General features: G+C 40.8%; 3 protein-coding genes and 1 long non-coding RNA gene across 4 annotated transcripts; 2 read left to right on the forward strand and 2 right to left on the reverse strand.

The window, feature by feature from the left end:
- Nucleotides 1–4107: 4107 nt before the first annotated feature.
- On the forward strand, nucleotides 4108–14376 carry hsdl2 (hydroxysteroid dehydrogenase like 2). The gene is made up of 10 exons (XM_085413307.1): nucleotides 4108–4246; nucleotides 5563–5726; nucleotides 5840–5938; nucleotides 6046–6160; nucleotides 8926–9029; nucleotides 9123–9221; nucleotides 9298–9564; nucleotides 13670–13819; nucleotides 13927–14055; nucleotides 14147–14376. Exons 1-10 carry the CDS (start codon nucleotides 4230–4232, stop codon nucleotides 14260–14262), a joined length of 1260 nt encoding a protein of 419 aa, XP_085269433.1. The 5' UTR covers nucleotides 4108–4229; the 3' UTR covers nucleotides 14263–14376.
- A 2716-nt stretch (nucleotides 14377–17092) lies between these two features.
- Nucleotides 17093–22768, reverse strand: LOC146665576 (uncharacterized). The gene is made up of 2 exons (XR_014912626.1): nucleotides 18186–22768; nucleotides 17093–17618 (listed from the first exon to the last, which is right to left on the reverse strand). It is a non-coding gene; the product is annotated as an uncharacterized LOC146665576 (long non-coding RNA).
- Nucleotides 22769–31792: 9024 nt separating this feature from the next.
- Nucleotides 31793–36774, reverse strand: LOC146665577 (deoxyribonuclease-2-beta-like). The gene is made up of 7 exons (XM_085413309.1): nucleotides 36713–36774; nucleotides 35675–35827; nucleotides 34947–35157; nucleotides 34472–34553; nucleotides 32818–32982; nucleotides 32537–32722; nucleotides 31793–32360 (listed from the first exon to the last, which is right to left on the reverse strand). Exons 2-7 carry the CDS (start codon nucleotides 35764–35766, stop codon nucleotides 31927–31929), a joined length of 1170 nt encoding a protein of 389 aa, XP_085269435.1. The 5' UTR covers nucleotides 35767–35827; nucleotides 36713–36774; the 3' UTR covers nucleotides 31793–31926.
- Nucleotides 36775–47854: 11080 nt separating this feature from the next.
- Nucleotides 47855–55044, forward strand: LOC146665578 (uncharacterized). Its single transcript, XM_085413302.1, has 10 exons — nucleotides 47855–48062; nucleotides 48222–48423; nucleotides 49204–49372; nucleotides 50385–50478; nucleotides 50570–50611; nucleotides 51181–51237; nucleotides 53260–53387; nucleotides 53934–54069; nucleotides 54209–54279; nucleotides 54554–55044. Exons 1-10 carry the CDS (start codon nucleotides 47855–47857, stop codon nucleotides 54782–54784), a joined length of 1338 nt encoding a protein of 445 aa, XP_085269428.1. The 3' UTR covers nucleotides 54785–55044.
- Nucleotides 55045–72089: the final 17045 nt, after the last annotated feature.

The raw sequence follows: 72089 nt of genomic DNA on the forward strand, positions 1-72089 counted from the left end.
AATTCTACCAGTTTTGGCAGCTTTTATGAAAATATAACAAAAAAAGCTCTACTCCTTTTATTTAAAAAACAAAAAACAAAAAAAAAAAGAAGCACTTTTTTCACACTTTTTGTTGAACTCCTGAGTGTTCTTGTTTGGGTGCCTAATATTTAAAGGGGAGAGCAGTGTTGTACTATTTTAGACTGTCATATTTGGTTTCCCTGCCATGGCTGTTCCACATTGGACTACCACCTCTAGTATTAGTATATTTTGGAGAAATTAATCGGACTGTTGTCTGAAGTGTAATCCTTTTTCTTTTTTCTTAACTTTATCTGACTGAAGACAGACCAGCTGTAGCCACTATGACATCACCCATCTACTGTACAGACACAGATACCTGCTAAATGCTGAATTGTAGAATTTCACTCATCAGAACTCCACCTCAGACTTTTAATGTCTGTTAGTACATTTGACTCCACAGCAGATTTTATAACACTATTTAATAAAAAGCTCCAACCGCTCAAACACGGTCCACAGGTCCAGTAAAAGGGACTTAAATTAGCTGAGGTGAAGCCTAGCAGGTAGCTAGAAACTACAGCACCTGTCTGAGGACCACCCCTAATAATGCAAACTCTAAGCCTCAATACAGTTTAATCAGGTGAGTTATAAAGGTGAAGATGCAAGGAGCAGAATCTGATGGTGAAGGTAGTGTTTAATTACCCAGGGTCAGCCGTCCAAAGCAACAGACAGTGCACAAGGAAGGTGGAGTGGACAGAGATGAGTGGGTGATGTGTGAAAGGGAGAGTTGATAAGCTCGTAGTGAGACCTGCTGTGATGGATGGTTCAGGGATGGTGGCACTGATTAAAAGAGGCAGGAGGGTGAGCTGTTAGATGTTAAAGATGAGATGTTAAAATCTCTTCTTTTGGTGCTGAGCAGGATGGGCAGGGTTAGAAAAGGGCACATGAGCTCAGGCTCAGCGGTTTGGAGACAAAGTCTGAGGTGTTTTTGACATTAGACCTCAGACATTTGATGGATGTACTGAAGGAAAACATGCAGAGAATTGGTGTTTGAGGCCCCTAAAGGAGTGGCTAAAGAGGAAACAGGTGAGTTATACATGTAGTTCTGAAGAGGACCCTGGACAGACACCAAACCTCCTTGTATCAGTTTGTAAACAACAGTGCAAACTGTTCCCTGTGTCCTTTTTGGTCTAATTGTTTTTGTTTTGTGTGCCCAGCCTTGTCAGTCTGTTGGAAGCACATATCTGGGAGGGGATGAACAAATTTCCTTTATTTGTCTCTTGATGAAAAAAAATTAGTTCATGGTGCCACAGGTGGACAGTTTGTTCCTGATTTTCATTACATTTCCTGCTCAGACTAGAAGTTTTTGTTATCAAATATCATAACCCAAGATGCTTAACTCTGTCCAAGCATGATTACAAAAGTATCCTCACTGTCCAATATGTTTCTCCTGCAACATTTTAGCTTCATGGTCACAGTCTGCTCAGCACTGCCACCTTCACCTTCACTGCAACCTTCAAAATATAAGACCTTATATAAGGTCTTATATTTTATATAAGGTCTTATATTCTGAAACACAGGAACTCTGCCAGTTTTTAGCACAATTCTGTTTTTGATTTCTTGTTTGTTGATTCAACATCTGCTAACTCTTCAGTTATTGGTGCAAACCAAGATTTCAACTCACTTTTATACACACACACACACACACACACACACACACACACACACACACACACACAAAATATAAATATATGTGCGCGTGTGTGTGTGTGTGTGTGTGTGTGTGTGTGTGTGTGTGTGTGTGTGTGTGTGTGTGTGTGTGCATATATATATTAATAAATGACAAATTAAAAAGGCATGAACATTTTTTGGATCGAAAAAATACATTTTTATTAATAGAGATTTCACTACTGAGGTTAAACATGATATATAAGTCACTTAGATCACTTCTAAATGTTAATGTTTGGTTTATTTCAGTGTTTTATTTGTTCCTGAGTAAACCGGTTTGGCTGTGATTAAAGTTAAGCTTCATAACATATTACTCCCAGTTAAATTAAGAGGGGACAGCAGTAAAAACTCCGGACCTGTGACATCATCAAGTACGCTGGTGTTCCAATTGTACAAATCTCGAGTCTGTACTCCCGTGCGTTCTCGGCGAGTAGTACTTGAGAATTGAGAAAGGGCCTCTGTCTTGCTAGCTTGCGCTGCGCTCAGGGGATCTGCACTCGACAGTGCAGCCTAGGCGGAGTAGTCGAATGCAGATCCACTGAGCGCTCAACACAGACAGCATCGTCAGAAGGAAAGTTGATAAAATAAATTAAAAATTTTGTATTGTTCGATACATATGCATACCGAACCGAAAGCACTGTATCGAACGGTTCAATATCGATACGAGTATTGTTGCACCCCTAATATATATGTATAATAAATTGGTTACAAGATAGCTTTTAACTTCTTACACAGTGTGTCTTTGTCCTGTCTTCCTGCTCTAATGGCTACCTATCCCTGTTGTAGGTTTCTTCCTGTTGAAGGGAAGTTTTTCCTTCCCTTTGTCGCTAAAGTGCTTGCTCACAGGGAGCCATGTGATTGTTGGTGTTTTTAGTTTTCTTTGCATTACACAGGTCTGAAAAAAATAAAATAAAAATTCAGCTGCATTGGCGGTCCTAGCCTGTTTGGCGCCCTGGGCGAACACTCCCTCGGGTTGTGTGAGACTTTAAATCATCAAACTGTAAATTATTATAAATTTTAAATTGTTATTGATCCCTTTACCCCTGGTCCTAAAGTGTATATTTATTTTCTCACTCTTCTTATATTTATTGTTTGTTTACTTGCACTACTGTAACTGGAGCCTCGTCATCTTGTCTCTCTACTGGACTGTATGTAGCGGAGATGACAATAAAGTTTACTTTGACTTCAGCAGCAAGCAGGCGCACCGAGGGCTCTCGCGCTCACTTTTCACATACAGAATTTGGAAAAAACATCGGTGCAAATTATAAGTCTGTATCATGATCTCTGGTGTTTTCGTGTTCGTTGGTTTGTTTTTTATTTTGTTTTATTTTCCGAGTTGGTTATTAGACGCTGCTCCAGCCAGCCAGAGAATCCCCCGCCGCCCCGCCGTCTCCTCCCTGTGCCGCAAGCAGTAGGCGCACCTCGCAAACGGAGGGTGCCCTTACTCCCAGCAAATGGGCGATAGAAAACCCATCGGTGCCTGCGCCATTCCCACTATGCGCTGGCTGATGTCGGGGCAGCATGAGTAGCCTACGAGCAAGTTTTTTGTTTTTGTTTTTTGCCGATGCCCGTGATGTCGCCCCCACCACGATGCCGCCCGGGGCAACCGCCCGTGTCGCCCGTATCAGAAACCGCTACTGTTCAGCTGCATGGAATACTTTTGGTAAATTTCATGTTTTTTAGGGTGTTGACTCAAAAAATGATCTTCAGTTGCCTCCATGACGTACAGTTCTCTTTTGTTTTCTTTTTGTTTTTTTGCAAAACATGAGGAGTTGACATTATAAAAAGCACAACAGCAATGACAAAAATCAATATTTGATTTTCAATACTATGCATAATTTTTCTGAGATTCCTTACCTTTCCCTATGAACAAAACAAACCTGTTGGGGATCATCTGAGCTCCTCACATCGCCAAACCTACGATACCCTCCCACTCCTACTGACCCCCCTCAATTTATTTCATTTTCTAGAAATATTACATTAATGTAAGAAATAATTATTGGTTATGGTTTTTTGACTCAAGTATACGATACCAAATTTCAGTTTTAAAAGGGACATTGCACGCTTAATTAAACTAAAAACGTGAGTTCTGCTAGCAAACCTGACGAGATGGAATTAAAAAATATATATTTTTGAATGTTTCAGTGAGAGGAAAATCTAAGAAACAGTCAAAAAAAAAAGGTTTTTGGTTGCATACATGTGTTAGTGTCGGGTTTACCTTAGACTGCCACCGTTGGGATTTTGTACTATATATGAAAACAATTGAACTGAACAAAATGCAGTATTTTACACAAGTGAATGAATTTTGAGCAAACTCTAAGCAATTAAAAAAATTATAGTCCGATTGATGCATCTCGTCGGTATGCGGACCGGAAGTTATGTCTGACTTCCGGCTGTGGCGTGGGGCGCTTGAATTGGGTGAAAGGTGAAGAAGACGACCCGCAGCCAATTTGTGCACAAACTGTGATCGCTTCCTCTACATTTCAACTCACCTGAGCCCCACCATGCTCCAGAACACAGGGTGAGTGCCTTCTCCTGCACGCAGAAGTCCATTCAAAAGTTCGCTGTGTAAAGTCCGCGGTTCGCCCGAAGTGTCGTCACGGAATGCTACGCAGCCCTGGAACAAGCGGAGGTTTTAAATTAATAAAATGGTTCGATTTGAGGGTTTTAACGCAGCCGAATTAATGATGAAGAGTTCCGTTGTGTAAATCTGCTATACTTTGTTCTTCTTCTCTTGTCGTCTGTCTTTTTGAGCAAGGCATTATGAAGTCCAAGGTTATTGTATTGGATCTGGTGGCAACTGCTTATTCACAATGAGATTCTGCCCTTGCATGCAAACAGGCTGTTTCTGTTCAGAAACTTGTGTGGTCTGCATTTATTAACCACCTGATTTAGAGTTCAGAGCAGAGAAAAGCTGTAGAACTGTAGTGTATGTAAACAGTTTTAAACTGGTACCTCACGGGAGAGGAACTGAGCTGGTGGCATTGCTTTAAATTACAGGATCTTATCTGCAGCGTCTGGTCACTGGTGATCAGTCTGAATTCAGCTTAAACATTTAATTAGCTGCATCGGCATCCACTCGACAATCCCAAGGAATCAACCCACTAACGAGTGGCCATTTTAATATAAATAAACGTTTTCGACCATAGTGGAGCCGAACTAACTGTTATAACTGTGTCTTTCATAAATAATTAGCAATTTGGCTGTACTCTGTCTGCCCTTTGACCTTTGAGTTGTAGCGTTCAAAGCGTCAGATGTAGGAGTTTGTAGCAGCAGCAGCAGCTACCGTGTAACTACCTCTGTCTGTTAGCTCCCGGGCTAATTAAACACTCCCTCCTTTATTTGTTTTTTAGCAGGAAAAGTTTGCCTGAAGCTCGTTTTTGGACTGAGACTTATTCAGATGATTTTTTTGTTCGAACAGCCGCTGAACGCTAGTGTAGTTAAGCTAACCTTACAGGAAGTGAATTTTCAAAATAAAACAATGTTGCTGTGTAGGTTTTACTATTAAAAACCAACAGAAACTTGCATATTTGGAATTGACAAACAATTCAGAGTCCTGTGTGTGTCAAATATATACATTTTATTAATTTAATCTCAAATATGGCCCGTACAAACCACCACCTGCCAACTCAATGAAATTTCTTTAGATTTTTTTTAAAGAAATTAACGCATTCCTTTGTTTCCTATTTTAAGAATATTAAACATTTAATTAACTTAAAACAAGAAATAAAAAATGTAGGGCGGATTATTTAGGTTCTTTTAATTTTCTTCTGTCTTATTTTCACTGAGGGGAGAAGGGAGGTGTTGGCATATAGGTTAACTTTCTTCCTGCTGCAGGAAGCTAGCTGGCTGCACGCTCTTCATCACTGGAGCGAGTCGAGGAATCGGGAAGGCCATAGCTCTGAAAGCTGCCAGAGATGGTGCCAACATCGTGATTGCTGCCAAAACTGCTGAGCCCCACCCCAAACTCCCCGGGACCATCTACACCGCAGCACAGGAGGGTGAGCGCTGACAGGTCAATAAGGTAACGAGCAACCTTTGTCTCTGAACTTACATTTTGTGTGTGTGTGTGTGTGTGTGTGTGTGTGTGTGTGTGCGCGCGCGCATGTTGCAGTGGAGGCAGCGGGCGGAAAGGCATTGCCATGCGTGGTGGACATTCGTGATGAGCAGCAGATCGGAGATGCTGTTCAGAAAGCCGTTGACGCATTTGGAGGTAAAGACACTTTTTCAAAATCACCTTTAATCAGAACAGGAAGTAAATTCTATCCTGGCAACACACCACCTTATCAGTGACATCATCAGTTCTTGTCTGATTGGCAGGCATCGACATCTTGGTGAACAATGCAAGTGCCATCAGTCTGACAGGAACTCTGGAGACGCATATGAAAAAGGTCGACCTGATGCTGGGAATCAACCTGAGAGGAACTTACCTGACGTATGAGCACATACCTGCGTTTGTTTTTTTTAAACAGGAAGTGAGCTAAGACGCTTAAAGCTACAGCAACTCATCCATCACACGCAGACACGATTGGTAGTTCCAGGTCTGTGACAGGTGAGAACAGGTAGAGCAGGTAACCAGCTTGTCTCCTGTAAACTGTGAGTTCACATACAGGAAGTATGTTTACAGTGAGGAGTTACAGGTGACTGTTTGAGTGCCAGAAAGGCTGATCAGGGTTAATCATTCAGCTCTGAGTTGATAAAAGAAAGCTGCCATCACTGATTCACCATGACAACGGGCAAATAAAGAGCAGAGTCTGCATTTGTAATCCAGTGGATCAAAAAAAGATGTTTCCATGTGACCTGATGATGATGTGAGCACAACAGCATAGTTACATTTCTTGTAGCTTTAAACCAAAACGGTGTGACTCCCAAACACACACTACACCTCATGAGAACACGTACCACCAAAGTAAACATAAAGGTCGTCAAACGGTTTCACCAACAAAGTTTTGAAACTGACGGAGTGACACAACTCTCCGGTGGTGTTTTTGTCCTGCAACCTGTTGTTTGCCAAGTATATTTGTAAACCCCTGCACCGTGAGCTGAGCTGAAGTGCACTAAATATCAAAGAAACAAGTTTCAGTGCTTTTAGCGGGAATAAAGTAGCCACATGTTTTTATCAGCTCATAGCAGAGGAAGAAGACCACACTTTAGGAGACGAGCTGACACCGTCTCATCAGGCTGTTCAGAAACCTGAGTGAGTGGAGCGCATCGTGGAAATGCTGCTGGTGTCCTTTAATTTTCCACCAGCAGGTTGTTAAACGTTGCACTGCTGTAATAACCGATTTGCATGATTTATAGAAATTGTTCAGATCATGAAAGATTAACTTATCAAAGTGAGTTCAGTGTTCACTTGAGTTCAGTTTACATTAGTAATGTGTGTTTCACCCTTTAGGATAATTGACGAATGGAAGGAATTTTTCTTCACTTATAGAAATCGTAGACATGGAGCAGGGAAAGGTTTCACTGGATCACTGAAATAAAACATCTGTTGCTATTTCTTTAAATTTCCATATAGTGTGGTTAAAAGTCAAATTCTCTGGGCACCAAACGTCTCCTTATAGTTTCTGCTTTCAAACACTTCCCTCACATCATGTTTCCCACCAAGTTGAAGGTAGAGAAGTCACAAGTAAGAGGTGCATGTCTGTTTAAGCTTCTTTAACCCTCTGTCCTCAGATGGTCCTGCTGTAAAGTTGAAATGACACTAGGTGGCACTCAATGAGCATACATGGGTGCTACAGCAGTCTTTCTATAACATCATAATCTAGCTCTCCATAAACACTCCTGCCTGATAACTTCACGAGCCGCTGGTATGAGCGGAGCATGATGGAAGCACTCATTAAACAGGTTTGGTCTAAACACCAGTCGTGCTTGTAATCTACCACACTATCAGTACACTGCTCTGTGTGCGTCAAAACACGATGTGCTGTGATTTGGGTGTCATTACTTAGTATTGGAGTTGAGGAGATGGACGGTTTGCATTTTGTGAGTCAAGTTAAGGAGGAGTTAAGGAGCCACGTGTCCTCAGAGTTTCATGAGACTGGAAAAACCAGAACTCGATACATGCTGAAAACCTTCCAGTGCTGCCAGTACTCCTCAGCAGGCTGAGCAGGTTACACCTTTGCCCCGAGACGAATTCAGAGGCCTTGGTTTGAGTTGGGCTCAAGCTATTTGCTGTGTTTGTGTGTTTACGCCTGCGTGCTCTCTTGTCTAGCCTGTCAAAATACAGGCTGAAGAGCCCAAATAAAAAAGAGTGACTGCGTATAGGACTCAGATAAAAACAGATACTTTGGTGACTTCGAGAGTCAAACTTAATATTTTTAGACTCTGTTGAACATTTAAAATTTTGCCCTGCAGCATTTAATGACTGCATCATATTTGAACTTGGAACGGTGTCTAAACAGCTCATAGTGCAAAAACTATTTAAACTGCATTTAGTCCAGTTTTAGATTAAGTCATTTCAGATCAGGGTGAGCTGATGGATGATGGTCAGAGTGATCAGTGACAACTCGATTTTTAGCCATTTATTCTGTACACATCATTATTTCAGGCGAAACTTTCTCATATCCATCAGTGAAAAGTTGGCTGTGAGGCCACGATGGACAGTTGGTATGAGTACAGGTGTAAAAGGAAACTCAGGGCAGATGTTACGAGTTAATCTTGCTGCTCAGCTGATATTCGCCCACATCTGTTCACAGTAAAGAGAACTCATGCATCGCTGTGAACATGTAAACGTGTCTTCATCCTGGGAGTTGGGAATAAACTCGTGGTGTGGGCTGATGAGCGCTTTGTGTGTTTTGGGTTTCAGAGGGTGAACGTGTCACCCTGTCAGCTGCGTGTCACTTCCTCCTGCCTCCCCTCAGTATCACTCATGAAAGTGACTTTAACATTTAAACTTAAAGTCATTTGTGTAAGGTTGACAGTCCTGTGAGGGGGGGAAAAAGAAAGAAAGATGCTCCTCCTTTTAAACTGATACTGTGTGAGATCTGTGTTGTGGGGCAAAGCATGACAACACCAGCAGAGGGCAGTATGAACTGGAGCAGAGTGTAGCGTATTCATGTAATCAGATACAGCTTTGTCTTTCAATGATTAGAAAACAAGACACTTAGGAAAACACTTGTGTTACCGGAACAGGTTTTCAAATACATGTGGACAGTAACATGTATGTGGTCACACGTGTTTGATGGGTCTGTGTTTCAGGTCTAAGCTGGTCATCCCTCACCTGCTGAAGAGTCAGAATCCTCACATCCTGAACCTGTCGCCGCCTCTCAACCTGAACCCCGTCTGGTTCAAGAACCACACCGGTAACTATAGCAACTATCTGGCCCTGTGTCCCATCATGCATCTGTACAACCTTTACATGTCTGATTTGTTTTTTTTGTTTGTTTTTTTTAAAGCCTACACAATGGCGAAGTATGGCATGTCCATGTGCGTACTGGGAATGGCTGAAGAGTTCAGAGGTCAAATTGCCGTCAACGCCCTCTGGCCGAGGACGGGTGAGCAGCTGTTAGCATGCTAACAATGCTAACACTTATTCTGTAATATTAACCCTGCTCTGTGTTGTTGCCATAGCGATTCAGACAGCAGCCATGGACATGCTGGGGGGAGAGGGTGTCAGTAAACAGTGTCGGAAAGCTGACATCATAGCGGACGCTGCCTACGCCATCCTGTCCCGTCCGAAAGATTACACGGGTCACTTCCTGGTGGATGAGGAGTTCCTCAGAGAGCAGGGCGTCAAAGACTTCGACCAGTACGCTGTCCAGCCGGGTCACCCTCTGCTGCCAGACTTCTTCCTGGATGAGACTCCAGAGTCACTGGTGGAGAAGATGGAGCAGCACGGTACAAACAAACACACTGCTGCCTGCCAGGCACTGGCTGTGTCCCAATTAAGAGACCGCACGCTTGAAGTACGCGCACTACGCGTACTACGTACGGTGCGTACTATAAGTACGAGAAGTGCGGAAGTGAGAGGCTTGTGAAATGGGACGGTCTAGCCTTCGTTGCGCTGTTCAGGTTGCCTAGCTACCATGATACTAACCGCGAGAAACGTTTCATACAGCTTTGTTTGACAGAAATGAAGGAGAAAAATGTTTTCTTGGTCATTCATTTTTGTCATGACATCACTTTGATTAGTTGAGTATCTGAGGCTGAGACCACGGGACTGTAAACATGATTGTTGGGCTTCATGTCTGTACTGAAGTCATTTCAAGATTAGTGAGTAAATAACAATTAGCTAATGTTGTTCATGAGACTAAAGTCATCTCACTTTGGTAATGTAAATATTAGAGATGGACCGATCCGATATTACGTATCGGTATCGGTCCGATACTGACCTAAATTACTGGATCTGATATCGGAGAGAAATAAAAAAATGTAATCCGATCCATTAAATATCAAAAAAGCACCTCACAAAACTTGCAACACGGCGTAACTCGGCTCATAACCGTAGCACGTCGGAGCAGTGTGTCACGTGATAGAGCGGCTGTGGCGTGCGAGATCTGTTGTCTGGTTCAGCATTTGGAGCCTCGCTACCAAACTGGCATTCATCTCCGAGGAAGTTATCCCAGAGAGAAGTAAAGCAAGTGTGTAAGTTCATCTCTGAATATTTGTAAAGCATTCCCGCGTTAAGCTTAACAACCGATATATGGAGCGACTGCCTCTCTCTCTCTCTCCCTCCGTCTCCTGCTGCTACTTCAATCGTGAAACTGATCAATGATCAGCTGATCGGCTTTTCTGTCACGAGTCCGTCTCTCTTGTTTGTTTATCGCCCACTTCGCGCCAGAAAGAGGAAACCAGCGGCTGAACAACAGCAGCACGTTTAAGCTTGATAAGCTGTTGTTAGAATTTATTTAATATTACTTTCTACACCAGGATCCTTTTCTACGTAGCTGACGCTGGTAACTGTGCAGGGGCGGATCTAGCAAAGTTTAGCCAGGGGGGCCGATAGGGCATGAACAGGGAAAAGGGGGCACAAAGACATACTTTTCTTTCTTATTCTCATATAAAATGTCGAGCTTTTAATAAATAATTATCTGAATCTTACACCCAAAGTTTTAATCTGATGTAAAATGTATAGAAGTCCATTACTGTATATAGTAACGTTAAGTCTAATATACCCTAGTAAGCTATAGTACTTTTTCCATCTGTGCAGTCTGCAATTCTGTTGAAGAAAGATGTTGAATCTATTTAATTATTCTTGAAAAATAATTGATTTCTGTGCATTTTATTTCACACTTCATCAAATTAAAGTTTTTACGTCGATTAAGCATCATGAGGTGGAGGGTGGTTCCCTATTTATTTATTTTTTTTGCTGGGAGTTTGCAACCCTATTAATTAGGTTGCTTACTCTTTAAAATACCAGAATAGGGAGGATGGATGGAGTAGGTTTAAGTTTATTAGATTGATCAGTATTGAACTATGAAATATTTTGGGTGCAGTGTAGTTTTTGCATACAGGTATAACAGAATAGCTTTAGTGTTGTTGTTTATTTAAACTTGAGTATGAACTTATACAAAATGCAGCAAGATATTAAAAAAACAGTTTTAATTAAAAAACACACTATATCGGATTCATATCGGTATCGGCCGATATCCAAATGTATGATATCGGTTTCGGACATAAAAAAGTGGTATCGTGCCATCTCTAGTAAATATAATATGGCCAATATTATATGTATTGTCAGATTATTATGATATATATAGATGGATAAATAGATATATATTTTACAGGATATATTACAGCAGTGAGCTTGAACTCTGTGTCAAAGATTCAAGTTGCAGTTATTTATATTTCCTGTCACATTAAATCTTCACTTAAAGACAAGTATCTTTGACAGTGTATATATAGATGTATCATATATAAGAGACAAATATTGTTCTTTTATTATTGTTGTTGGCAACACATTTGGCTCATTGCTTACATATATTTATAAAAAGAAAATGTACAAGCTGTGATAACTGTTTCTGATAAAATGAAGAGTAGACTGATATATGAAATATTCCTTTATTGGGTGAGAAAATCAGACCATGTCATAACTGCTTTAAGTCATACAGAATAGATATCAGAGCCTTAAACAGGCGGACTTCTGCTAAATGGGTCAAACTGGGCAGAAAGTATACAAACACATAACATCCTTATAGAATATGATGTAACACTATAGATCAGCTTACCTCAGAATATATAAAGCATATAAACAATTACAGCAATATGATGCAACAAACACAGCAGTGCTACTAATCCAAAATACTCAAAGCTTCATAGAACTGAAACAAACATTTATTTTTAGCTCCATTCTGCTGCAGATACATACTTTAGGTTTCTGAATATTAAACTTGTTGCTGCCTTTCATAGTGTGTAACTTGAAGGCCCTGAGTACTTTCTCCCACACTGAAAACACTGGAATGATACAATTATTTGAACATTACCTAATAAGACTGATTCAGGACAGACAATTAGTTATTTTAAACTTTTCTAGCAGTCCTTCACAAACAGGGAACAGTCTGTCTATTCTCTCCATCTGTCAGCTGCTGCTGGCTCTTTCTCCTCCTCTTCCTCACACACTGCTGAGTTTGTCCTGGTGGATCATCAGGGGTGCAAAGCCTCACAGATGTGCAGCAGTGGGTCCCTCAGTCTGTCCTCACTCTGGACACTTGCAGTTGTCACACATGGAAATCAAATGTGTGAGAAGCTGCAGGATTCAAACACAAGTGTAACTTATAAACACATGTTCATACTTTTATTACACAATCAGAGAGAAAGAAACAGAGAGAGAGTGCAGGACAGACAGACAGGTGACAGTCTCAGGTGTATACACTGCTGCAAACAGGAGGATTTAGTGTTTGTGTTATTACGAGTGATAAACAAGAAGAGTTCCCAGATGGTACAGTGGACACATGTGTGACTCCTGTGATTAAAGCATCTTTCTTTCAGCTTAACGAGTGAACCGTCAGCTCGTTTAAACACACGTTAAAGTCCGTTTGGCTCGACACCACCGAACAGAGGCAGCAATATAACATAGCTAACATTAACAGTGCAGTGAATCCTGCTTGTGCCGTGATATTCAGGACTGCAAACCGAGCAGCATCACTGACTTTCAGCCTGTTGTGTTTGTGGATATACGACTGACTTTAATTATCCATGAAATCATCACAATCTCTGTAAGATTAAGGTCGACTATTGTATTATTATATTTTAAAGGCTTTAAAACCAAGTAAACGCTGAAAGTACAAACATCGCTAATGTCACATAACTTTGCCGACATGTGGCCAACAGTAATGTTTTAATGTTCTTCATTATTAAACTTTCGCACATAAATAAGTGACACAATATTCAGTACTTGCTTTTGACAGTTCACTCTTCGGCCGCTCCCTTCTGCCATATTTTGCGGCAAAATTATCCACACCCACCGCCGCACTATGAATTGTGGGCTATATGGGACCACGAAGCGTGCACCGGACCACGCTTGATATTTGGGGAAATCGACAGCGCATTTGGAGTACGCATTTGAAGTACACTTCGAATTGGGACAGCCGTCGTCGCGTGGCGGTAACGTAATCGCACTCAAAATGCGTACTTCAAGCGTGCGGTCTCTTAATTGGGACACAGCCACTGTAACGAATAGAACACCTGTCCTGTCTAAGAAATAGATCAATAAAGTAAAAAAAAGAATTATGAAGGGACTCCGTTAAATAGGAAAAACAAAGGAATTCAACAAATTCAAATCTAAATAAAATGCAGTGCAATAATTTGTGTTAGGAGAAATACTTTCAGTCACTGTGACATTATCAAGAATAAATGGGAACATTAAGTTTATTACCCTGGAGCTCTTTTAGCCAGTCACCTGGTGAAAAGACTAAAACTAAAAAAAATAAAGACGTTGGCTTTGACTTTGACATCCCAGCAGCCCCGGGGTCTTTACCATTTTTAACACCTTATTTTTTCCTAGGGGCAACCCCAGCCTTTAAACCACCATCCTCATCATCAGCCACGCCCACCTCTGGAGGCCCAGTGGAAACCACGTTTGATGCCATCAAAGGAGTCATTAATGAAGACGTTGTCAAGTCTACTCAGGGCATCTATCAGTTTGACCTGTCAGGTAACAAGGAATTAAAGGGGCAAGTCCAGTGGGCGTGTCTTTAACATTTATGTCCATATAAAGAGATTCAATGGGCGTGTCTTCAACACTTGTTTATGTTCATATAGGAGAGCACACTGGCGTTTGGTTTCTGGACTTGAAGACTGGCTCGGGCAGCGTGGGGCAGGGTGAGCCCCCCACCAAAGCTGACGTTGTCATGAAAATGGACTCCAGTGACTTCAGCAAGATGTTTTCAGGTAACCTGTCACCATGGCAATAAAAAAAAAAAAAAAAAAAAAAAAAATGACTATAGGAAACATTAGTGAAGCTGCAGTTTTGTTATTTCAGGGAAACTGAAGCCCACGATGGCATTCATGTCAGGGAAGCTGAAGATCAAAGGAGACATGACGCTGGCGATCAAGTTGGAGAAACTCATGAATCGCATGAACAAGGCCAAACTGTGAAAATGAAACCCCACCCACATGTATACAGGCCCCACCCTCTTGCTCTTTGTTCCTGTACATGTTGCCTTAATAATAAAAACACATTAACACCTCAATAAAGCAACCTTAATAACATCCAGGGTGTGTCCAATACCTTCCTTCAGCTGAGTTCAGACAGCCAATCAGAAACCAATGTCCACTATAGACTCCAGCAGTGACTCAGCCCCACGTTAAAATGCCCAGCTTTACAGCAGAAATAAACGTGTTTACAGCCTGATACAGAGACTGATTTGATCTATTCCCCTCGATAACAGCTGTTATGACAGCAGCAGGCAAGTACAGCCAGATATCAGACACCAGTACTGCTGCAGCAGTACTGTTGCTGGAGTGCATGCAGGGGATTAACGCAGTACTGATTTTTTTTAATAGTTCTGTGTCTTTCACATTTTGAAGTGAAATGTGTTTTCATATCAGTAGTTATAAACACTAACAGATTATCAGATTTTAATTGCAAAAAAATGAAAGAAATACAGATGGGTGTAAGTTGATGATTATTAATGGGCCAACTAGAAGTTTCCTTCAGAATTAATTGATGGATGTGTGTCTTTGGTTTGACCCTGTTTAATCCTGAATAAGGTCTTATGTGAATCTGTAAAAGCATGAGTAGCTTTGATACTATTTACTATTTTATTTAGATTAATTTCCAGTTTTGATTTACTGCTAATAAATCAGTTTGGGATCTGCTTACCTGGTTGAGCAGGTGGCCCATGTTGGGTTTAAGTACAACCCTAATCCTGCATGTCTGTTCTCTAATTTGTTCCCACTTTCCTTTCTACCTTATTCTGTCTTGTCCGAAATTAAATCAGGTTAATTTCTTCATGGTGCTAAAAACAGAAACTAATTTTAATTACACACTAACAAAAAAACTCAAAGATTCCTGAGTGCATCAGCTTTAAAATGTAAAACCGAAGTTAAAATGCACGCATTTTTATTCATACAAATCGGGAACACCAGGGGGCGCTGCTGCTCTGAAGGCGCCCTGATTGTCTCTGACTTTAAACTATGACGCTGCCAGTGTGCATGCAGGAAGGCTTCAGTGAAACTTTAATGATTTAAATTTCCTGTGAGCTCTTTACGGTGGCCCCGTAGTGTAAAACACAAAAACTAAAAACTTGACTTTATAGAACATCTGTAAACAAATGTTTGTAGGTAAGACTGATGCAATAGCATGTCCACAAATGTTTGATGGGTCATCTTAATTTTAGAGGCTTTTTTCTGCTTCAATTATTAGTGTTTTACAGATGGCTGCTGGACCTCTCTTCTGATCTCCTCCTTACATACTGACAACAATTTAAACCACAATTTTCAAATTTGCAGTCATAAATCCATCAGACAGCTGCATCTTCTTGTCTGACTACCTCAGCCTTTTTGCCCTTTTTCCAGGCCTTAACAATGTCTTCTTGACAGCCACCATTCTGGCACCATTTCTGATGAGATTTTAGTGAACAGCAAACAATCAGCAGAAGGTCCAGATGCAGTGTCAGGTTTTTGTTTTTCCAATTCCATAACTTTCACATACTGTTTGTCCACTGCAGTTTTTTTAGGCCTCATACTTCTTCTGTCCTCCACTTGTCCAGGCTCCTTAACATTTTTAAGGACAGCACGGCATGCAAAGATAGGCTTAGGCTGAAGGCATTTTGGGAATCACCTTGTTGATGCAAATATATGGCTATCTAACTGTGTTGTCTTTAGCACTTTTATTCAAGTAAGGACATGAAAAACACGTTGCTACAGAGTGATAGCAACATCAGGAACAAGGAGCAGCAGGTGAGAACTAGCTCATTATTACTGTCTGCCTTTTTTTTTTTTTTACGTGCCAGTTGGGAACCAAAAACTACTTCTATTTAGAAAAGGGTGCATTAAATTGTATCACTTAACAAATGTCAGTTATCAATACTGTAGTTCTTGATATCATGAATACTCTTAATATTTATGTTGGTAAGGCCTTCCTGTTATTTAATTTACATTTGTATTCTCTGCCTTCTGGTGGAAATATAACTGCGTATCATCTGCATATGTGGCACTGACCTGGGACTGTTTTATTGTGACAGGTCAGCCCTTTTGTATCTGCTTGTCACTCAGCTATTGCTGGAATGTCTGGTTCAGCATAGATAATGGCACACACCAAGGGCGTAGATTTGGCATGGACGGAAGGGACATGTCCCCACCAATATCCAGCGATTATTGAATTGTCACCACCAATAATTTGATCTCTTCGAGTAAAGAAAAACAACCCGATAGAAAGAAAAAAGCAGCGATCTGTCAGCATCTCATTCACCCAGAGGTGCAGAAAGAGTTAAATTACGTTCTCTACTGGAGTCCTACACTGTAAAATCTAATTAGTTCCCAGAACTCAAAAAAATTGAGGAAACTTGTTGCCTCAAAAAAATTGAGTAAAGCTTAGCTAAAAATGACTAAATTAGGACAACTTATTTATTTTGAGTACTCTGTACAAGCTCATTTGTTCCCAGAACTCAAGAAAATTCGATCAAGTCTACGTAAGATGACCAAGTTAGGGCAACTTACTCATTTTGAGTACAGTGTACAGCCTTGTTAGTTCCCAGAACTCAAAGAAATTGAGGAAACTCGTTGCCTCAAAAAGAGTAAGTAAAGCTTACTTAAGATGACTGTTAGGACAACTTACACATTGCAAGTCTGCAGTATTAAGAATAACTTGATATTTCTGACTGTACAATTTTAATTGTTTACCTACTGACAAACATTTCAAGTTCAACTAAATGAAAAAACAATTTGTGGTAACCTGAATATGATTAAAAATAATTAACAACACTTTTTGTAATGATGTTAAAATCAGCCCAACTTTTATTTTCAAACACAACAAAGTATAACAGCCAACATACTGGACACTGTTCTGCTGAACAACAAACAATTATATTGCCATCACTGTTATAATCTCACAATGAAACAAAGTCTCAGATGTAATTATTCTGAAAATAAGTTTAGGTCTACCACAAGTTTGTTTCGTACTTACATTACTTATATAATCAAAATAAAATATTTGTTGTTCTGTCACAAGTGCAGTCTCTGATTTAAGCAACACATTTGTTTTTCATTCCAACACATGAGCTGGAATGTTGTAATGTTTTAAGGATGGCTTGTTTCCAGTCCAGGCATTACTGCCTGAATGACTATCATGGATCGAGGTGATCCAAATGTAAGTGCAGAAGAAAGTCTTTAACTTCCCTGAAGTACAGTGGCAGTGGATGTGGGTTGGAGATGCAATGAGCTTGAACCTGCAGGCGACCATCTTCACTGACCACACCATCTGTGACGGAGGACTCATCTCTCCTGGTGTCCTGCAAGCAAACAATCATATTTTTTGGAACATGAACTTAATTGCTTTCTTAAAACATTTTTTTCTGCATTTGGTATAAAACAGACTCCAATTTAGACAATCTCAGGCTCCCTCCCCACCAGAGAGGTGACATTCAATGTCCCAATTGTCAGTCTGGATAGCCCTGACCCCCACCCGACACACAATAATGTCATGAAAGCATCGTTTTAAAAAGGGCTATGCAAACATGGCCAATAACTTTCATTCTAATGATGTGCAAAATGATTTGGGAACAAAACAAATTTTGCTGTTAGAAAACTTGCAGACTTCACTATATACAGTGTAGACCCTCTAAACTAAGTTTGGGGGATGTGATCTTTCAAGAAATGCAGACCAAACTGTTATTGTTTGTTTACTTACACAGCATGTCTTGTAGAATTAACTGGAGTCAACAGCAAAACTTCCCCAAACCAAAGCACAAATAAAACAATAAGTAAAACAGGCTGATCTAAAGTATGATTAAAGTTCAGCCTGATTAATATAAATGTCACTGACAGTTGCTAATGTATTGGAAAACCAAAATACTTACCGCTGAGTTGATGTCTTTCTGTCCAACAACAGGAGTGCTGGTCCCGAGCCTCAAAGACAGTAAGAAGCAAGCAGAGGGAGAAAAAACAGAACATTTTTCAGAAACTGATTTGATCCTTAATGGCTGTGCAATTATTGTAACATAGAGATTGCTTATGTTGTTAAATAAAGGCTAGATTTGACATTAATAGATGCCACAGATGTTCAAAAGCTGCCACAAAGCATGAAAAAAATGGACGTCTCCGAAAACGTTAGAGCATTTTTGCAAATATGTGATGTCTTGATAAATCGAGCAGATACTTAAACTTTACACAGCTACATTCTTGCCTGAAAATATCTTAAAAGTTTTATTTTGTGACCCAGAAAAAGTAATAAGTTTTTTAGCCGCGCTCCTCCGCCATTGCCACGCTTACAAGTACGCACATACGGTGGCCCCTAGAGACAAAGCACGTACAAACTCCAAAACACTTGCAAACTCCAAAATACATGCAAACTCCAAAACACTTGCAAATTCCAAAACACAACGGAAGTGCTCCAGGACGCTAGGGGCAGTGTTGAGCTTTTGTTACCTAGTAACTACAAGGCCGCATTTTAAGGCCGATTACGCCACAGCGACATGACGAAGGCTGTCCCAATTCAAAGGCTGCTCGAAATACGGCCCTCAAATGCGTCCTTAATTTCCCTGAATTTTAAGGATGGGTCGGTGTAGCCTTCATGGCCCAACATATGGCAGATTTCATAGCCCGGCTGTGGTGTGGATAATTTTGCCGAAAAAAATGGCGGAAGCGGAGCCGCCGAAGAGTAAACTTTCAGAAGTAAGTACTGAATATTATGTCACGTATTTATTCGCGAATGTTTTTATAATGAAGAACATTAAAACATTACTGTTGGCCACAAATTCAATTTAGATTTGAATTTGTTGAATTCCTTTGTTTTTCCTATTTAACGGAGTCCCTTCATAATTCTTTTTTTTACTTTATTGATCTATTTCTTAGACAGGACAGGTGTTCTATTCGTTACAGTGGCTGTGTCCCAATTAAGAGACCGCACGCTTTTTGAGTGCGATTACGTTACCGCCACGCGACGACGGCTGTCCCAATTCGAAGTGTACTTCAAATGCGTACTCCAAATGCGCCGTCGATTTCCCCAAATATCAAGCGTGGTCCGGTGCACGCTTCGTGGTCCCATATATTGCACAATTCATAGCGCGGCGGTGGGTGTGGATAATTTTGCCGCAAAATACGGCAGAAGGGAGCGGCCGAAGAGTGAACTGTCAAAAGCAAGTACTGAATATTGTGTCACTTATTTATGTGCGAAAGTTTAATAATGAAGAACATTAAAACATTACTGTTGGCCACATGTCGGCAAAGTTATGTGACATTAGTGATGTTTGTACTTTCAGCGTTTACTTGGTTTTAAAGCCTCTACTTCAAAATATATATATAGTTGGCCTTAATCTTACAGAGAATCTGGTGATTTTGTGGATAATTAAAGTCAGTCATATATCCACAAACACAACAGGCTGAAAGTCAGTGATGCTGCTCGGTTTGCAGTCCTGAATATCACGGCACAAGCAGGATTCACTGCACTGTTAATGTTAGCTATGTTATATTGCTGCCTCTGTTCGGTGGTGTCGAGCCAAACGGACTTTAACGTGTGTTTAAACGAGCTGACAGTTCACTCGTTAAGCTGAAAGAAAGATGCTTTAATCACAGGAGTCACACATGTGTCCACTGCACCATCTGGGAACTCTTCTTGTTTCGTAATAACACAAACACTGAATTCTCTTGTGCTGTTTTGTAGCAGTGTGTACACCTGAGACACCTGTCTGTCTGTCCTGCACTCTCTCTCTGTTTCTTTCTCTCTGATTGTGTAATAAAAGTATGAACGTGTATTTATACGTTACACTTGTGTTTGAATCCTGCAGCTTATCACACATTTGATTTCCATGTGTGACAACTAGGGATGGGTACCGGTGTCCGGTGCCATGATGGCACCGGTTCTGACATAAACGGTAGTAACCAGACCGAAAAGCAGCGCACATTTCGGTGCTTTATTTCGGTGCTATTTTTTCCTGAGCTGTGATACACTTCTAGCCAATCATTTTACGTTTCCGAGGATAGTAGGCGGGCCCAGGTACGTACGTTCTTTTAGAGCACAGCTACAGATTAAAAATGCCCAAGGCGAAGCGGTCAAAAGTCTGGCTGTACTTCACAGCAAAATATGCAAACTCAGCAGCCTGCAACAAGTGCTTTGAGCTGATACTGTGATACTGTCAAAGGAGGTAACACCTCAAATCCGATGAAACACCTGGCGACGCATAGCGTTTTTTTTAAAAGCCCAGAAATGCGCCGTATTTGATAGCTTGCTGCGAGACCTCACACCGAGCACATCTACTGCGGGTGGGTTGCCTGTTATGCAACATCCCCCAAAAACACGAAGAGGAGAGTCCTGGCCCGTAGCCCTGCCAGTGTAGCAGAAATGATGAGGATGATGACGGCAGCAGCAGCCGTTCTTCTCTGCGTGAGTAGCTTAATGTTGTTCATGTGTAATTTACGTTGAGTAGGCTAACCACGTTATTACATTAATGCATGTAAGGTGAACTAGCAAACATCATCATAGCTACATGCGGCTGTCTTCTTGTTTGATGGCAGATACTCCCTTTACCCTGGACAAAAAGGCTAAAATGACCAAAGAAAAAGTGGAAAACAGTTAAACATGAGAGGTTTTTGGACAAAGTTTGTGTTTTTTCCATTGTTTAAGCACTGCTTCCAGCCAAGAGTGATACCATATATGCCCTATAGCTGCAGAAAAGGCTAACATGGTTATCTTTTTACAAAAAACAGCTGAACATGAGAGGTTTTTGGACCAATTTTGTGTTCTCCATTCTTTAAGCACCGGTTTGAGCACCGTTTAAGCACCAGCACCGTTTCAAAAGTACCGATTTGGCACCGGTATCGGATAAAACCTAAACGATACCCATCCCTAGTGACAACTGCAAGTGTCAAGAGTGAGGACAGACTGAGGGACCCACTGCTGCACATCATCTGTGAGGCTTTGCACCCCTGATGATCCACCAGGACAAACTCAGCAGTGTGTGAGGAAGAGGAGGAGGAAGAGCCAGCAGCAGCTGACAGATGGAGAGAATAGACAGACTGTTCCCTGTTTGTGAAGGACTGCTAGGAAAGTTTGAAATAACTAACAGTCTGTCCTGAATCAGTCTTATTAGGTAATATTCAAATAATTTGATCATTCCAGTGTTTTCAGTGTGGGAGAAAGTACTCAGGGCCTTCAAGTTACACACTATGAAAGGCAGCAACAAGTTTAATATTCAGAAACCTAAAGTACGTATCAGCAGCAGAATGGAGCTAAAAATAAATGTTTGTTTCAGTTCTATGAAGCTTTGAGTATTTTGGATTAGTAGCACTGCTGTGTTTGTTGCATCATATTGCTGTAATTGTTTATATGCTTTATATATTCTGAGGTAAGTTGATCTATAGTGTTACATCATATTCTATAAGGATGTTATGTGTTTGTATACTTTCTGCCCAGTTTGACCCATTTAGCAGAAGTCCGCCTGTTTAAGGCTCTGATATCTATTCTGTATGACTTAAAGCAGTTATGACATGGTCTGATTTTCTCACCCAATAAAGGAATATTTAATATATCAGTCTACTCTTCATTTTATCAGAAACAGTTATCACAGCTTATACATTTTCTTTTTATAAATATATATAAGCAATGAGCCAAATTTAGTAATGCCAACATACTGAAGGAACAACATTTGTCTCTTATATATGATACACCTATATATGCACTGTCAAAGATACTTGTCTTTGAGTGAAGATTTAAGGTGATAAGACATATACAGTGGGGCAAAAAAGTATTTAGTCAGCCACCGATTGTGCAAGTTCCCCCACTTAAAATGATGACAGAGGTCAGTAATTTTCACCAGAGGTACACTTCAACTGTGAGAGACAGAATGTGAAAAAAAATCCATGAATTCACATGGTAGGATTTGTAAAGAATTTATCCGTAAATTAGGGTGGAAAATAAGTATTTGGTCACCTCAAACATGGAAAATCTCTGGCTCTCACAGACCTGTAACGTCTTCTGTAAGACGCTTTTCTGTCCCCCACTCGTTACCTGTATGAATGGCACCTGTTTGAACTCATCATCTGTATAAAAGACACCTGTCCACAGCCTCAAACAGTCAGACTCCAAACTCCGCCATGGCCAAGACCAAAGAGCTCTCGAAGGACACCAGGAAAAGTATTGTAGACCTGCACCAGACTGGGAAGAGTGAATCTACAATAGGCAAGCAGCTTGGTGTGAAGAAATCAACTGTGGGAGCTAGAGCAGGGCGATATGGCCAAAAATATTTATCACGATATATATTTGAAAATTTGCGATAACGATATAACCGACGATATAATTGATGCGAGACAAAATACAACTCCACAACATTACTAGCGCAAAAAGACAACCTTCCATTTATTTTCACTTAAACAAGAAGCTGGTTTTTATGTACATTAAAGCTTTATAAAAATGTAACAGTGCAAATGCAAATTCCTTGCTGAAAGTTTAACCAAAAGGCATTTCCAGTAGAAATGGGCTGACATATCCTGAGCATAACCATGTATAATATCCACTGAAGTTAAAAAGAGGTGCTTTGCAACATTAAACTGCAGTGTGCATTACGCATTTTTCGGACCATAAGGTGCACGGGATTATAAGGCACATTAAGCGAAACAAAGCAGTCAGATAAATCAAACTTTATTAAACTCATTCTTCTTGCTTCCTCCACTTCTGTACCATTGATTCATTAATGTTGAATTCTCTGGCAGCTGCTCTATTCCCATGTTGCTGCAGTATATTAATGACTAACCTCGTATTGTGGATGGATTATCTCAGTTGTTCTCCTGACTGAAGTTTGGTCCGTTTACAGCATCCTGCCATGCGATTGCATTTGTCTCTAACCATGAAGAACCTTCACGTTAACTTTTATAAGTGGAAAAGTGTTAGTGTTCGTCCTCCAGCTTCACTGTTTATGTTATGCTAACATAGCTGTGTCGCTAGCGATCACGTAGCACGTCATTATATACCAGCTAGCCCAACTTCAGTAACCCTGCAAACGTCGCTGCTGTTTAGTTTCCTGTCTTCATTTATGTTGGAAGTGATAGCAGAGCTGTACGTTTGATTTTTTTCAGAAATCGCTCAGTCAGAACATGCAATATCATGCTTAGGTAACTAGCGAAACTAGCGAGCTAACTTCCGCTAGCTTCCTGCTAACTTCTAACTCCGTTAAATGTAATAACTTTTGTTTTCATGGATGCCTGGAAGTTAAACTTTATAGTTACACCTGGTAAAGCAGCAATGCTGATCGTTTTATTAAAGATGAAAGAATTTAGACAGTTTTTAACTCTAAGTGATGCTGCAGTGTTGTTTGACCTGAAGTATACGGAGTTTAGGACCCAGATTACTCCCAGATTTAAGAGCATCTTAGTCCGACAAATATGACAATAACAACGGCCGCTTGCATGTTCTGCAAAAAAATGTGCTTTGTTGTGTATCTGATGGACAAACACCAAACCAGTTCCACATCACGGAAGTTGCACCATTTTTACAAACCAATTCTGGTTCATCTGTTTCACTCAACAATCGGCCATGTGCGTATGAAAACAAAGGCACTGCGCATGCGCGTTTTACTCCCATTCTATCGCGATATTTCATTTTCCTATCGTTGCCTAACATTATACCGGTATTACCGTGAACGGTATAATATGGCCCAGCCCTAGTGGGAGCAATCATCAGAAAATGGAAGACATACAAGACCACTGATAATCTCCCACGATCTGGGGCTCCACGCAAGATCTCATCCCGTGGGGTCAAAATGATCATGAGAACGGTGAGCAAAGATCCCAGAACCACACGGGGGACCTGGTGAATGACCTGCAGAGAGCTGGGACCAAAGTAACAAAGGTCACCATCAGTAACACACTAAAACGGCAGGGAATCAAATCCCGCAGTGCCAGACGTGTTCCGCTGCTGAAGCCAGTGCATGTCCAGGCCCGTCTGAAGTTTGCCAGGGAGCACATGGATGATACAGCAGAGGATTGGGAGAATGTCATGTGGTCAGATGAAACCAAAGTAGAACTTTTTGGTATAAACTCAACTCGTCGTGTTTGGAGGAAGAAGAATACTGAGTTGCATCCCAAGAACACCATACCTACTGTGAAGCATGGGGGTGGAAACATCATGCTATGGGGCTGTTTTTCTGCCAAGGGGACAGGACGACTGATCCGTGTTAAGGACAGAATGAATGGGGCCATGTATCGTGAGATTTTGAGCCAAAACCTCCTTCCATCAGTGAGAACTTTGAAGATGAAACGCGGCTGGGTCTTCCAACATGACAATGATCCAAAACACACCGCCCGGGCAACAAAGGAGTGGCTCCGTAAGAAGCATTTGAAAGTCCTGGAGTGGCCTAGCCAGTCTCCAGACCTCAACCCCATAGAAAATCTGTGGCGGGAGTTGAAAGTCCGTGTTGCTCGGCGACAGCCCCAAAACATCACTGCTCTCGAGAAGATCTGCATGGAGGAATGGGCCAAAATACCAGCTACTGTGTGTGCAAACCTGGTAAAGACCTATAGTAAACGTTTGACCTCTGTTATTGCCAACAAAGGTTATGTTACAAAGTATTGAGTTGTATTTTTGTTATTGACCAAATACTTATTTTCCACCCTGATTTACCAATAAATTCTTTACAAATCCTACCATGTGGATTCATGGATTTTTTTTTTCACATTCTGTCTCTCACAGTTGAAGTGTACCTCTGGTGCAAATTACTGACCTGTGTGTGACTCTGTGTGTGTGTGTGTGTGTGTGTGTGTGTGTGTGTGTGTGTGTGTGTGTGTGTGTGTGTGTGTGTGTGTGTGTGGGGTCAGAGTGTGACCCCATAAACAACTTCCCTTAACCTGCTGGTCTGGAAAATCCAACAGTTCATCTAAACAAAAAAGCACTTAGACTAAAACAAACGTAGCCACGTTTATCCTACCATAAAACAATAAGAGAAGGTACGACCTCTTCCCATGCTCCCAGGATGTAGGTGTGCATTCCAGTGTGGAATACACACCAAGCCTTTGCAGCCTGTTAAAGATCACACAACCTATCACTACACAATTGATTATACACCTCTAAGCATATATGGTTAAATATTTCTAAGCATAAATGACAATCAACAATACAAAACCTAACAGTACCATCTGTGCAGTCTGCAATTCTGTTGAAGAAAGATGTTGAATCTATTTAATTACTGGAGAAAAATAATAGATTTATGTGCATTTGTTTTATACGTGCATTAAATTTAAATCAGTTTTGTTAGTTAAGCATCTTGAGGCAGAGGGTGGGGGAGTGGTTCCCTATTTTTTTCTTTTCTTTTTTTGCTGGGAGTTGGCAGCTCTATTAGTTATAGGTATATGTAATTATAAATTAGGTGTTACTGTTTAGAATACCAGAATAGGGAAGGTGGTGTAGGTTTAAGCTTATTATAAAGGCTTTAAAGGATTTATGACTTTTCCTATAATACCATGGTGGGCCGGTCACTAGTCAAAATGCCGATATTTTGTCTCAGTCCAGCCCTGCTGAATTTGAAGTTATTTTTATTTTTGTATGATACCTGATTTATATTGAATATGGCTGAAGTAAACTAAAGTCTAAAATACTTAGTCATTTGTTTAATTGTAATTTAGCATTATATAACTCACATATAAAACTATCAATTGTAATTTTAAATGGTTTAACCCTTTAAAGCCGGTCAGAGCGGGTACGCTCTGTTTTGCGTAACTATTTTTAAATCCCGGTAGCTCTGCAACCACGTAAGCTAGCGCAATAATTTTTTTTGCATATGAAACTGGAGGAGTTGTACTTACATCTTACGCCATCAGCTTGTCCTAGGTCACAGTTTCCTTCCACATATAGCTTTGCAAAAACTGTATAAAAAGCACTTGCAGCAACAAAAACATAATATTCCAGAAACACGCTTTGCCGATCCGATCAGCTGTTCATAACACTTCCTACGTCCATCAGCTCGAACTATCGCATGTCCTCCATGTCCTGCCCAAAACCGGAAGTGACGTCATTTTGTGGAAATGAAGTTTTTTACCATCAGGGCCTCATGAGCCTATACTGGTGTTTTTAAAAGTTATCTTTGACTTTATGACTTTCTGTGTCGTTTCTGGGATGCTTAGGACTCATATTGCACTGCTGGAAATAGTTTATTTTGATGCATACAGTGGGGCAAAAAAGTATTTAGTCAGCCACCGATTGTGCAAGTTCCCCCACCTAAAATGATGACAGAGGTCAGTAATTTGCACCAGAGGTACACTTCAACTGTGAGAGACAGAATGTGAAAAAAAATCCATGAATAGGATTTGTAAAGGATTTGTAAAGAATTTATTCGTAAATCAGGGTGGCAAATAAGTATTTGGTCAATAACAAAAATACAACTCAATACTTTGTAACATAACCTTTGTTGGCAATAACAGAGGTCAAACGTTTACTATAGGTCTTTACCAGGGGTCCGTTCTTCGTACGTCGCTTACTACATCCAAGATCAAATGACACATCCAAGACCAAATCATCGCGCTAACTCTGAGCTCGCTATTCCGGTTCCACGAACACACCTGTTGTTGACGATTAGTACAGCTGGATGAAGTAATGTGAGATCACTGGGTGGCCCAACAGGGGCTACGCATCGATAGTAGAAACATTGATCGGCAACCCTTTGATTGGTCGGCGAAAATGTCGAAGGAGCGCGCTCGGTATTTTCCGGCAGCAGAGCAAGAACTCTTGAGTGAGGGATTTCAGGAGTTTCAGAGTTCAATCAGAACGCAAGGGAACACTGCAAAGGCTGCAAAAGCAAGGAGAGAGGGCTGGCAGAAAGTTGCTGACAAATTAAACTCGTAAGTAATTTAATAATAACAATAATAATGGAGTGGATTTATATAGCGCTTTTCAAGGCACCCAAAGCGCATGACAATGCCACTATTCAGTCACTCTCACATTCACACACTGGTGGAGGCAGCTATGGTTGTAGCCACAGCTGCCCTGGGGCAGACTGACAGAAGCCAGGCTGCCATATTGCGCCATCGGCCCCTCTGGCCAACACCAGTAGGCGGTAGGGTAGATTTATCATATCACACTATATTATCCAATATTATATTACATTATACTATATTATAATATGTTATATCATATCCTCTTTCACATTAGAGCCACGACAGGACCCACTAGAACATGGGAACAAGTAAAAGTGAAATATAAGAATATTCTACAGAATGGTAATATTTATCACCTACATTGCTTTTAGTCTCTTGCAAAGAGACCCTGAAATAATCTGTTTGTTTATAACAGCAACCAAGAAAAGGGCAGCGCAAAAAAAGACAGGTGGTGGTCCTGCACCCCCTCGTCAACAAGTTGGTTAAGTAAATGATACCCTCACGGGAATATCGATATCTCTCTATGAGCACACTGTCGCGCTGAGCTAAAGGATCCTGTCTATCCCGCAATATACGCTGAATTCTGAGGACTCTCCTTATCAATCTTGCACCTTCCGCAATGGGTGGCTCGCGTATACGGACAGGACATGGCTGCGACAGGCTTCCCAAATCCACCTTCGCTTTTATAGCCGTGGTCTCCCATCTTGATTACACGAAGTAATTTGCAATTACTACTCTGAAATATGAATTACATCTGTAATAATCACATACATGTAATAGAATGTTAATAGTTCATTTCCCTTTTTTAGGAAATGACCTGTATGTATCTGTGTGAAATCAATGAAAGGATCAAGTGCTGCATTATCTTCAGTTACATTGATGTTATTTATTTATGGTGAAACAGTGGTGGAATATCGCTGTTGCTTTCGTATAAATGACGCGGACATACCTGCGTGGCTGCGATCTAATCCTGTTTACATAAAGTAAACCTGCTCCCGAACAGGTTTACGCTTACGGCTCTGTTGCTATGACAGCAAGTCCCGGATGGGCTTCGGGGAACCGAACGATCCAAGATCACGCGAAATCGTCAACAATCAAATCCAGCTAACTTACTTAGCGAGGTACGAAGAACGGACCCCAGGTTTGCACACACAGTAGCTGGTATTTTGGCCCATTCCTCCATGCAGATCTTCTCGAGAGCAGTGATGTTTTGGGGCTGTCGCCGAGCAACACGGACTTTCAACTCCCGCCACAGATTTTCTATGGGGTTGAGGTCTGGAGACTGGCTAGGCCACTCCAGGACTTTCAAATGCTTCTTACGGAGCCACTCCTTTGTTGCCCGGGCGGTGTGTTTTGGATCATTGTCATGTTGGAAGACCCAGCCTCGTTTCATCTTCAAAGTTCTCACTGATGGAAGGAGGTTTTGGCTCAAAATCTCACGATACATGGCCCCATTCATTCTGTCCTTAACACGGATCAGTCGTCCTGTTCCCTTGGCAGAAAAACAGCCCCATAGCATGATGTTTCCACCCCCATGCTTCACAGTAGGTATGGTGTTCTTGGGATGCAACTCAGTATTCTTCGTCCTCCAAACACGACGAGTTGAGTTTATACCAAAAAGTTCTACTTTGGTTTCATCTGACCACATGACATTCTCCCAATCCTCTGCTGTATCATCCATGTGCTCTCTGGCAAACTTCAGACGGGCCTGGACATGCACTGGCTTCAGCAGCGGAACACGTCTGGCACTGCGGGATTTGATTCCCTGCCGTTGTAGTGTGTTACTGATGGTGACCTTTGTTACTTTGGTCCCAGCTCTCTGCAGGTCATTCACCAGGTCCCCCCGTGTGGTTCTGGGATCTTTGCTCACCGTTCTCATGATCATTTTGACCCCACGGGATGAGATCTTGCGTGGAGCCCCAGATCGTGGGAGATTATCAGTGGTCTTGTATGTCTTCCATTTTCTGATGATTGCTCCCACAGTTGATTTCTTCACACCAAGCTGCTTGCCTATTGTAGATTCACTCTTCCCAGTCTGGTGCAGGTCTACAATACTTTTCCTGGTGTCCTTCGAAAGCTCTTTGGTCTTGGCCATGGCGGAGTTTGGAGTCTGACTGTTTGAGGCTGTGGACAGGTGTCTTTTATACAGATGATGAGTTCAAACAGGTGCCATTCATACAGGTAACGAGTGGGGGACAGAAAAGCGTCTTACAGAAGACGTTACAGGTCTGTGAGAGCCAGAGATTTTCCATGTTTGAGGTGACCAAATACTTATTTTCCACCCTAATTTACGGATAAATTCTTTACAAATCCTACCATGTGAATTCATGGATTTTTTTTCACATTCTGTCTCTCACAGTTGAAGTGTACCTCTGGTGAAAATTACTGACCTCTGTCATCATTTTAAGTGGGGGAACTTGCACAATCGGTGGCTGACTAAATACTTTTTTGCCCCACTGTATGCTGCAAATTTGCATTATAATATTTATTTTCGTTTTTCCTGCAGTATATAAAAATTGGTGTATTTCAAAAATAAAACTTTGAAGACAATTAAAATAAATTTCCTGTGGTGGGAAACTATTTTGTGCAACTTTTTTGTATTTGCAGTTTTGAGGGATAAGCTTCTTAAATTTCTCTAACTAGAAATATATGTTAAAAAAACAAAAACGATTTTAAATTTTTTTGTACTTTATTGCACTTTTTTGCAATGTATGTAATTACTATGCACTTAATGCAGACATATTATTAAAATTTGGGCTATAATGGTTGTATTGATGTATATCAACTTGAAATGCTCCCAATAATGGCACTACAGCATGTAAAAATATAATATAAGTCTTAAAGGGTTAAAAGCATGTAGAATAGCATATGTAGGCAAGTACATTTATCCTTTTGTTATCAAGAAGCAAAGACAAAAAGGAAAAAACCCCTGAATCATTCGTCCCCACCAATGCCAGAACGAAATCTACGCCCTTGCTCTCTTTCTTTCTCCCTCCTCCTCCCTCCCCCCCCCCAGTCATGTCTGTCCCGTATTTAGCGAGTGAAAATGAAATAAAATAAACAACAAAAAAATGTGAATCAAATTGACCATTACGGCAAGGCTGGGATGGTCCATTTGGTAAAGTAAATCCGTTGGGCATCTTTCTTCGCCTTTAGACAACAATTCTGATGGCAAAAGAGCAAAACGGGACAGATAAAAAAAAATTTAAAAAAATAAAAAAATAAATCCTGGATTCTCCAAAGTGTTCACCTGCTTACCAAATTGGCCATAAAAAAGATAAGTATAAATTAGTTTCTCTTTGAAATTTTACTATGTTAAAATATTTAGAATTATTTTGACACTGAACACTGAACAAAATTAGATTTATTTATTTTTTTGAAAAACACATTCCTCATATCTGGGCTGGAGCCTATCCATGCTGTCATAGGGGAAGAGGGGCGGTACACCATGGACCCTCGACAGTTGTAGGGCTAACACAGACAACCAATCACACTGAGATCATATTTGCTTCCTCATGTATGTGTAAAAAATGATAGATGCAGCTATTTGTACACCAGGGGGTGCTGGAGAATAGGGTGATAAATACAGATTAACCCTTTAAGACCTACCATAGAACCAAGTCCGCCAGAGCTTATATTATATTTTTACATGCTGTGGAGCCATTTTTGGGAGCATTTCAAGTTGCTATACATCAATACAACCAATATAGCCCAGATTTTACTAATATGTATGCATTAAGTGCATAGTACTTACATAAATTGCAAAAAAGTGCAATAAACTACAAACAAATTGAAAATTGTTTTTGCTTTTTTAACATATATTTCTAGTTAGAGAAATTTAAGAGGCTTATCCCTCAAAACTGTAAATACAAAAAAGTTGCACAAAATAGTTTCCTACCACAGGAAATTTATTTTGAGTGTCTTCATAGTTTTATTTTTGAAATACACCAATTTTTATATACTGCAGGAAAAACAAAAATAAATATTATAGTGCAAATTTGCAAAAAGGCAGCATATGCATCAAAATAAACTATTTCCAGCAGTGCAACATGAGTCCTAAGCATCCCAGAAACGACACAGAAAGTCATAAAGTCAAAGATAACTTTTAAAAACACCAGTATAGGCTCACGAGGCCCTGATGGTAAAAAACTACATTTCCGCAAAATGACGTCACTTCCGGTTTTGGGCAGGTAATGGCGGACATGCAAAAGTTCGCGCTGACGTCTATTCCAATGTAGGAAGTGTTCTGAACAGCTGATCGGATCGGCAAAGCGTGTTTCTGGAATTTTATGTTTTTGTTGGTGCAAGCGCTTTTTATGCAGTTTTTGCAAAGCTATATGTGGAAGGAAACTGTGACAGAGGACAAGCTGATGGCGTAAGATGTAAGTACAACTCCTCCAGTTTCATATGCAAAAAAAATTATTGCGCTAGCTTACGTGGTTGCAGAGCTACCGGGATTTAAAAATAGTTACGCAAAACAGAGCGTGCCCGCTCCCACCGGTTTTAAAGGGTTAATAACAGAGATAAAGAGAAACCAAATCATGGTGTCAGATTAATTTATTTTATCCAACACAAAAAAATCTTGTTCTCATAATCAAACAGAATAAAATCGGTGAATCATGCTGTAATACTTATCTTTTCAGAAACAGGCAAACTGTGATGACTAAACCAATACGTCTCTAACTCTTTTTCTTTAGCATTTTATTAAAAAGTAGGAAACTCTACAGTGATGTTAAGCTGTATTCAGCCCATGCGAGTATCAGTGCTGAAATCAGGGCTTGGCCCACAGTCAGGGTCGATGTCCATGATGTGGAATCCATGACGTATAGTAGGTGGACAATCCTCAGTGAGCCCAGCAAAATTCAGGAACATGTCTCTTATTCGTTGATTGTTAATGCACAGCGCCCCACCTCGCCTCTCATACTGGGTTTTAGCCCTGTTTACATCAGCAATACAGGTCCAGTGTTTGTTTTGGTTTTTGGTCACACACCACTTTGAATGGTCATTTGAAGGAGTCCAACTACCCACACCTGTATTTGTATTGATATTTTGAATATTGTACACTCTGTGGTTGGGGTCTGAACAATAGGACGGGGCCCGTCCAGCCTGGCAGCCCCAGGTCTGCACAGCAACATCACTGTCAATTACTTGGGCAATGGTGAAGTAGAGGTCTCCAACTACAAGAAACAACAAGAATCCTTTAATCCTGTCCAGTTCTTACAAACTGATTCTGATTAGTACTATTGAACAAATAAATAAAAGCAAATTGAAAAAACCCCACACAAGCCCCACACTTGTTTAATTTAAAAGGTTAGCCTTTAAGTTGGCACTCATATACATACAGACATCTCACCTGTTAAGTGTTCTGACTGTTGTTTAGCAATGCTGTAAAAGTTCTGATGTTCTTTTGACGTCAGCATTTGTAAGGTTCTTGGTGGGTTGACTTGAACCCATTTTGTTGCTTTAATGAGCTCTTGATGGAAATCATTTGGAATATCATAGTCAAAAGGAAAAGCTCCGATGTACTGCAGGTGATTACCTGGAAATAGATCAAGGAGATCTTTACTGTGAGCTTTAGATCAACCTCTGGGGGTTAAATTGTGAAATGTATAGAATTTAAATTGTGCTTATTACCGATGTTTTTGAACTGGTCGTAGGGGAAAGTTACACAGATGAACGTCTGAGCATTTTTAAATCCGCTTTCAGGCCAGAACTTGTTTTGGTCTCTTCTGAAGGGGAATTGAGGCATGCTGTGTAAGAGCCAGACCCCATAATTGTTTTTTTCAACCATCAGAACCCCTGTGAACCGGAACAGTTACACAGCTGGTCATTAAACAGTAGAATGGATACCCATTCATCAAATACTTTACTCCTTGCTAGCCCACTCATGGATGACTCAACCAGTCAACAGACTTTGTTTCTAGTATTGTCCCTAAATGCATGCGCAGATGGCATGGAGTGGAGTGTGATGAGGACCCAAATGCAGGGCCCAAAATGTAGTCTTAACAAAAGGCAAGCTGTTTATTAGCAGAGCACAAACAAGGAAAGTGAAAATGAAGATAACGATAAATAAACTGAGTAAAAACCAAACAATGGGGAAAATAAAACCCCAAAAAACCTGGAACATGGATGTCATGGCTAGGTGGCCAGTGTGTTGTAGTGTGAACCCAAAAGCAAGTGAATAAGAGGCAGGATCGAAATGAACAGAAAGCGAGCCTTTATTGTGTCTGATAACACATAAATCAAACAATAACAAAAACTGGACAAGAACTAGCAAAAGCCTGAACTGGGAAAAACTACAGGAGGAGAAATCTGGGACATGAAGACGCAGGGGAGGTTAACAGACAACTCGACAACGAACACAGGGAAGCTCACACAATACATACACATGAGGGTGATGAGGGAAGTTTAAACACATGGGAATGCAATTGGGATGAATAGACATAATGACACAGGGGAAGCAATACAAAACACGAAATGAGAGACTGTCAAAATAAAACAGGAAACACTAAGACGCAAACTATAACACACAACAAGACACATAGCCAGGAGGAAGGAGCGCACATGAGAACAGGATTGACTTGAACCATAGTAACACAAAAATATATAAACTCAAAAGTTAAGTTCAAGACCCAGAACCCTGACAACAGAGAAAACTAACAGGAGTAGCAAGATGAACACACAAACTGATAAAGGGCTGAGGAATACGGGGACAATATAAACACTGAGGGGTGACAAGGGAAGTGGAAGCACATGAGAACACAGCAGGAATAAATTAGACATACAGAGACTGGGGAAGCAAAACTAAACACACTGAATATAGGATGCAAAACTGTCAAAATAAAACATGAAACACACTGAGGCATAGACTAAGAAACATGGGCTTGACACAGAAACGTGTGTAAACCAACAGATACAAAAGATGAAACACAAAGAGAGGAACAGGTAAAGGTAAGAAACACAGAGACACAACCTACGACAGGGAGAGTGAGAAATACACACAGAGAGGGTGAAGGAGCTAAACACAGAAAAACATGACACAAGAGGAACCTCACAGACAAGCAACCAGTAACCTGAAATATAAATAAACTCAGAAACACAGAAAGAACTGAACTCAAGACTAAACTGTAAAACTTCAATATCTTCGCAATATCACCAAAAGAATCACAATAACAGGATAAACTAAAAATGCTCAACAGACCCAGAACCATAGCAAGTATTTCCCTTATATGATGGACTCGCGACAGTGTGTTCTTAGTGAAAAGATACAATCTCTAGCTTTACTTACCTTTACTGTGGCCAAAAATGTCAGTGTTGGCACTACATCCTGGAGGCTGATCGCTGTAACTGAGGAATCCAAAGTTTCGTGGCTGCAAATGATGCAAAAAAAGCTACATTAACACTTTGTAAGTAAACATACAGAGCAGGCCTACATGACAACACAGTCTCACAGCAGAAACACTCATGACATTCAACCTTTTACTTCCAGCTTCTAGACAGAGATTTTGTCTGTTTTTCAGGTAATCTGCCTGGTTAGGTTTTAGCAACAAGGCTGTTTGGTAGTTTTAGGTTTGGGTTAAAATGCAACAGTTGCCACTTTTTAAAGCTCCATTTTCTTGGTTGCCATTGTGACACATCCTCTCTGAAAAGTCTTAGCAACACATGTTGCAGAGACAAAATTATACTTATTTTTGAAACAGATTAGTGTTCACTGGTAACTTGGTTTTTGTCTTTTATGTGTTTAACCAACCAAAGACTCTCACCATGTCTTTAACTGACTTCAAGATTGGCCTCAGCGTGTTGCCCAAGGCAGCAGAAGAATCGATGAGGTTCTTATAGTTAGTTGTACCGGGTACCATATCCACTCTTTGTGTTGAATCGATGTAAATGTATTTTATCTCCCTTTTATATATTTTAGTTTGAGGATTTTGAGGATCTGGGATCTTCTCTCCTGGTGCCTTATATAAGATGTACCTGATCACAAAGAGAAATAAAATGTAAAAAGAGACAAAAGGATAAATGTTAGCCTGACTGACTCCCACTAAAAACATTTGGTTAAAACCTTTTCTTTGATGCCCAGGGGACACCCTTAGCATAATTTTCCAACAGAGTTGTCACTGAGAGGCAGGTAAAGTGACAGACGGCACAGTCATATAACCTTTAACCAGAGTAAAAGAGTTGGTTCTTTGTTTTTGTTTTTGCACTTGTTTGCATTTTGATTTTAAATTTTCAACTCTACCTCTGCTGTTAGTGTTTAGTTTTAAAATGTTAAAAAACCCACTCACATTAAGCACTCGTGTCTGTTTCACTCCTCCTATTGCTCTCTAGTGTACTGTTCTACACATTAAAAATGAGGATGAAAGAATGCCTGCTGTTGTACAGTGTTAATAAAAACAGGCTTTACTGAGACTCAGTATGTGACAAGTTAAGAGTGAGACAAGATTAGTTCATTGCTGTCTTAGAAAGGATTTTAATAAAAGTGTTTCCTCACCAGTCTACCTCATGATCATTGTTATCCCTGCAGGTCACTATGGCCTCAGATCCCAAGAAGAACAGAGTGAGAGTCAGCACGAGCCTCCACATCTTAAAACAGCCACAGCACAACCTGGTTTATGTTGGCACCTTCCAGGAACAGTTTATTTGCCTAAATTATTAAATTTCAGGAGGTTAAAAAAGATATTTTATAGTATTGCTGACATCCTTTTTATGAATATGGATTAATTCAGGACTCATATACATACACACACACACACACACACATATATATATATATATATATATACATACACACACAAACTCACAAAAAAAATTTGTGAGTTTGTGAGGGAATCATGTCCTCTAATCTAAATGTCCAGCAAGCACAAAGAAGTCAAAAGGTTAAATATTCAGCTAATCTGGCACTGAATGATTCAGTATTTCACATTTAAAGGTGTGGATTTAATTTCAATTAGCAGCACTTTCATTCTGAATGAAAAATGGGCACTGGTATACTGGTATATCCTGCAAACCTTGTTGGCCTATTCTCACACACACACATACTCTGGATGTATCAATGGTGCAATGGTGGTGTTTTGTATCTTGCACGAGGCTATTTAGGCATGCAGACCAGAGCCCACTCCTCCTAAGCCCTGTGTCATATTTGGTAAATGGACTGATTCTTATATAGTGCTTTTCTACTCTCCCCGAGTACTCAAAGCACTGTATACAACATGCCTCATTCACCCATTCACACCCACTCATACAAGCACTTCTAAACTCAAGTGCAACTAATAAACATAAACATAAATGTTGGGGTTAACATCTTGCCCAAGGATATTTGGCATGCAGACTGGGGGAGCCAGGAATCAAACCATCAACCTTCCAAGCAGTAGCTGATCTGCTCTACCACCTGAGACACAGCCACCCCATATTTTAATAAGCTTTGCTGTGCAGACTGCACATACTGGGGTACATGCACAGTGTTTCTTTTGGGCTAAAGCCCAGCCTTTTCCCTCCCTGTCAGCACATCAGGAGCAGTGAAGCTTCTTACCTTCCACCACTTCAGTCGTCTCAGTATTTCTGACAGAGCGTGGTCTTCACCTCAGATCTATCCACCTCTTTGTTTATTTGTCTGTTCCCCCTCACTTAAATCCTCTCCAGCAGGCTGCTGATCAGAGGTTTGACGGAGGCTCCATTTATGGTCATTTAACCTTGTGAAGAAACTAAATGCTGTTTGATTTTCAGCAGTCAGCATGAATCTGTACTTTGTGCCTCACAAATAGAATAAACTGAACTAAAGTGCAGTATTTATTTGCTTTGGAGCTTGTTTTTATCTCTATACATGTACGGCATAGAGACTGTTTGAGAATTAAAGCTCAGACCAAAGGAGGTCCCAATTTAAACTCACACTCCCACCACCTCTACAGGGAGTGCAGAATTATTAGGCAAATCATTATTTTGTCCACATCATCCTCTTCATGCATGTTGTCTTAATCCAAGCTGTATAGGCTCTAAAGCCTACTACCAATTAAGCATATTAGGTGATGTGCATCTCTGTAATGAGAAGGGGTGTGGTCTAATGACATCAACACCCTATATCAGGTGTGCATAATTATTAGGCAACGTGCTTTCCTTTGGCAAAATGGGTCAAAAGAAGGACTTGACAGGCTCAGAAAAGTCAAAAATAGTGAGATATCTTGCAGAGGGATGCAGCAGTCTCAAAATTGCAAAGCTTCTGAAGCGTGATCATCGAACAATCAAGCGTTTCATTCAAAATAGTCAACAGGGTCGCAAGAAGCGTGTGGAAAAACCAAGGCGCAAAATATCTGCCCATGAACTGAGAAAAGTCAAGCGTGCAGCTGCCAAGATGCCACTTGCCACCAGTTTGGCCATATTTCAGAGCTGCAACATCACTGGAGTGCCCAAAAGCACAAGGTGTGCAATACTCAGAGACATGGCCAAGGTAAGAAAGGCTGAAAGACGACCACCACTGAACAAGACACACAAGCTGAAACGTCAAGACTGGGCCAAGAAATATCTCAAGACTGGTTTTTCTAAGGTTTTATGGACTGATGAAATGAGAGTGAGTCTTGATGGGCCAGATGGATGGGCCCGTGGCTGGATTGGTAAAGGGCAGAGAGCTCCAGTCCGACTCAGACGCCAGCAAGGTGGAGGTGGAGTACTGGTTTGGGCTGGTATCATCAAAGATGAGCTTGTGGGGCCTTTTCAGGTCGAGGATGGAGTCAAGCTCAACTCCCAGTCCTACTGCCAGTTTCTGGAAGACACCTTCTTCAAGCAGTGGTACAGGAAGAAGTCTGCATCCTTCAAGAAAAACATGATTTTCATGCAGGACAATGCTCCATCACACGCGTCCAAGTACTCCACAGCGTGGCTGGCAAGAAAGGGTATAAATGAAGAAAAACTAATGACATGGCCTCCTTGTTCACCTGGTCTGAACCCCATTGAGAACCTGTGGTCCATCATCAAATGTGAGATTTACAAGGAGGGAAAACAGTACACCTCTCTGAACAGTGTCTGGGAGGCTGTGGTTGCTGCTGCACGCAATGTTGATGGTGAACAGATCAAAACACTGACAGAATCCATGGATGGCAGGCTTTTGAGTGTCCTTGCAAAGAAAGGTGGCTATATTGGTCATTGATTTGTTTTTCTTTTGTTTTTGAATGTCAGAAATGTATATTTGTGAATGTGGAGATGTTATATTGGTTTCACTGGTAAAAATAAATAATTGAAATGGGTATATATTTGTTTTTTGTTAAGTTGCCTAATAATTATGCACAGTAATAGTCACCTGCACACAGATATCCCCCTAAAATAGCTAAAACTAAAAACAAACTAAAAACTACTTCCAAAAACATTCAGCTTTGATATTAATGAGTTTTTTGGGTTCATTGAGAAAATGGTTGTTGTTCAATAATAAAATTATTCCTCAAAAATACAACTTGCCTAATAATTCTGCACTCCCTGTAGCTGCACTTTTAATGCATTCATGCAGCTTATGTGCTGACTTCCATCACGGTCTGTGACGCCTGCAGCCACTGTCTTTACATTAGCTGATCAAATTATTTGAACTATTCTATTCAGCCCAAAGGACGTACGAGGCTCGTGTGAACTAATTACCCTTTTATAACAGGGTTGGTGATCCGTATTTAATTACATGGTTTTCTTTTTATAATCCAGCTACCCATCAGGTGAACCCTTGTTTAATGAGAGAGGGTTTGTTTTTAAATCAGGTTTCTGGAGTTTTCAGGAACTACATGGGTGCCTGAAAAATGTAAAACATTTTGTAAAACAAGTATTTCTTGGCATTACACACAGTGCTTTTGTTTTCTTAATGTTTACTCAAAGTTTACTCAAAGATTTTCACATTTTCACTTTGCCTTTGAAAACAGGTCTGATGACTTACTCAAGTTATTCCTCCATTCAATGCAGATGAGCCTCACTGTTTTAATAAATATAGACAGATTTATATTTTGACATGGTTTCTAAAAATATTATAAAAGGTTATTATAATTTTTTAAATTAACATTCTAATTCTGTTCTTTACGAACACCAGTTTTTGGTTTCTCTAAACATCAGTCCATGTTCTGCGTCACCTGACTAACACAGTTGTCTCTGCACTTAAAAATATATCGTTAGTATGTTCACAGATCTCTCTAAAGCTGTTGATGATCATCATATTTTATTGGAGAAGTCACTCAAATATATTATTGCATTATTATGTAGAAATGGTTAAAGTTCAAGTTCAACAGAGGTCAGTTTTTATGTGTTTTGAGCTGTTTCGGCAAAGTCAGATTATTCTGTGGAGTTGCACAAGATTCCATTCCTGGATCCTTGTTATTCCTCATCTATATCAATGATTTTTCTAAAGTTTCTAGGATTATTCAGTAATAATACAATTAAATAAATGCTTAAATATACTATTTTGAATATAATCAGTTTAATCATTTTCTGTGGTAAAACTAAACTCAAAGGATTTATTTCTTCCTCGATTTGTGAATCTTGACATCTTTATTTTCCTAAAATCCTCACTTAGGGCTGTCAGTTTTCTATGAGATATAAATTATGCTATAATAATTAAACCTACCATGGGTTGAGAGGTGGGGTACACCCAGGACAGATTAGCAGCCTGTTGCAGGGCTAACACAGAGAGACAGTGTCACGATCCTGGATCTTTTGACCCAGCGTGTTGGGTTTTAGTTTATTTTGATGTTTATGTTTAAGTTCACTTATTTATTAGTTTCCCCTTGTGTTTTCAACCCCTGTGTTAAGTCTCCCTTGTCCTTTATGTGTTTCATGTCTTCATGTCTTTTGTTGTCAAGTTCATGTTGTCATGTCTGTGTTTTATTATGTTTCCTGTTTTATTTTGAAAGAGGTCCTGTGTTCCTATGTTCATTGTGTTTAGTTTTACACTTCCCCTGTGACATCGTTATGTTCATTTGTTTCAGCTGTTCCCCCACATGTTGCCACTTCTCCATATCACCTCATGTGTGTATTTCAGTCTTCCTGTGTTCAGTGTTTTGTCCTCCCTCATAGCTGTGTGTAATTTCCCTGTGTCTCCCTGTGCATTAGTTTTTCCAAGTTTAGTTTGTGTTGTTTTGTATCACTTTTTCTTCAGTTCAGCAAATAAAGCTGAATTTTTGAGTCAAGTTCCTGTTCTGCAGAGTTTGCTTTTGGGTCCTTCTCCTGCCTGCACACATCCGTTTTGTGACAGACAGTTAACCATACACACGCATATTCACACCTTTGGGCAATTTAGAGTAACCAGTTGGCCTAATCCCACTAACTGAATGTCTGTGAACTGTGGGAGGAAGCCGGAGTAGCTGGAAAGAACCCACACAGACACAGAGAGAACATGCAAACTCCACACAGAAAGGACCTTCTTGCTGTGAGGCAACCGTGCTAATAAATTTCATATTTCAGTAAATTTCATGTGTGGACTCATTCATTATCTGCATTTAGCCAGTTTTTAATATGAATTAAACGGAGGCTACAAAATAAGTGCACTGACTCTTCTCCTGTATGTTATTTGTATTCTTTTTCATTTTGGGGATTATTTGTAAAAGTGTAAAAGCAATACGTTGAAATTGAGAATTATTTGTGGCTGTCTATCTACAAACAAATCTGTCTTCCACTTTACTTGATAAAATCTTTTCATGTTGATTCCACAGAACGATTTATTTATGTAATCTCATCAGCCGGTAATTCTTCATTTTTTACCTTCATCATCGCTTCTGATTGTGCGTAAGTGCTTAATGTACACAAACTTTGACCAAATGTTTTCATAACCAATTATAAGTATTATTAGATAACCTTTGATTGGCTACTTGCCCAGCAACAAAGACTATGGTTACTATAACAGACTATGTTCTTCGTGGTAAGTCTGACAGTTTCAGCTTTAAAAACAGACAAACACTGAGTGCTTGTGTGAGCACTCAGTGTTTCCTCCACCCACATCTGTTCGATGATCACCCGACACAAATCCAACAGTGTGCCTACCGCAGTCAGTCAGCCAATCGCATGAGGAATATTGTCTTTTAAAGACACATAAAACCTGCCCAGCAACTCCTCAGCTTTGTTTCACCGTGCTGCCGTGATGCTTCCATGGAAGTTTCAATGAAGAGGCGAACTGGCTTCAGTCCAGACAGACTCAGTTCGCATGCTGGGAAAAATGTTGTTCATATGCATTTAGACTAAGTGAGCAAAACAGACTCAGATATTGATTTAGAGAACTCGCTGATTGTGTCAAGGTAATGATGTCATTGCTTGGCCTGCTAATAAACTTCTTACAGATTTTATTTTTAAAGTACTCAAATGGAAAATAACCACTGAGCTTTACCAGCTCAGATTTTAACTCCCTGTAAATGTGTGTGAGGACCCTAGCTGCTAGCCACATATTTTCAGTGTGTGATGGTCTGAACCAATGTTCCCTCTAATTTTTCATGTGACTGAGCAAACACACAAACTCCCTGAGCGATCCCTTGGACCACTGTGAGCAACAGCAGATGTGTGCACTGTGGTCACACCAGCATCGAATCCATGTTACATGGTTTATTAAAATAATCAAATTACAGCATTTACAGTTATGGTAGACTACTTTTAATTAAGTGCTTTAGCCCACTTACAATGAAAATTTTAAAAAGTCATGTTCATGGTCTGTGTAGTATGTTAACACTATTGGAAGTAAAAATATTGTAACTTGTATTATGAGTCTGTGGTCTGGGAGAGAGTCCTGTAACTCTCTGTGTGCAGAATACAGTATATAATGACCAGTGTTGGGCAATTAATTATATAGTTACTTCTATAAAAAAGTAACTGAGTTTTGCAAACAACTAAGTTTTTTCAGCTATTTATCTAAAAACGCAGCCAAAGCGGTTTTTTAAATAAACATTTCAAACTATTTACAGAACAATCAGCTGTTCTGCATCAAATTTGATGCCACAGAAATTATTTGTGCCACTCCAAAAAATCATTTTTGTCCACTATGAGATAAAGAAGAACATCAAAAGCCTGACAACAGGAGATGTATCACTCCTGTAACACCTGTAACATTCAGCAGTCGCCTCATTGTTCTGACACACACAACAAAACTATTGACTACACTACACACTAACTACACAAGACAACACACTAACTTTAGACTCCAAACACGCTAAACGTCGCAAATCTCTCACATCTCAAAACACCGCCTTCACTCCTAAAACTTCCCCCTTTCCTAAACAACTAGATGCCATGTTGCCATATAATTTTTTTAATTGGTCGACATGGTACATTTTTCGACCAATGGGATTTTTTGTGTTTCTTTTTATCGCTGTGTGACTGTTTTCATGTGAAAGCTATTAAAACCCGATTCTTTGATCCCCATGATAGAACAGAGAAAACCCGACTCAGAGTGGTCAAAACATTTATAATTCTTTATTCAATCATCTTCCGGAAGAGAGAAAGCCCTGCACAGCCCAACGCCAGTGGCAGGATCTCTAATATTAGAAGCTAAGAATGTCTCACATATAGGTGTTATTTTGGTACTTTACACATCACACAATTTCGATACTCCTTATATGGTACAAGTTCCTCTTTTCTGTCTGGCTTCCTGCATTTATTAATATGCTTGTATAGCTCTACACTAACTTCCTGTTTTTCAGTCTGGCTGAGCACTTAGTTTATGAGTCAAAAGTGGCCTTGCTTTACAAACCTTCATTATTAAAGTACATAAAACAATATAATCAGAAAATAAGCACTAAGAATATATTAATTACACGACAAAGCCTGTGTGCGCTAGTACCGCTTGCCACTCGTTCCCAGTATCCTTTGCGGTTTTACCCCTGAATGACATCACATTTTCAATCTCTATAAAGTCCACACTTTTTCCGTCAATTGTTCCGTCTGTCCTGCTCACATCTCCAATAGTTGGTACATGTTGTCATTAACGTGGCTTCACTCCTCATCAGCCGCTTTGCTAGCTAAAACACCGGTGTCGGCACATAAGGATGCTGTCATAGCCTGTCAACAACGTTGATTAGCTGCGTATATACGAATGTGAATCGTATCTTTGGCTGGAGCAGCCAGTCACCGGTCACTCACTGACTCACACTGCAGATAAGAATGAATTGTTAACGTATTTATTTTAATTTCAATTCAGGTTAGTTTTTTTTTGTGTGTGTGCAACGCAGATTTTCTGTGCGCACAGACCGTGCCAACAGTGCGCGATTGCGCATGCGTGCAGCTTAGAGGGAACATTGGTCTGAACTGCTTGTGGAATATAGGAACATCATCTCGCTGAAACCAAGACTGTCCCTGAAAACGACACCTGAGGGTCAGTACATGTCGTTCCTAAATCTGTATTATTGTGGCATTTGCACATGTGCAGGTTGCCCTGCCATGTGCACTAATGCCCCCCAAATACCTTTAGGGATGCTGACTTTGCACTGATTGGATGGTCTTGCTCCTCTTCAGCCTGTAGGATCCAGCATCCATGATTTCCAGCAGAGTCTGGGACTCTAATTGGTCAGAAGAGAGGAGAGGTTACCCCTAAGCCTACATCCATCATAGATGAGCTCAGGCTCAGAGAAGACAGACGTGTTTGCTCTATTTGTTCTTTATGTTCTTTATGTGGTGGAGTTTGAACCTCACGTGTGGATGCACGGATGAGCTGTAGTCCCTGCTGATGGTCTTCAGAGTTTTATGATCTCACGCAGATATTTCACCACAGAATCATCTCTGAGGACCTGAACATCACCAACATCCAAGCTGTGCAGCCCGGTCCATGTGTGCAGGCATTTCTCTCGATCCTTTGAACCTTTTCGAGAGATTTTGACCCATAAACAAACAAATCCAAATAATTCAAATTCTTCTCAAATTCTTCTCAAATTGTTGAATTATTTGTCCATGTTTTTCGTAACAGAACCATAAACATGTTCTCTTTAGTTCTGAAACAACTTTTTGTATCTTAAGTCTCTAATTAACCTCACTAGTTGGAAGAAGTCCCAAACACCTGCCCCTCCAAGTATTACACGACTTTCACAGTCTTGTTGTAACATGTTGCTAATTTAAAATGAAAACTTTAAAAAAAAAAGTTTCTGCATGTCATATATTTTCTTTTAAATGCATTTTTAAAGTGATCATTCATTTGTGTAACTTACATTTTGTACATCATCCAGAGTATTTTAGAAATAAATGTTTGCAACATGCAGAAAAGAAAAGAAAATCTCAAAAATGAGATGAACAGAATAACTTGCTCACGGTTTGGAAATGTTTTAAAGACCTTACTGCATTACTCAAAGTGTGACTTAGTGCCAGTCAAGCAGGAACAAGGATTTTCCAGTGAAGTCTATTTTGGCGTTGGGTGTTCTTTGATCTGATACCATCAGTTGTGGTTTGGCTGCTGCATATTACAGATTGCAGAGCAAAAGGAAAACATTTCAACTCAACAAACCACTGCGACTAGTTAAAGCACTTTAACTACAGTTTTTCGAGTGACTAAGGTAAGACCCGACGGTTTAACCTTAACATTTCAGATTAATTAATTCATTCATAATTAGAATAGAATAGAATAGAATTCAACTTTATTGTCATTGCACATGCACAGGTACAGGGCAACGAAATGCAGTTTGCATCCATCCAGAAGTGCTTTAGTGATATAGATATATTACAATATATATTAGCAATAATATAGATATGTGAGTATATTACAGAAATGGGTCTATTATGGTATGTTATAATGTACACGGTATGAAGTATGTTGTGAATATTCTATAACTATAAGTATGTACAGGCTGTAGTGAGTACAAGCTATGTACAGGATATGAACAGGATATAAATATGAAAAACTATACAGAATATGAAATAAATAACTTTACAGAATCTGGGATATACAGCTATACAGAAATGGGAACTATGCAAGTTGTAAACAGTTGTAGGATTAAAGATTATCGAATGTACAGAATGATTATTTACACAGAGCTATACATTAGTGCAGTTAAGATAAGTGAGGGTGTAGATAGTTTCTACAGAGGCTATATAAAGTGCTAGTGGTTGTGAGTGGTGGTTCAGTCCATGTTATTATTGTGTTTGAGGGTACAGTTGTCCATTGTGGGTGTGTGTATGTTCAGTCCATGAGTTTAACGTGGGTCAGATGTCAGGAGGCAGAGTTCAGGAGTCTGACAGCTGTGGGGAAGAAGCTGTTCCGGTACCTGGTGGTCTTAGTCCGGAGGCTCCTGTGGCGCCTCCCAGAGGGCAGGAGGGTGAAGAGTCCATGTGATGGGTGACTGGGGTCTTTGATGATTTTCCCAGCCCTTTTCAGACACCGCTTCCTGTAGATGTCTTTTATGGCAGGAAGTGGTGCTCCGGCGATGCGCTGGGCAGTTTTCACGACCCTCTGCAACGCCTTCCGGTCCGAGGCAGAGCAGTTCCCGTACCAGACTGTTATACAGTTGGTCAGGATGCTCTCGATGGTGCAGCGATAGAAGTTCACCAGGATGTCTGAGGACAGGTGGTTCTTCCTCAGAGTCCTCAAGAAGAAGAGGCGCTGGTGAGCCTTCTTGACCAGCTTGGAGCAGTTGGTCGTCCAGGTGAGATCCTCGGAGATGTGGACTCCCAGGAACTTGAAGCTGCTCACACACTCCACAGCCGTCCCCTTAATGTGGATGGGTGGATGTGGGTCAGCATTCCTCCTGTAGTCCACGATGAGCTCCTTGGTCTTCTCGGTGTTAAGCAGCAGGTTGTTTCTGTCGCACCACTCAGCCAGACGATCCACCTCCTCCCTGTAGGCGGCCTCATCGTTGTCACTGATGAGGCCAATCACCGTGGTGTCATCTGCAAACTTAATGATGGTGTTGGAACCATCAGCAGGTCTGCAGTCGTGGGTGAAGAGGGAGTAGAGGAAAGGGCTCATCACACAGCCTTGTGGTACACCGGTGTTCATTGTGATGGTAGATGAGCAGCGGTTATCCAGCCGGACATGTTGGGGGCGGTTGGTCAGGAAGTCTAGTAACCATTTGCAGATGAGGGAACTGATACCCAGGTCTGTCAGTTTCCTGATGAGTTGTGAGGGGAGGATTGTATTGAATGCTGAACTGAAGTCTATAAACAGCATTCTGGCGTAGGTGTTGTTGTTGTCCAGGTGTGAGAGGACAGAGTGCATTGCGATGGAGACTGCATCCTCTGTGCTCCTGTTCCGGCGGTATGCGAATTGGTGGGGGTCCAGGGTGGGGGGGAGACAGGATTTGAAGTGTGCTAGGACCAGCTGCTCTAAGCACTTAGTGATGATGGGGGTGAGTGCTACTGGGCGGTAATCATTGAGGCAAGATGGGTTGGAGTTTTTGGGTATCGGGACGATGGAGGTGGATTTGAAGCAGGCCGGTACCACAGCGTGGGCCAAGGACAGATTGAATATGTCTGTGAGCACTCCATAAAAGCAAAGATTGAGCAGAGCTCAAATTTAAATAGTTACAAAAGTTTTTAAAGATTTTAATTTAATGTTGTTTGCTCAATGATATGACTTCAAATGCATATGCAGGGCTGGGTAATAAATGGGATCATAATAAAAATGTTTATATAAACTGACAATCAAACTGAAATGTGCTTAAAATACTGATGAAGCTTGTCACAAAGGGTTGTTTGTGGTTGTTACCTGATTTAACATCTGATATTTTTAAAACTAATGAAACAGCATTTCGTGTATATTTGATGCTTCTTGGTTACAGTGTATGGTTCATGTGGCTACTTTTTTCCCTCTCAGACTTTAAATGATCTCTAAGTGATCTTTCTCATCAGCATGTTGTCATCCTTTAAACATGCGAACAGCATTTTCTGTGCATGATTTGGAAACATTAAAGATGATATTGAACTGATTTATTGCAGAAAGGATTAAATAAATCATTTTATTTTTTTTGTTGCCCAGCCCTACAACTATGTACTTACTATATGCTAAATCAGTATAGATGCATGCATCTATAACACATAATATCTTGTTTGTTGGTAGTAATCTGCATTACTGATGCAGTGAACAGAAACAAAGGTCATGCAACTTTTGGAAAAACTGATGAATCCATTCCTGTTCCAAAATATTTTTGGTTAAAAATGTAAATTTTAGATTAATTATAAAAAGTTATTGATATAAAAATCAAGAACAGACAGGTTACAGTTGGTATGACCAGTCTGCAGTTCACCTACAGAGAGTTTCTCCACCAATGATGACGGATCACTTAAAGTGAGCTTTTACACATCGCCGAGCAGTCAGGATGTTTGTAGAGGCAAAACATAAAAGCTAGAAGACGACGAAGTCTTCTTCAAAAAGCTCAAACATGCGATTCATGCCCGCCGCCACAGTGAAAAGTCAACAAATAGAGGGATCAACTCCAAAATCCATCACAGAACTCATAAAGAGGGGTAAACTCATTCCCAGAGTGTTTTTAAATGTGCACTAACTGATGCAATACTAATAATTAATATTCATTAATATTTTAATATATTAGGGGCTTGTATCAAAGTGCAGGTGAGGAGGCATGATGAGAAGACATCATGGTTTCAGTTAAAAAAAAATCCCAACATCAGCTCTACACACTGAAAAATGAAGTGGTCCAGTACAGGAGTGAGACCAGCTGGAAGTAAAGTGACACGAAAGTAGTAGAAATACTGCCAGTTGTTTTTAGCTGCTCTGTGACTTCTGTGTCCACAGATGTATCAAACTGAAACCAGCACGGTTCTTAAGAATGTGGGAGCCGATGCAGAACTCATCTCTAATAACAACTTAAATAACAAGATGGATCTGCTGACTCTGGTCAAAGTCAGTGAGGGAAGATTCTGGCCCGTACCAAAGTACAAGCCCATGGAGTTCAGCCTGTCTGAGCTGGCCGAGCTTGAGGAGGAAGAAGACACATGTAAAGGTGTGTAACCACACACACACACACAAACACACACACAAATACACACACACACACTTGGTCCCCACAAGTATAATAGCATTCCAATTTTCTGTCACCACAAAGACATCTAAACATGTCCACTCAGACACACCCAACATACTTATGTGATGCGCCTTCCAGATTATAAGGAGGAGGTCTTGGTGAAGGATTTCACGACTACTATGGAGACAAAGGGGAGTGGAGAAATTGGTGGGGGAGATGATATTGTGGGTAAAGCCAAAGTTGAGGCAACTGGTGATACCGTGGATGGACTGGAACAACCTGTGAGCATTATAAAAAAGAAAGCCGACGTTAAAAAACTGAGGAACAAGTTCAGTGGCAGGTAAGTGTCCGTCTCTCTGCTCGAGTTCAGCAGCAGACTTTCTGTAAACATGGAAATAACTTCCAGGCCTGCATTCTTTCTTTTGTCCAGCGGGGGGCAATTTAAAAGGGTTATCAGATAAGATTAGATTAGATTAGATTAGATTAGCCTTTATTGTCTTGGGTGACATTTCTCTTGGACAAACACGAGATATAATAGGTAACATGTAATATCAGGTAACACACATACAATTTCATCATCACCTAAAGAAAATTTGTACCCAATTAACTCAGGGTTTTGGGTTTTTTTTCCTGTGGGCATTGACTCATACTCTTTATAAAGGATATGATTGATATCCTCAGAGATTTTCAGACTCTTCTTTATCACTGACTCTTGAAATACTGGAGGGCAAGCTCGGGGAGCGTGCCAATTATCTTCTCACCCCTTTCAGTCAAATTTTGAAATTGGGAACTGAACTTAGCAGAAATGTTAGAAATCCACATATGATGAACCTGCTGTATCTGACAGTCCAGGTAAACACCTAAATACTTAAACGTGTCACTAGTTCAACCTTCTCTCCAATAATTCATCATGGTTATCATCACGTAGTTATTTGTATGTTGCTCCCACAGCCCTCTGTGACTCCTGTACGTATAAGCTCAGCATGTGTAAGATTACGATTAACTTTCACTTACGTTTATCTTGTAATTAAAAACACCACATACCATCTAACTATATGTGCATCCTCCTTTGCCAACAGTTCCTAACCTGTTTCCCTCTCTTGGTGCTTTCTGTTTCCAGGAAAATAAAGAAGGAAAACATGGAGTTACTGGGACTGAAGGACAATGACAAACTGACTTTTGTTTACCAGAAAGTTTACAACAGCGGGCCTGTCAAGATGATTCGAAAGTCTAACAAGAGTGCGTCCATCTCAGCCTCCTGTCAGAAGATGCTGCATGTTCTTATAAAGGTGAGTGAATCTGACGTTTATCTATGAAAGCTGAACTTTGATGGTATGAGGTGATTAAATATGTACTGTAGAACATTGGAATAGAGCCAAACTAATTTAACCTGAAACCACAACAAGCCATCAGAGAAAGTGAAAAGTTCTGTATGGGCTCTACAGAGAATCAGCTCATCTATGAACACTGAGCCAGCCCGGTCAGTTCTTTAATGAGCAACACAATCTAATGTGAACAGAAACATCAACATGTCAAAAACAAGCCGACCTGATGGCAGACTGGATAATCAGTCCATCCTCATTATCACCAGTTACCTCATCACTCATACTGTAAACTGTAAAGCTGCTGCGTTGGTCATTTTAAACCACTTCAAGGTTGCTTTAAATCTCAATTGTAAATTGTACATTTTAGACTATTATTGACCCTTTTTACCTCAAAGTGTATATTTACTCCCCTGTCCTTAGTCTTAAAGTGTATATTTATTTCCTACTCTTCCTGTATTTATTGTTGTTCTTTTGCACTAAATGGAACTGGAGCCTCGTTGTCTCATCTCTGCTATATACTGTACTATATGTAGCAGATATGACAATAAAGTTTACAGCAGACACCAGCAGGCCAAAGCCCCAGCACCTGGTTGATAGAGAAGTGCACCAGGACCCAGGCAGACCAACCAGAGCGCTGGAGTGCATGGCACCGTCAAAGGCTAATAGTGCACTGATAATATAATTATGAGCTCACTGATTCTATGAGCTTTAATGATAGTCCAGAGGCTCTGCTAATGGCAGCGCAACAACAGCAGCAGGTCAAGAGAGTCCATTGTTCTTATTTTTTGTTTCTAAATGCTGTATAAGGCAACAAGTATTCACCACAGAAACAAACAGTTTCTGCACAATCCTGATTTTAATGTATTTAATGTTGTATGATTAAGACGTTGTTCTAGCACTCTTCTGATCTGTCTGAGGAACAAACCGACGTTTCAGTATTTCTCAGTAGATCCAACATCGTGTTATTTGTATTTAGGGCAGCAAGAAGGAGGTGACGAGCTTCACTGTGCCGGAAAACTCCACCTTTGGTTTTGGTCTCATGGAGCTAAAGATGGATGATGAGAAGCTGAGTAAGAGTACATGACTGTGTTTAATGTTTCCGAGTAGATTTAGTGTGTTTTCCTGTTACTGAATGTAACAATGTCTCTTTTCTCATCTTAGAAATCACATGTGAACCCTTTACTCATAAAACAGGTTTATTCGGTAGGTTGATTCTCTTGTTGAAGGTTTTTCTTCTTCATTTATAAATGTCAGATTTAGTCTTGATTCCATGTTTGCCTTGATCTTTACTTTTGGGAGGCGTGAATGATTAAATCAAGTTTGACAGTTTAGAATAGAATAGAATAGAATAATCCTTTAATTGTCCCACAAGAGGAAATTTGGTTGTAACAGCAACCAGAAAGACACATATACAAACAAACAGTACACAGGACACAGAACAGAAACATACACAATTTGTTCTTACATGCTTACATCAAGGACAATGGTTTCTATAAACAGAGTACTGTACAGTTATTAAATTAAATAAAATTAACTACAGATGGCAAACCCAGGTTGTAGCGCGAATCGGTTGATTAAATTATTGCAGTTACAGCGCAGATGTAAACATCTATGATGTTGTTGGGAGCAGTTTTGATTGTACAGTCTGACAGCTGCAGGGAGGAAGGACCTGCGGAAATGCTCCTTCATGCATCTAGGATGTAGCAGACATTTATCAGACACTGTGCTGTTTTTCCTTTTGTGGCTTTAATCATTCTGAGGTTTGTTTCCAGGTCTGTTTGCCAACGATGCCATCAACTCCAAAGAGATGCTGCACAAAGTGAAAGAAGGTGTGTGTGTGTGACTTTTAAAATTTTAGAATTGATTTATTTTTTTTAAATAACACTGCATCAGCATTAACAATATTTTAAACATGACAACGGCTCATTCTGTCACTCTCCTCCTTATCGTCATGATATCAGAGATGGATAGGGATGGGTATTGATAAGATTTTAACGATTCTGATTCCATTTTCGATTCTGTTTAACGATTCGATTCTTTATCGATTCTCTTATCGATTCTTTTTTTTTTTTTTTTTAAAAGGAGAACACTAAGGTCGATTAGCTTAGAACTTTGTTTTATATCTTCTCTTTGAACAAGATAGAAATTTAGGAGTAACATGGCCTTACAAACCCAACAGTGAGATCTTAAGAGATCCAGCCTACGGCTCTTCAATGGGGTGTCACAGGGTCCCCAGGAAAAAAAATTGTAAATGTAAAATAATAAAATAAATATTCTTCTGTAGCAATAACAAAGTATAACATAAATTATTCTGTAGCAATTACACAAGAATATCCAGTAATGTCCCTGCCTACAATTAAACACATTCACTTACCGAAAATCGGGGGCATCTGCTGTGGCAAATGGGTGCAAGCCTTTGACCACAAACTTAGTCACTGCTCGGTAACATTCGTCTATCCTGGCCTGAAAGGAGACGCTACCGGTAGACTGCAGCGAGAACTGCCAGCGAGCGCCAGCCAGACTCTGTCTGTCTCTCTCATCATGGTCACCTACATGTACAGTAATGGCAGGTCTTGTAATAAGGCAGATTGCGCTAACATAATATGCACTGTTAGTTGATTATTTACCTGCCGCATTAACGGGAGAGGACGTGCAAACGTTACTGCTGCTGCTGGGTTGAGAGTCACGAGTCCGGAGCGGAATTAAAAACACGTGTCATCGCGTGTTTTGTGAGCAAATGCTTTTGCATATTCGTAGTGTTTCCTCCCTTAAATGAAATATCTACTTTGCACGTTGCCCTGTTGTCATCGGTTCTCATAAAGTATAATCAAACTTTTGAGCGTTTGAGCCGCTTAGGCGCCGTGTTTCCTGCCAGGTAAATGACGCTCCGCAACGTGGTGACGTCATTCGGGGCGACTGGAATCGATAAGGGAATCGTTTGCAAAAATGGCAAACGATTCCAAGGAATTGAAACAGTGGGAACCGGTTCTCAACAAGAACCGGTTTTCGATACCCATCCCTAGAGATGGACATGTAAAAAAAAAAACAAGTAAAGTAAGAGTAAAATAGAAATGTTTCAGTAGCTGTGATGGATCCTGTATAACTACATAATTTAACAATAGAGCGCTCCTTATTTGTGCACATTCACCTGTCTGAGGTGAAAAAAAGTCGCTCGGTTGGTAGCTTTAGGTTGAGGTTGTGCAGACACATTGATGTGTCTTTAACATCTCTGCCATTGGATGTAGGAGGATTATGGAGAGAAGTGCAAAAACAGATAGTATATTCCAACTATTCCAATACTATAGTATTCCAACTATAGTATGGAAAACTGCCATCTGCAACATAAACAGTTTTATGGGCAGTAACAGGGACTCCCAAAGTCATCTGTTTGAACAATCATTGCTAGGAACCAAAACAATCACTTGGAGGTTTTTTGCTCAGCACCATGTCATCCAGGAACCACTCACTAACCAATCAGGTATAAATACGTTAAATATGGTAATGTGAGAAATCATAATAGATTATGGGAATTGTTTTGATCTGTGTTTGCAATAAATAACTTGAAATAAATATTTATTTTGATCGAAGGTCATTCAGGTTTGTCTGGTGAGATACGCATGCATGAAGTGTTTGAGTGATGAGTCATGTTTTACTCAGAGAAGTGTTAAGTAAACCTGAAAACATGAGACATAAAACCTGATTATGTTTTACTTTTTTTAATAAATTATTTGATGTCTGCTGGGATTTGACACTGAGACCTGATGCTTAATAAACTGGTTTCTATGGTTCCAATAAAAAGCTGCTTTCATTTACTGATGGTATGATTGGTGCTGCTTCTGTGTTTGCTGCAGAACTGGAGACGAAGGATCATCTTCTGCTGCCGCTCGGAGAGCTTCCCGAGTCGACCCGTCGTGATCTGCTGAAGAAGCTCAGCGAGCTTGCTGAGGACGGAGATACTCTCTCTCTGCTGGAACAGACAGTAAGAAGAATATTGACCAGAGTCTGGTGTGTGCTTCTCCTAAGGTTCAAGGCTCATTGCCATCTTCATCAGTTACTGCAGCCTGGTCAGCTTACACTGAGATAAACATCGGTGTTGCAGGTTTTTAAAGACGTATTGGATATTTCAGTTTATTTTAAAATACACTTCCTTGTCATCTTAACAGTTTTTTCTTCTTTTTATCTGAAGCCAAATCAGTCCTGCTGGCTGGTCTTTATGATGTTAAACTAAGCACAGAGGTAGTTCAGGGAGACACAACCAAGCTGCCCAAAGTTTCTGCAGGCCACTTTGTAACCCAACGCCACCCCACCTGCCGTCTTCCATGTGTGCTCGAACAGTTCTGCTGATCATTAACGCTGTTAATAAATTAATAAAAAGGGAAACATCAGTTATCAGAGGAAAAAGTGATACTGAAACAAAATAATCTTAAAACCTGTTTGAAACTACAACTTCTATGACTACAACCCAACAACAACAACTATAATAACAACAATAATAATAATAATAATAATCCTCTGCTCCTGTCAGCTGGACCAGTGCACTAAAGGAACCTCTGAGCATGTCCTGTCTGAGGCTGTCTCCTCCTTCATGGACCTTCTTGATATCTCAAACATCTCCAGTGCTGTGAAGGATGCCGTTCATCTGTTGGTCAGCACGTTGGACAGTAAGTCAGCTGACCCGCTCTGAGACATTTATTCCATTTAGTAACATGTAGATTTAATTTTATTGACACATCTGAAGCAAAGTGTTTCAGCTCGTCACATCGTCATCAAACTTTGTCTTTCTTCTTCATGTTTGTGCAGCTCTGCCAGATGAAGTGCCGCCACTTCTGACCCGCTGCAGTCCAGATACTCTGAGAGTCCTCAACCAGCTGGTGGGTTCATTCACTCATTCGTCTACATTCATCTACATGCTCCTCTCAAAAGCCTCATCACACCTTATTCCACACAAGTGCTTGCTGTAAGAATATGTGCAGAACATGGTTGGGCTTCCTGAATTAAGCAAGTGAACATTTACAGTGATTTTACAGACCCTGTTACACTTAACAGCACATCAGCAGCAGCTCCGCCCACTATCAGCAGCCTGTGGGCGGAGTCTTCCTCATGTTTGAATCTGATCAGACAACAGCTCCCTCTCTGCTTCTCCAGGTGGATGGTCTGAAGGACGGTCGGGCCACACTGCCAGAGTCCCTGCCCGTCCCCCTGCAGGAGGGAGGGGAGCTCCGCTGGGCGGCCGAGTTCATCTGTTTGAACGATCAGAAGCTGAAAGAGTTGAGTGACGGCTGGGACCGGCCCGAGCTGCCCCCAGAGGTTCTGCTGGAGGTTCTGTGCCTCGCTGTGCAGGGACTCAGCCTGATGCAGCCCACAACAAACCCTTAATGTCAGCTGCTGTGATCTTTGTTAACCTGTTTTCACAGCAGCTGATTTTATATTGTGTGCAGCTTCAAAGCAGGTAACATCAGTACCTACAGCTGGGTTGATTCCAGCTTTTGTGTTGCAGCGTTTCTCTGCCTTTATTGTCTTTCCCAGGAGCAAAATGACTTTAATTTGTAATAACAATAATAATAATTTACTTCATGATTCTTGTCATTTATTGGTTTTGTTGCAGTCTTTGTTTATAGTTCCTGTTCCCTCCTGTGTTCCCCATCTCTGTCTCCACGTTTTAATATTCTGAATGTGAATTTATTATTCTCCTTGTTCTGAATTAAAGCTTTATGATTCACTGAAAAGAGCGAGTGGAGCCTTTAAATCTAAGAAAAAAAATTTACAAGAACCCCTAAAAACACATAAATGACAGCAGATAAGGATCAGCGCCGAGGTAATGACACTGACATTCAGAGAAAGGTTGTAATTCAAAAATAATTAGGAAAGTAATTTAAAAAAAAAATCAGTGTTCACAAAAAACCTTTTTTCTATTAAAGTTTGTACATTTGTATATGTAGTTTAAAAATCTCATCTTGTTAAAGGTTGTATGTTATTACTGATCTAAAATCTGAAGGTGTTTCTGAGTTATGAGTAGTGTGAGTTGTGAAACAGCATGTGTCAGAATAGAGAGGTGGTGTAATAATTATGTATATGTATGGGGAAACAATTAAATGACGAGAGTCTAAAAGATTTAAACCTGACAGCATTAAACTGTTTATCAGGAGGATGAATCCTTTAATCCTCTGTGGGTTCAACATGAGAACACTCACTAGTGGGAAAAATGCAGGCATAGTCAGAAGATGTTCTGAAGGTGGAATTTAATACAAAAGAACTATTTACAATAAATAAAAATACAATAAATAAAAAATAAGAAAATAAAATAGTTTGCTTAGAGACTAACTGACTGAAGTGAGTTCTTCATAAGTCTGCCGTTTTAACAGCCAGGCCACACGTTACCCTCACTGTAACCACCAATAAACTGACTGTGTAGGCCTGGGCAACTCCCTTTACACCCTGTTGTATCCCACCAGGCATCATGTCTATCCATCTTTCCCACAAAACAGTATGTCTCCCTGCTCATTACCAACAATAGTTTCCATATTAATCATATATATTTATACAACTACTTGCAGGCGACTTAAACAGGATGGTTAAAAGAGGAAGAACCCAAACAACATAGTACAGGTCACGTGACCCCAAAGCGGGACAGGAGCCCGCTATTTAACACCAGGAACGACATGCCTCACCTCCAGCTTTGTGGTCCGAAACAGTGCAATCCTTTCAGTGGCAAGTAAGTGATAATACACGCTGGCTGCACGTGTACTAAAGTCACCTGTCTTCCTTTCCTCCTGTTCGACTGCTGGACCCAGCGACATGCAGCAGTAACAAAAAGGCAAGTGTGTGGAATGCGCGCACGCATCCATCCCACGACAGCCCACAGTCAGTTGTAATGATAATCAGTGTTGGGGAGTAACGGAATACATGTACCGCCGTTACGTATTTAAAATACAAAATATGAGTAACTGTATTCCGTTACAGTTACCGTTTAAAAAGGTGGTATTCAGAATACAGTTACTTTGTTGAAATAAATGGATTACACTGCGGTACTTTCCTGTTTCATTTTGTCGCGGGTCAGGACTGTTTGGGTTTTGTTTGACAGCTACGTTCTGTTGTTCCAGGCGGCAGCGTTACGGTTGCCATGGTTACAGGGCGACGCTCTCTCTCTCTCTGCGACTGTGTGTTTCCTGGGTGAGAGAGCGCCTTTTCGTTGCTGTTGTTGTGCTAAGCTAACAGGCAGAATGCTACAAGCATAGCTCTAAAGAATGTAGCATCATGGGCAGTGTAGTCCGTGTTGCAGGGAGAATGGACTGCCATACACGTTATGGGTCTGTGAGCGCGAGGAGGGAGAAAAAGGGGAGTGGAAAGGTACGAGTTGTCATCGAGGAAAAACGGGAGCTGGAAGCATGTAAATATAATAATAATAACCACTGCAGCCAAGAAGAGAGCCTGACGAGCCCAGTTGTAAGTAAGCTATTAAGACTCGACTGTACACCGTGTTCCTGTTTTCCTCCGAAAACAATAAGTTCCGTTGGAGCAGCCTTTCAACGCCTCTCTCTGTCTCTCGCAAGAAAAGTTGACCCACACAACAAAGTAAAGCTATTTTTCGGCTACGAGCCGACAGGGACCCCGCCGTATTAGTCAGAGGTCCCTTTACTACAGTTCGGAGTCGCGGACCTTCAGTAATAGTAATAAATCACACAGCAATAGTACATTCACGTTGTTGTAAAAAGCATGATAATATATTAAGTAATCCAAAGTATTCAGAATACGTTAATGTCATTGAGTAACGTAACGGAATACGTTACAGAATACATTCTGGGGCATGTACTCTGTATTCTGTAATGGAATACATTTTAAAAGTAACCTTCCCAACACTGATGATAACAGCAAATCCTTATTTGCCTAGTATCATGTTTTATGTTGTTAATACTCCTAGACTGTAGGGGGAGCTAGAGAGCGATACCTCGGGGCAGACGGTGATGGCTAAGCTTTGTTTACATGTGAACCACAGCTCGATAAAATACCTTCTCTTCAAGTAATGGTGTCATTCTTGAGAACCCACAACAACATAAAGAAACAAGACATGGTGTCAGAAGCTAGACTTGAAGAAAGGTAACGGACTACAACATAGCAGTAGCGATGGATCAGCTTAGCAGTGAACGTAGTGTAGCTAACTCGCCGAGGGGGAGAAAAGAGACCTAGTGACGTGAGCATGGACGTCTTATGATGGGATTATACTGTGCGATTTTTGGCCCATTCTGAGACAATTTTTCAGTCGTGCGACCGTTTTGGTGATTGGCCCGATTCTGGCCTTCATTGTGCATCGTGTAGTATACGTGGGGTAACGAGAAGAGATTAACACCTCACGACCAGCTCCCGATCATCAATCGCTTGGTCGGGAGGATTTCAAACATCCTCGTGAGCGTCGTGAGGGTGTCACCGCAGCTTCTTACACTGCGCACGCGCAAACATATAAATGTCGGTGAAAAAGACGGAGTAGCACGGCAGTGCAGCGTGTGATCTGGACACAAGCGATGGAGGCACTTGTAGAACTTTGGAAAGCTCATCTGAGCCTTTTCAATGTGGCCTCACAAAATTATCACGACCACAGTAACCGTGAAAATAGTTGGATGGACATTGCTGCTCAATCACAGCTGACTGATCAATGTTTTTCATTAGCAATTTAGCAAAGTTGATGGTGGCAGTGTGCGTGTCTGTGTGAGTGAAAGACAGAGAGAGAGAGAGAGCGAGAGTGAGCGACAGAATTTCTGTTATAACCTTAATTTTATGGACGCACAGTTTGAGCATTCAGGTCGCATCAGAGCATCGGGCCATAAAGTGTGAGACCCTGCATCCTATCAACTTGAGTTGATCCCTGCGAGTCAATCGTACAGTTTGAGCAGGAGCTGAATCGCGCGGCTGAAAAAAAAAAAAAAAAAAAAAAAAAAAAAAAAAAAAAAAAAATCGCACAGTGTCTGCCCAGCATTAAGCTGGGTTTGTAGCTTAACAAAATTGTACTGAAACATTTGACAGATTTTTGAACGCCGTGTACCACATAAAATCGTTTCGAGGTCAGTAAACACAAACAGAATTCATACATAAGGCACACGGGATTATAAGGGGCACTGTCGATTTTCAGAAAAATCAAAGGATTGATTTTAAGTGTGCCGTATTTTCCAAAATACACAGTAATAACGATGGCCCACTAGCATGCTCTACCAAAAATAGTGCTTTGTTGTGTATCTGATGGACGAAAGCTAAACCAGTTCCACACCACTGAAGTTGCAGCATTTTTACAAACCAATTCTGGTTCATCCGTTTCATTTAGCGATCAACTTTTGCTCTTCTCATTCTGCGTCGCCGCCATGTGCGTATGTAAATAAAGGCACTGCGCATTTTACCTATATTCTATCACGATATTTCATTTTCCTATCGTTGCCCAACATTACACCGGTATTACCGTGAACGGTATGATATAGCCCAGCCCTACTTGTGGTCGCTGCGGAATGCAACATCCTCCTAAAAATGTCCAGCATATGGGAAAAGATGCAATAATTGTAACAAAAATAACCATTATGCTAGGTGCTGCAAAGCTCAAACCTCGAAACAGAGTACAGTACATACTGTGGATGAAGAAGACACAGAGGAGCTCTATGTAGTGGCAGTGACAGACAATAAGACAGGTGAAAAGGACTGGATAATGACACTCAAAGTGAATGACACACTCATGAAAGTCAAGCTGGATACTGGAGCTCAAGTGAATGTGATATCAGAAGCAGAGTTCAAGAAAATCCGACCTAGCCCTAAAATACATCCAACAAAGGTTAAAGTGAGTGGATACTCAGGTGCAGAAATACCTGTGAAAGGAAAATGCATGGTTAAAATGACACACAAAGACAAGGAGCACACACTAACATTCATTGCGGTGCCCATGAATGTGCAGCCTATACTAGGGTTACATGCCTGTGAGAGTCTGAACCTAGTGAAAAGAATGCTCGTTGTGGAAACGGATGATGACATGGACTATAATGAGTTGATGAAGGAATATGGTAACCTATTTCAGGGACTTGGTTGCCTTGCTGGAGAACACACAATCAGAGTCGATGAAAGTGTAAGACCAGCCATTCATCCATGCCGCAAAGTACCATTTGCTCTACAAAAGCCACTGAAAGCCAGGTTGGACAGGATGGAAAACCTGGAAGTGATTGAAAAGATCGATGAACCAACGGAGTGGGTGAGTTCTCTTGTTATTGTGGAGAAAAAGACTGGAAAGCTCAGAATTTGCATGGATCCTAGAGATCTGAATAGAGCAATAAATAGAGAACATTTCAACCTACAAGAGAAGAGATAATGTCACAGTTTGCAAAAGCGAAGTACTTTAGCAAGCTAGACGCTTCATCAGGATTTTGGCAACTGAAGCTGGACGAAGCAAGTTCAAAACTTGGCAGGTACAGATTCCGGCGACTGCCATTTGGCATTGCTTCAGCACCTGAGGTGTATCACAAGACAATACACATGATCTATGAACACCTGGAAGGAGTCGACACGTCAATGGATGACATCATTGTGTGGGGTAGCACAAAAGCTGAACATGACATGAGACTGAGAAATGTTCTTGAAGCAACCAGAAAAGCCAATCTGAAGCTGAACAAAGAGAAATGTCAGCTTGGGGCGAAGGAACTGACATTCGTTGGAGATATCCTGAGCAGTGAAGGCATCAGACCAGATCCTCAAAAGGTGTCTGCAATTGAAAACATGCTGAAGCCCCAATGCAAGAAAGATGTGCAGGGATTTAATGACATGATAAACTACATGGGAAAATTCATACCGAATCTCTCGGGAAAAAATGGCACCACTGAGACAGCTAACTGAAAAGAGAATTGCATGGGAGTGGAATCATGAACATGAGAAAGCATGGCGTGACTTGAAAGATCTGCTTACAAAGGAACCAGTTCTGAAGTTTTATGATCCAATGAGACCTATTAAGATCTCATCAGATGCATCAGAGAGTGGGCTTGGAGCTGTTCTTCTGCAGAGGTATGATGAGTGGCAGCCTGTTGCATATGCATCGCGATCCATGACAGATGCAGAGACAAGATATGCACAGATTGAAAAAGAACTGCTTAACATATCAGGCCCCATCTTATCTTAATGACCTTGTAGTACCATATCACCCTATTAGAGCACTTCGCTCTCGCACTGCAGGCCTACTTGTTGTTCCTAGAGTATTTAAAAGTAGAATGGGAGGGAGAGCCTTCAATTTTCAGGCCCCTCTTCTGTGGAACCAGCTTCCAGTTTGGAGTCGGGAGACAGACACTATCTCTACTTTTAAGATTAGGCTTAAAACTTTTTGCTAAAGCATATAGTTAGGGCTGGACCAGGTGACCCTGAATCCTCCCTTAGTTATACTGCAGTAGACGTAGGCTGCCGGGGATTCCCATGATGCACTGAATATTTCTTTGTCAGTCACCTTTCTCACTCACTATGTGTTAATAGACCTCTCTGCATTGAATCATATCTGTTCTTAATCTCTGTCTCTCTTCCACAGCATGTCTTTATCCTGTCTTCATTCTCTCACCCCAACTGGTCGCAGCAGATGGCCGCCCCTCCCTGAGCCTGGTTCTGCCGGAGGTTTCTTCCTGTTAAAAGGGAGTTTTTCCTTCCCACTGTCGCCAAAGTGCTTGCTCATAGGGGGTCATATGATTGTTGGGCTTTTCTCTGTATCTATTATTGTACGATCTACTGTACAATATAAAGCGCCTTGAGGCGACTGTTGTTTGATTTGGCGCTATATAAATAAAATTGAATTGAAATTGAATATAGATCCACCACAGCTCCTTGAGGTTACCACACAAACTGGCTTCATGGCTAATCTGCATCGCTACCAAATAAACATTAAATATACAATAAAATGCACTAAAAATACACAATAAATAAACACTACACATAATGGGAATTAACAGCCAACTTTCCCACATTCTCTGCAACCCTGTGGACTTATCTTTAGACCAAAGTCAAGTTATTTAGTATTTTGTATCTGCTTACCTGCAAATATATAGATATAGTACATCGTTACACATTTGTACACAGTCTCACACAGCTCTTGTTAGTCGTACTGTATGAGTGGCCTGGCTTGTTTGCTCCCACTGCTCCTGCTATTCATTTCAGGAGATACTCCCTCTTGTGGTGTAACAGAGGAATAAGTACACTTCCAGCACACTGGCTGTCTCCCAATTCAGGGTCTGCAGCCTTAAAGTACGCAGCTTCAACGATCCTCAAGGGCCGCGTACTCAAAGACCGCTAAGGCCGGAAGTGCGAGGCTTGTGTAATGGGACGGTCTAGCCTCCGTTGCGCTGATACTGTTGTTTGTCAATAAAGTTTAAAAAAAAAAAAGCCTCCGTTGCGCTGCCCAGGTTGCCTAGCAACCATGATACTAACCACTGGAAACGTGTCATACAGCTTTGTTTGACAGAAATGAAGGAGAAAATATTTTGTTCATTTGTTTGTTTGTTTCTACATGAGCTTTGATCATTCTCTGTAAGATTAAGCTCAGCTATTGAACGGCGTATATTTTAAAGTAAAGGCTTTAAAACCAAGTTAGTACAAACGTCACTAATGTCACATAACTTTGCCGACATGTGGCCAACAGTAATGTTTAATGTTCTTCGTTATTAAACATTTGCACATAAATAAGTGACATAATATTCAGTACTTACTTTTCACAGTTTACTCTTCGGCCGCTCCGCTTCTGCCTTCTGCGGCAGAATTCTCCACACCGACTGCCGTGCTATGAATTTTGGGATATATGGGACCACGAAGTCTACACTGCCACAGCCTTAAAATTCAGGGAAATGAAGGACGCATTTCAGGGCCGCATTTCGAGCAGCCTTTGAATTGGGACAGCCTTCGGCGCGCCGCTGTAACTGTCACGGCTGGCGGAGGGAGCCGTGTGGTGTGGAGGAAAAGGAGGACCCAAGATGCAGCAAACTGATGATACCAGTGATGTTTTATTTACAAAGGTGGTGGTGACAAAAACAGGCAACGAGGTATGAGTACTTTACAAACGGAAACCTAAACTGGGAGAAACTAAGTGACAAACCTGAGACCATACAAAAGGGGTGCGGGGCAGAGAGACGCAGAGACAGGAACACCATAGACCGCAGAGGTAGACGGATGAATGCAGTGATACATGGATGAACGCAGACGAGCCGACAACGAACACAGACCGACACCCACTAAATATACACACACACAAGGTAATCAGGTAATCACACACAGGAGGGAAGAACAGCTGAACCTAATACACCTGGGGACCGGAGGAGACAAGCTGAACACAATAACAACAGACACAGACCTTCAGAACAGAACAGGAAATCCAGAACACGAGCCTTCAAAATAAAACAGGAAACAGACTGATGTACAACACAACACGGGGACATGAACAGAGCACCAAGGACAGACACAGGTAGGGCTGACAATACACCAAACTTCAGGTTAACCCTAACTAATACAGATCAGAAAAAACGCAAAACGCTGGGTCAACGACCCAGGACCATGACAGTAACGTAATCGGCCTTGAAATGCGTACTTTAAGGCTGCAGACCCTGAATTGGGAGGCAGCCTATGTCTCATTGGAGATTGGGGCACACATTATTTTACAACATCCATCCATTCACTTCCGCTTATCCTTTTCAGGGTCGCGGGGGGCGCTGGAGCCTATCCCAGCTGTCATAGGGCGAGAGGCGGGGTACACCCTGGACAGGTCGCCAGTCTGTCGTAGGGCCAACACACAGGGACAGACAACCATTCACGCTCACATTCACTCCCACATTCACACCTATGGGCAATTTGGATTAACCAATTAACCTATCCCCACTAACTGCATTATTTTACAACAGCTAATGAAAATTGTTATGGTACGGCTGTGTGGTAGGCAGCATGTAGGACCCAAACGCATGTCACTCAAATGGAGGAATAGACTTAAAGAGGCTGCTTTATTGCGGTGCAAAAACTCCACAAAAATAAACACGCAAAAAACAAACAAACTAGAAGCTAATGCTAGACACATGGAAACGGAGCCCAGGGAGAAACACACACAGCATGAAGAGGGTGCAACACAACACTGACAGAGAGAAACGCTGCACCTAAATACAGTGAGGGATGACGAGGGAATGAGACACAGAAGGAGAGCACAGCTGGGAGTAATCAGACCTGACGAGACAAGGGAAGAAAAACCAGACACATGCACACAGGACAGGAACTATCAAACTATCACAGAAGCAAAAGGAACTACTAGAGCTTACAAATACAGAATCATAAACCAAAAGACTAGTAGTGATAAATCATGATGAAATCAAAACACAATAAATAATACAAAAATCGCCGACCAATGACCGTGACAAAAGTATTTGAACAATCAAAACATTTTAACCAAATATTATATTGTAAATAAAAGATTATGTGGGGTGTCTTGTTTTTGTCAATAATGCCTTTCTTGTCCTTACACTAATCTCCCCTCAAACTTCAAACTGACATCATTTTACCAGCTAACACAGGACTCGTGCTTTCAGTGATGATAAACCTACACGCATTCATCTCTCTCCAGTCCAAACAAGTACCGACACGTCCATTTAGGGATGCGGATTTTGTTGGTTTGTGTGATGTTGTGGGCTTGGTCTCTTATTTTTCCTGTTTTTGTTTAACTGGTCTGTGTCATACTTTGGTCATTTTTCTTTACATTGAATTTTTATAGCTATTTTGGCCTTTGCCCAGTTTGACTTCTATCGAGGAATGTTGTAAAATGACCACCATTATGTAGAAAGGCACCACAGACAACCTGATGCTGTTTCAACAGCAAAATTTCATTTAGTAAGTCTCTTCAAAAAAATACTGATACTTTTTTAAAAATTTGTTCTTTAGAGTTTTGTCATCATACAGATGCAAACATGTTTTATGGCCCAAACATTCCTTGTACAGACTAGCCCCCGCTGTAAAGCCATCAAGCGCCCACCCAACCAAGCTTCATGTAAAGTAAAAATGATGGGGACAGTAATGCTAAGATCATGAAAAGTCAAAGTTTCACACTGATCAAAAGGCCTGATTCTCGGGGACAGCGGCTAATAGGAGTTCTGCTCACCTGTTTACTACCGAGGAGAATAAATGAGAGTATGGCACAGAATAAAAATATATCAATAATCCATGGAGGAAAATAATCCCCAGGCGATCTCTAGAGGCTTCAAACTACTACTGCTTCAAAGCTTGCTTCGGTATGGATCATTACAAGTGACTGATGACATCTGAAGTAGGAAGCTCTGATTAAATCACATGACTGGTCAAAGCCATCGATACAGCCATTTAACCATCCCAGCACACTGTAGTAAAGCTTGTAATGAACCACCGGTCTGTTCCATAAATTGCCAATACTGGAGTTGTTTGGAGCTCTGTGTGCAGTAGCGTTAGTGATGGGCACGCTCGGAGGCGTGCTCCATAACCTGTACAGAGTAATCTGTCGTGCACAGGAATAAGCTGCATAAAGTCTTGGTTAGTTACAATAATACCTTGATAAAATTCAGTGTTGAGTCTTTACTTGAGTCACCATCAACAAAGGTCGTCCTGCTGCCTCTTCTCTAATCCCGATTCATTTTAGGAACAGAGACATCTTTCAACATGGAGCACCTACACCTCTCTCAGGAGGGAAGATTAAGGCACAAATTAGAGACAGGACAAAAACCCTGATGTCTAATGTGTTCAGGTTCAGACAATCAATAACCTGACTTATGGAGACTGAAAAGTCTCTTATTGGTTGTAATAGTTGTTTATCCAAAGGGTGGAGCTCCACACAGTAAAGGACATTTCCGTGCAGAGTCATTAGCTGATGAACTTGTAATAAAGAGACTTTAACTGAGGTGAAAGTGAACCTTTGTCAGGCCTCCTGTCTCAGATTCTCGTTATTTCTTACCAGGACAAACAAAATGAGAGGAAAGCATTAGCACTGACACACACACTGTTTTGTTCTTCACTTCCAGCTGGGATTCAGCTTCATCTGAATAGTTCACATAGAACAGGATAAAAGCTTCTGATTAATGATTATTGGTCTATATAACTTTTTTTTAAACAAAGTTTACAAAGAGCTCTGAAATAAGAGCAGAGATCTGAACACTAACCTCAAACACAAAGACAAAAGGAAAAATCAAATATAGAAACACAAACTGTCACCATGATTCATTAAAAATAAGAGTAATAAAGCTCTCATAACAGATACATTAAAGCTGCAAGAAGTAGTAACTCTCCCTTTGGAAACTGTAACAACACCCAAAACATATTTCAGCCCAAATATTAATCTGTGATTCTATAAAGCAGGGGTGTCAAACTCAAATACACAGTGGGCCAAAATTCAAAACTGGAACAAAGTCGCGGGCTAACATTAATATTTATTGAAAAAAAAATCTTCCTCCAGATATAAGAATGAATCTTTTCTTAAACTGTCAGATAAATGGTGTTGATTAGGGGTGTCAACATCAGGCTGGGAGGGGCCAGAATCAGCCAACACTGTATGGTTATGGAAAACATGAGGGAGGGCATAGTTTTTGGACTTTTAACTTTATGAAAAAAGACCACAACAAAATGTTTTTGTTTTGTTTGTTTGTTTTAGTTTTACAGCTTTTCCAGCCTCCCCCGTTATAATAATAAACAACAATGAGCTACCAGAACTTGTAATTTTACAGATTTATTTCTTACAATTTAAGTCCAAAGAGTCATGCTGGCGGATATCTTTTTTTAATACAGCAGAATTCTTTTTTTAGGACGAAAATCAAAAAGACATAATGTTGAAATTACCCTTTTTTTCTTATGTTAATATATCTCGGTGATTAAATGTTCAGTTAAGCTTCTTTACATTGACAGAAAGGAGGGTTTCACTGGTCCAACCCACTAAGATCAAAGTGGGCTGTAAGTGGCCCACACTGTGAAATGAGTTTGACGTCCCGGGTGAGATCAGCAGAGAACATGGAGGAAAGCAGCTCTTTGTGAGGCTGTGGATCCTCTTCATACGACCTCTCTGTGACATCAGGCTGCTGTGGATCAGCTTTACATGAATATACAACAACATCCTGTCTATGAACAGAGGACATGGGGAAGCTTCAGACTCAAACTCTACAAGTCCGTTATACAGTCCAGGTCAAAGTCTGATGATCCTTTATTAATAAAACTTTATTGGTTAGTCAGTGTGAACAGTAAGGCTCACAGGGTGATGGAGGGGGGGATGGGTGGAGGTGACTTTTCTTTTATTTGATGTAAACTCTTTCAGTTTTGTTCTCATCTTATGAAACTCCTCAATGATCTTCTGACTCTGATCAGCTGCCTTTTTGATGGCGTCTCTTAACTTTTGATCTTCTTCAGGAGTCGCAGTCACTCTGAAGACTTCCTTGATGAGCATTACCAGACCACCCATAACATCCAGCAGGGTTTCAGTTATAACCAGAAGTCCTGAACTCATCTCTTTCAGGTGCGACACCTGTCTGAGGGTCCTCTGAAACTCGTCCACATCAATCTGAGAGTCTCTGGCCTGAGCTTCAGCTGATTCCTTTTCCAGCTTTTCACATATCGTCTTTATTTCTTCCAGGTTCTTCATCATTGGTCTGACTTTGGCCATGAATTCTTCTCCCCACTTTTCTACTTTCTTTGCTTTTCCTTCCTCTGACAGAATTTTTATTACATTGGTAGTAACAACAGTGGCTGCAGCTGCAGTTGCAGCTGCACCTGCACTCACTCCTGCAGTAAACGGAGCTGCTAAGATCCCACCAATAAGAAATCCAACTCCCACTTTTCTCGCAGTGTTAGTTTTTCTCTGCATTTCATCTACTTCATCAGAAATCCTCCTAAACTCTCTCATAATCTCTCTCATGCTTGATTCACTCCTGTCAAACTCTGCAGTGAATGACTTTGCAGAATCTTCAAGTTTGTTCTTTAATTTATGCAATTCAGGAGGCGGGTCATTGCTAATTCTTGCATTTTTTGGAGCTGAGGCCATTTTGCACAGCTTCCTCTGAAGTGGACGTGTGGTGAAAGTTTTACCGTGGGTAAGTAGGTAAGCAGTCTTATGGGAAGCAGCTTGAACTCTGACCTTTGGTTTGGATTGTAAATCAAACTGTTCAGCAAGACTCTGTGGACACAAACAGAAACAGAAACAGGTCATTTTCAAAAACGTTAAAACACTGATGCTCACCTCTGCTGTTAGCTGACAGCCAGCAGCTGTTACCCCGTATGCACTGATTTAAATGTATTCATTTCCTTCCACTTATCCAATTCAGGGTCACAGAGGGGGGCTGGAGCTTATTACAGCTGCTACAAGGCAGGTCACCAGTCTGCGGCAGAGCTAACGCAGAGGGTACGTCCACACTAATGTGTTTTCGTTTGTAAACGCATCTTTTTCTCTCCGTTTTGGCTTCCTGTCCACACTGAGACAACGTTTTCTGTCAAGGAAAATGCAGCATTTTGAAAACGCTCTCCAAAGCGGATAGATTTGAAAACGCCATTTTCGTGTTGCAGTGTGGACAGTGAACCCGGAGCCTTTTCAAAAACGATGATGCATTTTAGTCATGTGATGCAGTCACGTGACCAATTAAACAAAGATAGCGGAGGGCATTATACAGCAGTTGCTTTGTTTGCTCTCAATTTTGACAGCCCTATTAGAGATTAATATCAGTTTGTACATGCTCTGGAAAGCTTTTCTTCAAATTCTGTAATTCTCACTCGCTTTTGCAACTTTGTACTTTTGTGTTACTCGCAGCAACAATGCCACCTCATTGTTAGTCCATTTAAATACCCGGTGCTTTTCCTCGACCTTTTGCCGCGACGTCTCAAAGAGCCGGAAAGTAAATAAACGGCAGACAGAAATGAGGCAGGCCAAATCTTCTTGATCTTCATCTGTGGGAGGAAGCTGGTGTACCCGGCGAGAACCCACACAGACACAGGGAGAACATGCAAACACAATGCAAATGGTGGAATTCAACTCACGGCCTTCTTGCTGCAAGAAAATAAAAGTCAATAGTAAATAAAATATTTTTTGACATTTACCTGAAAATAAATTTTAAACAACAGCAGATCTTCTTTGCGTTGCTTGATTGATTAATCTTTCTCACTGATGATGATAGAAATACAAACACTGTCAAGGTTCAGCAGGAGGATCAGGCAGGATTCTGGAAACCAGGAATGAACTCAAAAATATAGCTTTACTGCTGAAAGCCCGCCGGAAGACAAAAAAATATCTGCTGAGCTGATTCAAAGGAGACCACAGGAAACACAGAGCAATGAAACACACTACCACGAGGGAGGATGCGACAACTAACAGAGGAAGATTTACATAATAAATACATGAGAGCTAATGAGATGCTGAGATAATCACTGAAGACGAGACAAGAAGGACCTGATACAAGGATCAGAACAAAAGGAACACAGGGAGCTATCCAGGTCTCAGGGCAAAAACTGGAGGCTTAGAGGACATCAGAGGGACAGCTCAGGGAGCAGTTTGGAGACAAAGTTAGAGAGGTGAGTCTGACATGACTTAGACGCGTGCAGAGGAGGGAGAGTGGAGGTGTCAGGCAGGTGGAAGATTACAGAGAAGGTTCATGGACTCCATCCACAACGTGCAAAAGGTGCACAGGCCAGCTTGGGACTCTTTTAACTCAAACAGCTTGAGTAGGAAACACGAAGGCAAGACACTCACTCTTTTATCAGTGAGCTCCAAACATTCTGCACATCACTGCAGAGATTTCACAGTTAAACAAACTCTACTGTTCTGTGAGTGATGACGAGCAGCTTCATTCCAGTCAATGAGCATGTCAGCGACAGTAAGACGAACATTTCACATCTAAAAGAAGCTAAACCTCAGTGTTTCTTCAGTTTGTAACAACAATAGAGCTTTGTGTTTTCTCTTTTAATATTTAATCTGGTTTGATATGGATTTATGACATTTAATCTCACACATTCTTGGACTTTGCTGTAGGGCTGTGTGATATGACGAAATATATCAGATGATGAAATTAAAACGTCTATCGTTTCATATTATACACTATTGTTCATTTCGTGGTGTTGCAAAATACACTGTTTACAGCAATATTTTTTCATCGTTTGGATCGTCACCGTGTTGATGCAGGCACAGAGAATACCAGCATGGCCAGTGAAGATGAGGAAGAACCAAGTAGCTCCAAACAGAAGGACCTCTGTAGCATGCACATGATTTGGTTGTGCTGCAAACAGGTCCCCACCACAGACTCAAACAAACCTCTTCTACCATCCACGCAAGAATCATGTGAAAGAGTATGGAGAGAGTTTACGGATGAGAAGCAAAAAAGAGCTGTCAGGTGCTCAAAATAAACCTTAGACTCAAACTTTAGAACAGGCTTTCCCCGCAGCAAACCGTGTAATAAATACAAAGTAAATGGCAGCCGTTACAACTTTTATCTCAAAACACTGCAGGGACACAATGCCCAGCTGAAAACACTTCACACAAGTCAAGTTGGCCAAGGCTCACAGAAATTACAGAAAAAGAACTATTTTGTGATATATGTCGTTATCGGGATGAGAAATGTCTTATAACGGGATATGAGATTTTGGTCATATCGTACAGCCCTACTTTGCTGGCATTTTTTTTATTAGGAAGGCTGTAAATTAATGTTTTCCCGTTTCTATTCAGTACTTCACCTTCACGTTTCTCTGTCACAGTGATCCTCCACCACTTTTTCTCCAAGAAAATAAATAAAAATATAAAATGAAACCATCATGCAGTGACAATAACAATTAAACAACGATTAAAACACACTAGGACTAGATTTTAAAATATTTTTCATCAACAAGTAAAAAAATGCATATACGCATAGACTTACATTGGAAATAGCAATAAAAACAATAGTAGTAATAACACTAACAACAACTATTTATACAGCGTCTTTCAAGAAGAACTAAGGTTGCTTTACACACAAAGGCAGACAGGTGTGTTGAGTCATGTTTACCTTTCACATGGTCTGAAATGCTCGTGAAAATGTTTGATCACTCTTGTTCACAAATTGTTGAGTTCATAATTTGACAGACTTAAATAAATAAATAATTCACTGCTCACGTTTAGGCATCAAAGCAAACTCCTTGGTTAGGATTAGAAAAAGATGAGTTTAGGTTCAGGTGCACTGGCTGTACCTTGTTTAATGACTGAGCAGTAGTCAAACTCAAACTCTCACAGCTCATCCGGAAGAGAAATAGAAATGCAAAGGAAAAGCTAAAACACTGAAAAGATTTCTTTTTTAATGAAGAACTTCGAGAAAATTCTGCACTTACTTGGACAGCAGAGCTTGTGGATTGATGGCAGAGAGTTAGTCAGGATGCTTTTGAGTGGTCTGACTTCAGGAATAAGCTGCGAGGTGAATTATTAACTTCTCCACCTTGCTTCATCAGTCACATGACCCGGTATCCCCTCTGTCAGCCTTCAGTCTGCATCGGTGTTTGTGTTCAGTTACAACAGTGATTAACTTTGATCTGATATGCTGGACTGCTGGAATCCAGTTTAAAGTTTGACCATGATTGAAATCTGTATTTCCCAGTTCTTTAAACAGTGATAAAGCTGTTCATATGGTATTGGTGGGTTTCTGAGAGGTTATTAATGAGGCGCAGACACACGAGGGAGGGAAAGACTGGCTTTGATAAGCTGTCTGTGATCAGAAGTACACTTTACATTTGTATGTATGTACTGTTGAGATGAGATTGCTGAGGCGCCTCAATGCTGTGCTTTATATTTACCAAAGTGTCATATAATTACATAGTGTAGTATTGAATGGAAGCGGTCCTGATATTAAAGGGCTTAGACTACGTGTCCTTTAGTGATAGAAATGTAGGAGACTCTCGCCCACGCTTGTCTGCAGGAGTTGATAACAGGGAACCATCTGCCAGTGGAAATTTACTAGAAGGGAGTAGGGCAAGGATGCAGCCTCGCTGGAGCTGAGTGAAGATGTTTTGCAGCTAATAGACAATAACCTCTGAGTACTCCATGCAACGTGACTACTGAATGCATGTGTAACACTGTTGTTTCGACTAGAGTGGGACAGCTTGCAATAAAACTGTTAAGCGCACACCGCCTTTTCGAGATTTGCGTCAGAGTCTCATGCAGGACGCATCTCCCTTCCGGAAGTAATAAAAGTGTTTAAATGATCTACTGAGCCGTGTGTTGTCTTCCATCAGATGCCTATGAGGAATCAAAAAAACTTGGTGAGGTGTTGATATTTAACAGTACATATAGCTGCAGGATCACCTTTTTCAACTTTTGGATTTAACACTTTCCAGTCGCTGCTGCTGAGAGCTATCATGGGAACTCTCAATCATCAGTCTAGGAAACAAACTTCAGACATATTTTTATTAATCCTTTATTTATCCAGGTAAAAAAATCTCATTGAGATTAAAAATCTCATTTCCAAGAGAGACCTGGCATCATAGCAACAAAAGTCACATACCACATAGGTATATAACATTTAAAACATCAGTGACAGTTATCAGTCTGTCGGGTTAGAAATCATAAACCGCTGGGACTCCATTTCACCTGCTTTGTTGCCACTGACAGTAATAACAGGTGCACTGAAGACACATCAACCAACAAACAGGGAGAGGTTAGTATGAGATAGTACCTGCAGCCCCCAGCTCCTCCATATGTGCTGTCACT

The sequence above is a fragment of the Rhamphochromis longiceps genome, linkage group LG7 (assembly GCF_057381845.1).
Source record: "Rhamphochromis longiceps isolate RC_006_pf linkage group LG7, R_longiceps_female_GT1.1, whole genome shotgun sequence".
In the NCBI taxonomy this organism is placed as follows: domain Eukaryota; kingdom Metazoa; phylum Chordata; class Actinopteri; order Cichliformes; family Cichlidae; genus Rhamphochromis; species Rhamphochromis longiceps.

Excerpts from the sequence above, each read along its gene's own strand:
- hsdl2 (XM_085413307.1), top strand. Across the intron at positions 6,161-8,925 it reads CTGAGAGGAACTTACCTGAC|GTCTAAGCTGGTCATCCCTC; the intron begins GTATGAGCACAT and ends TCTGTGTTTCAG. Across the intron at positions 9,222-9,297 it reads CGCCCTCTGGCCGAGGACGG|CGATTCAGACAGCAGCCATG; the intron begins GTGAGCAGCTGT and ends TTGTTGCCATAG.
- LOC146665577 (XM_085413309.1), bottom strand. The coding sequence starts at position 35,766 with ATGTGGAGGCTCGTGCTGACTCTCACTCTGTTCTTCTTGGGATCTGAG. Across the intron at positions 34,554-34,946 it reads TGAAGTCAGTTAAAGACATG|CCACGAAACTTTGGATTCCT; the intron begins GTGAGAGTCTTT and ends CATCATTTGCAG. Across the intron at positions 32,361-32,536 it reads ACAGTCAGAACACTTAACAG|TTGGAGACCTCTACTTCACC; the intron begins GTGAGATGTCTG and ends TGTTTCTTGTAG.
- LOC146665578 (XM_085413302.1), top strand. The coding sequence starts at position 47,855 with ATGTATCAAACTGAAACCAGCACGGTTCTTAAGAATGTGGGAGCCGAT. Across the intron at positions 49,373-50,384 it reads TGCTGCATGTTCTTATAAAG|GGCAGCAAGAAGGAGGTGAC; the intron begins GTGAGTGAATCT and ends ATTTGTATTTAG. Across the intron at positions 53,388-53,933 it reads TCTCTCTGCTGGAACAGACA|CTGGACCAGTGCACTAAAGG; the intron begins GTAAGAAGAATA and ends TGCTCCTGTCAG.